Source organism: Amblyomma maculatum, chromosome 2 (assembly GCF_055883805.1).
Source record: "Amblyomma maculatum isolate TAMU_Amacu chromosome 2, ASM5588380v1, whole genome shotgun sequence".
Classification (NCBI taxonomy): Eukaryota; Metazoa; Arthropoda; class Arachnida; order Ixodida; family Ixodidae; genus Amblyomma; species Amblyomma maculatum.
Genome location: NC_139345.1, coordinates 39,347,113 through 39,419,201, shown reverse-complemented (window position 1 = coordinate 39,419,201; position 72,089 = coordinate 39,347,113). Strand labels below are relative to the sequence as shown.

At 46.2% G+C, this 72,089-nt stretch overlaps 3 protein-coding genes across 3 annotated transcripts in view; 1 reads left to right on the top strand and 2 right to left on the bottom strand.

The window, feature by feature from the left end:
- LOC146198444 (uncharacterized) overlaps nt 1-20,090 on the top strand; it is a 36,370-nt gene extending 16,280 nt beyond the window's left edge. The window contains exons 3-4 of the mRNA XM_084591898.1: nt 16,699-17,013; nt 17,418-20,090. Of these exons, the coding sequence (XP_084448024.1) occupies nt 16,699-17,013; nt 17,418-17,713 (611 nt within the window). The 3' untranslated portion in view covers nt 17,714-20,090. The remainder of the gene's footprint in view (nt 1-16,698; nt 17,014-17,417) is intronic.
- A 15,486-nt stretch (nt 20,091-35,576) lies between these two features.
- LOC146198443 (uncharacterized) lies at nt 35,577-37,138 on the bottom strand. Its single transcript, XM_084593958.1, has one exon. It carries the CDS (start codon nt 36,964-36,966, stop codon nt 35,734-35,736), a length of 1,233 nt encoding a protein of 410 aa, XP_084450084.1. The 5' UTR covers nt 36,967-37,138; the 3' UTR covers nt 35,577-35,733.
- Nucleotides 37,139-45,360: 8,222 nt separating this feature from the next.
- Nucleotides 45,361-48,986, bottom strand: LOC146198442 (uncharacterized). Its single transcript, XM_084592591.1, has 3 exons — nt 48,887-48,986; nt 47,251-47,387; nt 45,361-45,914 (listed from the first exon to the last, which is right to left on the bottom strand). Exons 2-3 carry the CDS (start codon nt 47,366-47,368, stop codon nt 45,628-45,630), a joined length of 405 nt encoding a protein of 134 aa, XP_084448717.1. The 5' UTR covers nt 47,369-47,387; nt 48,887-48,986; the 3' UTR covers nt 45,361-45,627.
- Between the last annotated feature and the right edge of the window lie 23,103 nt (nt 48,987-72,089).

Below are 72,089 nucleotides of genomic sequence, written 5' to 3'. Positions count from 1 at the left end.
CAACTTCGCTCGGATTCACTCCGACTCATCCGGGATCAATACGATTCACGACTCACTTCGACTGATTCAATCACCTCGGCTCACGAGTCATTAGGGCGCACTAATTGAACTGAGCGATTTGTTTAGCCAAAGTGGCCTTGACCAAGGCAGTTATCTTTAGATAGGCGGGTATTGTGTGTGTGTGTGTGTGTGTGTGTGTGTGTGTGTGTGTGTGTGTGTGTGTGTGTGTGTGTGTGTGTGTGTGTGTGTGTGTGTGTGTGTGTGTGTGTGTGTGTGTGTGTGTGTGTGTGTGTGTGTGTGTGTGTGTGTGTGTGTGTGTGTGTGTGTGTGTGTGTGTGTGTGTGTGTGTGTGTGTGTGTGTGTGCGTGTGTGTGTGTGTGTGTGTGTGTGTGCGTGCGTGTGTGTGTGTGTGTGTGTGTGTGTGTGTGTGTGTGTGTGTGTGTGTGTGTGTGTGTGTGTGTGTGTGTGTGTGTGTGTGTGTGTGTGTGTGTGTGTGTGTGTGTGTGTGTGTGTGTGTGTGTGTGTGTGTGTGTGTGTGTGAGAGAGAGAGAGAGAGAGCAGCTATTAATAAGATTTCGAAAGGCTTCACTAGGCCTCTGTCTAACTTAATTCACTTTTGTACCAGTGGTAACGCCATGTACAAAATGCACAAAATACCCTGAGGAGTGCGCTCAGGCTGACACCAAATAAGAAATAAAAGGCGCACACCGTCGTCTTGAACCCGAAAGCACAGATGATTTGAGCCTGAGCCCGGACTCGCCACTCATATCACGATGTGAATTCAAGTCCGGACTCAAAACTCAGATGATGATCTGAACGTCCGGACTCACTCAGGACTCAGATCATGATCTGAATATGATATTTAGTCATCCTTATTCGGAGCTCTTTCTCTCATTCTGTATCCTCGCTCCCTCCTTCGACGTTTCCTTTACATCTCCATTAAGATAAAGCCAATGCCGCCAAAGTCAGAGAACGGGCTCTTAACAGCTGCGCTGCAAATAATAGATTTTGTTCTGTAGCGCGCATATCAAATCTGCTATAGGCACTTTCAAGTTTATTCGAGGTTTGATGATCATTTAGGTTCGTGGATTGCTACATAGCATTAACAACTTGATGTGCGCCTACGCTAGTACGCCTCCGTTATGTTAAAGCTCTCAGACCTAGACTATGTGCTCTAAACTAAAACCGTACTGACTGCCTCTTTCGTCGACTACCATACATGGAATGATAATGCCATTACATCCCTTTAATTTGACTAGGCGCATTGCAACAAGCTGTAATATGGCTGTATACTTTTCTGTTGCTTGACGATATAAGCAACTTTGATCATTGTTGTTTAAAAAAAAAAAAAAAGAAAAACGGGTGATCAAAGCGATCGTAGCATAAAAGAATGCGTTGCCATATGGGCTCTGATTTTGTGAGCGATATTTTGTTGACGAACTGAATCCGCTTATGCCGATGATAATTTAAGTTTCAGTATGAAAAACCATTTCTTTGAATGTTTTCAAACGGTTTAAAATAATTTGGGTTATTGTCCACTAAGACCAAATGAAATATCTGGTAGCCATCAACCGTTGGCTTCAAACCGTCCAAGCATTCGAACTCTGCCTTGCGTGTCCAAGCCCCCCCCTCCCCCCCCCCTCTCCCCAGCCCTTGCGTTTGGACTGTCTCGAGCACGGATGGAAGATGGTGATAGCTCGAGAAGCAGGCAGCCTAACTCTTGGGGCGAAAGGCTGCTGCGATAACCGCATGATAAGCAGCGTAACACAGCGCTGGTCTGTTCGTGCCTCCATGGCTCGAATCTCCCTCGAGGTCATAAACATGGAAAAATTTCTTTCTGTTCCCGCTATCTAGCAAGCTTGAGAAACCAACGCTAGGCAGAAATTTCACCACAGCGCATACCTGTGAGTTCTGCGCTTCCTCATTCGTGACGTCACGGAAACTCCTCATTTAGCTCAGCTGTACACCGACAGGCGTACGCTGAGTGTTCGAACTTCGTACGAATGGTCGTCCTAATTAATAGGTTTATTGCCGCTGTTTGTGACAGAAATAAAAGGGAAAGATAAACAATCTGACGTTTTTGCAAATTGCGATGCCCTCTGTGGAGTGCGCGAAAATTGTCCTGCTACCCAGAAAAATGTTGAGAGCAATACACACGTGGGCGACAAAGGCATCAACGAGGCGCCAACGGCGTGTGCTAAGATGGCAGGTGCCGGTTTTCCAGCAGCCACCATCTGTCGCTTACACCTGTCGCTATAGCAAGAAATGCGCACACACACTAGAACGAAATGGTTTTGAGGAAAGGATTGGGCACTTAGACTGTATTGTTTCCAGGTGGACCGCTCAACCACGCCATTAAGGAAGGGATAGAGGTCAGAGAGAAATAATTTTTTTTTTTATGGTTAGAGGAAGTCTCCGAAATAATTTAGGCCGCCATGGGTACCTGCCGAAAAGTGGCGTGCATGCGCAAGTGGCCGTGTGCCTAAGGATGCGGGGTCGAATGGCCGCCTTTCGATGGAGGCGAAAAGCAAGGCGCCTGTGTGTTATGCTATAACAATGCACGTTAAAGAACCCCAGGTGGTTGAAATTCCAGGCATCCTCAACTACGACGCCCCTCATAGCATTTGGGACGTCAAACTCCACAAACCAAACCTTGTACTATGCGATGTCAACGCATGTTAAAGAACCTCAGCTGGTCGAAATTATCTAGACCCCTCCACAACGGCACCACTCATAGTCGGAGTCGCTCTGGGAATCGAAACCCCACAAAACAAACCAATCAACCATGTCAAACTTTTAATGCCACTCGGGTCACACCAGAAAACACCTGGCGTATTCATCAATTCTCCGTTACCAGAACTTTGCCCTCAAGTACGTGCGTTTCCACTTATGCGCCTCCGAAGCTGTCAGGAACTATCATGGATCATCATGGCACGATTGAGTACTATAGCGCTATAATCTGTAAGGCGTGGTCTTCGTTTCGTTATTAAGACGGATGTGCAGAACAAAGGGCACAGTTTTGTCATTAAGATGAATTATTGCATTGCACAGCTCAGAGCACATAAAATTAGACGGGACAAGCACTAGTTCGCCTAGCTTTATCTGCTCTGTGCTTTATGTTGTACTTTATGCAGCAATTCGTCTTAAACATGATACAATTAGCCTTAAAGCAAGACGTGGAAGAGTTGCGTCTTGGCGTTCTTTTTTTTTAACATTTTACTTTATTTGTGGGGTGACGGTCTGGCACGTCGAAACAGGGACTTGTGCGTGTTTTATCAACACAAGCTTAAGACCTGACGAGCGTAAGAAAGTAATCCATAAAATGTAGTCAAAAGACGCTCAAGTTGAGTGCGCGATTTGTCTGTAGCGTCCCTTGTCTCTATAAAAAGTTCTTTTTTCATAACTCTCGCGCGCATCAGTGACGCAATTTGTGGTCTTCCAACGTGTATATCTCTAAATTAGTGCCGTGGTGGTGAGGCGGTCCTAATTGCGCAGGTGCGGGCGTCAGGAAACGCTTTTCATATGAGCTTGCATCGAGACAGAATGGAAAGATCATGAACAAATTCTTTTCTTTTTTTACTATCCTAAGGGCGAATGAGCATGAAACGTTTACGTTGTTTGTTTAATTTTTAATGATAGTAGTAGTTCTGCCGACATCAGTAGCGAAGCGTTTTGTGTGTGTGTGTGTGTGTGTGTGTGTGTGTGTGTGTGTGTGTGTGTGTGTGTGTGTGTGTGTGTGTGTGTGTGTGTGTGTGTGTGTGTGTGTGTGTGTGTGTGTGTGTGTGTGTGTGTGTGTGTGTGTGTGTGTGTGTGTGTGTGTGTGTGTGTGTGTGTGTGTGTGTGTGTGTGTGTGTGTGTGTGTGTGTGTGTGTGTGTGCGTGCGTGCGTGCGTGCGTGCGTGCGTGCGTGCGTGCGTGTGCGTGCGTGCTTCGATCGGCCCGAAACCGCAGCGGCAGAAGGTTATAGATGAGAAACTGTAAACTGAAAAATCTTAGATGTCGAAATGGAACTTCGGGAGTAACTAAACTACAAGAAAATGGGCACTGAAGTGCTTTTGGCAGGGAGCTTCTGTAGTCTATAGGGCAGTTATCGGAAAGACGGAAACAGCAGCAAATCTGCAGAATCCTACATCTCTAGTGTCCCTTCTGCATAAAGCAAACCGATTCGAAATAAAACACCGTAACAACTAGCGGTCCTGCCTGGCCGTCGAAAAGACCACTATACCGACTTCATCTTTTGCTTTCGATTACGCCACGCTTCTGCAAATGCTTGCGTAGACGGCAAATTCAGCGAATCTTGCTCTCTCTTCGAAAACTGCGCAGGCGACCTTGACGGAATGGTTGTTTAATCGTCGGCACAGGAAGAAAAAAAAGAGTCGGTACATGAACCGACGAACGCCGGTGTAAAGCGTGTATGCCCTGTGCTTCGCACTCCGACGAAACTAGTCATTTCGGCAGCTGGCAGCGTCGCTTCTGTCTGCTGTAGAAGTCGGCGGTGTAAATACGTTTCTGACACCTTTTATGCGGAGTGCCAGCGAAAGCGCCGGCTACTCGCAGCTGTGCGCAGTGCTCGAAGTGCGCCAGCCTCATCACAGACAGGAGGCGGAAATTCGAGAAGCTTAAATTTCGTCGAGTGAGGCTGCGTGCAATATGGGCTGCGTATTTTCTTCTTCTTTCTCTTCCCGCGCACTTAGTTCTATTCTTTACGTTGCCATCCGGAAAGCGAAGTGTCTAACTCCGTTCGTGGAGGGCGAAAAAAAAATGTAGCACCTCCGTGTCTTAAATTTTAGGGGAGACGTGGTCGTTTGTTCTTGTTGAACGCGAGGGAAGCGCTAACTGACTGCTGCTCGCGATTCTAAACTCCCGGCCGTAAACTCTGCGACAGTATTTAGCGTTTCGCCCTCTTTATTTATGGCATTTTCGAGAGCGCGGTCGCGTTTTTACGCGGCCACTTGTTTTTAACCACCCTGGTGTGCCATTTCTTTTCATCGCCGTGCGTTGTGCGGGTTCCCTTTTCAGCGAAAGACACCTCTGAGTGCGCGCATTTATCTCGTGTGATATGAAAACGCACTTTGTTTGCGCAGCCTTACCCGGCTAAGTGAATAGTTAATAACGTTTCGCTATTGCAGCTCGCAGGAAACTAAAATCACTCGCGTAAGTTTTGGGCTTGCGTGGTGTGTCACTCGCTGGCTTCAAGGTACACAGCGTGGCCCGTAACTCGTGCCGAACGGTGCTGTCAAAAGCGGGCACTCCGCGCATTCGTAGAAATATTTTTTGTCTGCAGACGCCTATAGCTTTACGCGATAATTAGAGCCCATCTACGCCGTTGAATTAAGCGGGAGTATAGAGCCAACTTGGAAGTTTTTAAGCGACAAACTTCCGGGGAGTAAACTAATGATTCTTAAAAGCATGGTTTGAGGTGTGCAGATTCTTTCTGCGACGTAGTAATACCAGGAGTAACGGATGCCCGACAACAAGGAAATAATGATCTAAATAAATCAATTCTAAATTATAACTTTTTATCTGTTTTATTAGGGTCCTGATTGTAATTCGAGATTTGTAACCGGTCGTCAGTGACAGGCATGTCAGTTTATGGAATTTAGACAGCGCAGTAATGCACGTTGCCATGGCTCGACTGTCCCGCGCGGCTGTGGAGCTCATGCAGATACTCCCACATGCACACATCACCCGGGTGCACACGTGTCACTTGCGCAGCTGAGTCGCACTCGTTGAGGCAACACGGGAAACTTTGAAGAAACAAAAATCTTACCTCTTGTTTTACCTATTATGACAAAACTAATCTCTCCGGGACCAAATAAAGCATGCTCGTAGGCTCCAAAAGTCACCGACTCATCCGCTATCGTCACCAAGGCTGCCACTTTCACAGAAACTCAACTGTCGTTTAGTGCCCTTCCTTGCAACATGCAAGAACTTCCGCACGGAAGGCTCTCAGGGAATTTGCGCGGAAGCTCTGGCACTAGCGTTGTCTTTCAAGATAATCGCCTTTCTCACAGTGTGGCTTCGCTTGCTTGGTGGCTTGCTTTAGGCCGATTTGATGCAGGACAAAGAGCAATGCTCCCGAGCCGCCTCCTGGAAGCCAACCGACTACTGGCAGGGGTGGAGAAGCCGTCTGTGTCAATATTTCATGGAAGTATTTAACAAGGCGATTTGCTGTGCGCTTTTCCTTTCTTTTTTTCTTTTTTCTCGGTAAATGTACAAACCCAAACGGGCATTTCTACAATTAGTTCCACTGAGGGAACATATAAAAACAAAACAGTGAATTTTTGTTGTTCTCGAAATAGGTTCTTTTCGGTGACTTCAAGACGTGGCAAATTGCACCACATGTGCGGCCCCGTCCAAGACGGTGATCAGAGACGACGAAATATGGATAACGACACTTGAGAGTTACAAAGAGATGAACTGAAGTTTATATAGAAAACTTGGCAATATTTACAGCAAGGTTAGGCAAAATATACATGGATCTGGCTAGCTCGGCCTAGCCGAAGATGTACACATCAAGCCATAGCTCAGAACATCCGACTGGTCTCTCGGGCTTGGTTTTAAGCCCTCCGTGTCCAGCCCACATTTCCATTACGTCCAATCGCCACGAACTTCAACATGACTGGTTCGTGACCACGTGCAACTTCAGCAGTGTGAGTGAAACCCTTTCCCTACAACGAAAGAAAGAAAAACACAAAATGTCACATGCTGCCCACATTCCACTGTACACCTTGCCGCGTTCTCGTTTTAAGATCATCAAAACAAATGAGCAGCATCGTTAGCGGACCGCCGCCGTCTCGCGCTTCCGCTCTTCCTAGAATTTGCGAAGACCATGACCTCCGGCTTAGCGGCGGCGCGACGAAAAGACGCTCGGTAAATCGGTCCTCCCGCGGACGTCTTCCCCTTTGTTCAACGTTCCCCATCACTCTTCCACCGGCGCCGAATGTCACCCTTCTGTCTGGACACGGCGTGTCTGTGAACGGACGTTTCAACAGCGACGGCGGTGTCGTGTCGGCTCGTATGAAAAGCATACTGCAGGTATGCACAAAGCAGCTTAATAGACCCCTTTCATAAATGTTAAGTCGGCTTCACCTCTATGCTGCATTCCCCACTAATGGCAGAACTGCAATGTATTGAAACATTGTATTATGGCCATAATTCATATGATTTATGCATCAGAACATATTCGCATAACTGCCCTATTACCACTAAATGCATCTGTGTAGAAGCAATATGCGATTCCAGGTCTATATCGCCGTTTTTCTGGCAGCCAGTGACGCCATGTTTGGGGAAAGAAGCAGCGTGGGAAAGCCTACTTAACGATTTTTGCAAGGGGTCCATTTCCCCCTCTTGGGGACTCGATTGCCTGTTAACCGCCCGGTGACACTCGTCACTCTAATGGCTTTCCCTGCTTTATCCGGTGATTCGCGGCGCCTTCTCGTCTGCACGCAGCTAGCACCAATTCATGCTACAAGCAAACCTACCACGAGGTACTGAGTACATAGCCGCTAATCCGGGCGTGCCTAGCGATAACTTACAAAAACATTATACTAGTGTCAGTTAAGTGTAGGTTCACCAAGTGGATAATAGCCCTAGCACACAATGCTTATATACAGTCGATCCGGAATATATTTAACCCAGATATATCAAATTAGTGCTTATATCGAACTTTGAGAATATCCCCTCGAAAATCTCATGCAAAAGTATAGTAGCTTTGTAAGCGTTTATTGAACTCCCGTTCAGCGAACGTTCGATATATCGAACTACGCGCCGTACCCCTTAGCGGCGCTTTTCCTAACAGCTCGCCGATCACTTAACGCGCATGGAGCCGGGTCGGCTGCACGTCCTTTGGTACCTGTTCGCTGCGTTAGCTCTGTAAAGCCCGGTGACGAGGTAAACCTCGGCTCCGCTGGAAAGTGGCCTTGGGTCTGGCAGGCTTCTTGTTGTTGTTGTTATTATTATTATTATTATTATTATTATTATTATTATTATTATTATTATTATTATTATTATTATTATTATTATTATTATTATTATTATTATTATTATTATTATTATTATTATTATTATTATTATTATTGAAACTGCTTTCATGCGGTGAAGCCAGCCAAGCTGACCAAAAGTTTGAGGCGACGTTCACGTGGTCTGTTTCGCTGCCCAAGGTGACGCGAAGATAAACCGTACCCTCATTTTAATTAAGTTATTATTGCGCTAACGGGCATTTTATTATTATTATTATTATTATTATTATTATTATTATTATTATTATTATTATTATTATTATTATTATTATTATTATTATTATTATTATTATTATTATTATTATTATTATTATTATTATTATTATTATTATTATTATTATTATTATTATTATTATTATTATTCTTGCCCAAGTATGCCCTTCGGCATAAGGGTCTGAATATATTTATGCAGGCCTGTGGTCCCAATGAATGCCAACAGCTCTCGATGGTGTGGCCCATGTGTCCATACTCTTGTGTCAGGCGGTCTGGTAGGGTGGTAAGCGTGGCTTCTAAGGTGTACTTTGCGGGCCACGCGTAGACCTGGATAAGTTGTAACTAAGTGGTCTAGTGTGGCTTCCGTAGCGGGAGCTGGGCAGAAAGGGCGGGTATCAGTACCGGAATTACACCTCTAATGATCTGCGACGACTTCTCATAAAGCACTGTCCACTGTAGATTTGATGTGAGCCGCAACTTCAAGGGCAGCGCAAATTCTGCCGCTCCTATCTGTTCCTGCCACATTTGGCCCGCGAGCTCAGGCCCACGGCGCAGCATAAGAATTTGCGACCAGATGTGCTCTCGTTTTCGACGCCCGGCGTGTGGAGACGCTCGGCGCACGGGTGCACGTGCGTACGTCTTCGCGGGTCGCCGCATCCACGCTGAGCTGTGGGTTGCAGGTATCCCGGCCGGATACATGTTGCTGCAGGAAGCGCATCTGTAGTGTGGGTGCACCGTATTCACACTTCTGGGTTACAGACAGATTCATCTGCTGGCATGCTTTAAATATCATATTATCGATATATCGAACTATTTCGCAATCCTCTTCGAGTTCGATATATCCGGAATAGACTGTATAACGTTCCGTGAGACGAGTCCCATAATTCTGCATGTTTTCGCATGGCTCCATATGGAGTCGTATGGACTATATAGAGAGCTTATGAGAAAATATACGCGCTCAATATGATTTCATATGACTCCGTGTATGAATGTGGCAGCTATAATCAACGCGCAGTTTATACGGAGAAGATATATAGCAGGAATATCTCGATTACTCTATTTTTTCTATGCCATATGGACTCCATTAGAGGGGAGCTGCTCGTATGAAACGTGTCGTTATCACTCTGACAATTAAAGATGGCGTCACCTTGAAGCGGCGCGTATGTGCAATAATACGGCGACGCTCTGTAATTGCATCCATTTTATTTTATTCCACTTCACTGGCAGCTCCTTGCTGCGAACGACAGCAGCGAGCTACAGCGTTTAAGCATTCGTAAAGCCTGTCTTACGGTGCTTTCTCAGTAGCCCAGAAAAACACCGTTTCGTTGAAAACTCGAGATTCCCATGCTATAGATCCTGCCGACCCGTGACAATTCCATTCCCCGAAAGTGCTCTAATGCGACACGCGCCAGAAACCGACGCCTGCACGTGCAGCCTCTGCCTCCATGATCCACTCGAGCCGTTCTTCGCTTCGCTCATTATGCACGGTATTGAAGAAAACAAAATAACCAAGGAAATTAAATAGGCACATACCACATTCCCGCCTGGTTCAAGGCGATAAAGACGGGACGCCAATTTTCCAATTAGCTCGAGGGGTTTCTCTTAATTAGCATGATTGGTACCCTTGGCGGAACATCAAAAGCGGCCTCCAACGATTACAGGCCGGCTTGCATGGGCTCGGCGTGCCACTCCCCCAACACGTCGCCGTCACGAGTTGCACGCGTCTTCGTGGCAGTTCAAAAACAGCGGCATTCCTCGCTCGTTTCATCGCTCGGAACTTCGCCCAGCATCTGCTTCAACAGCAGTGCCAGTCAGCTTTGAATGTTCAGGGAACATGTTGCGCCAGAAGATCAGAACTTCGCCAGAATGAGCCAAAGAACGGGTCATATTATGCGAAACTAATGTACTGTCATCTTCTGTTGAAAGGAAAACAAAACAAAAAACTGAGGGCACTTAAGCGCCTTCTTTAATGTCACACTTAATTAATAACGCCACAGGTTCTTTTTGCGGATTCTCGTTCGCATGTACATGCACTTTGCTCCTCGCTTAATCACTAATCTCACAATTTGTGCTTAATTACATTTCGCAAATATTCATTTACAAGCAGTCGTAATAAGCTACAACACTGTGTGAAAGACCGCCTGACAGATAAATAAAGAGCCCGCTTTAACCAAACGGTACTAACGTGGAGTAATATGGAAGCGACCTTCGCCCTGCAGTGGTTATAGTCCTGCTGACGATGATGATGGTGTTGATGACGAACGTGGATGCGTGGCATAGGAGCGGTGTGTCTGATTCAGGATACAAGTATATGCCAAAGTTCGATTGCCATCCCAAATGAGCTACCCGAGCTGGCGGATCCTACGAACTCAACAGAATGTCATGTGATCTCGTGACTTCGCACAACACAATCAGTACCCGGCCATGCCACCTGCCAATCACCACCTGCCAGAGGCATGCCCATGATTTTTCACTCATAACTCTGAGGCAGAATTTTCAGGAAAACAGGCTGTTTAACGTTATCTCGCTATAATAACGGCCTGCGTATGTCACAGAAGCAGGCAGAGGAACTAGAGTCTAGAGCACAGTTCGTCCAGTAGATAGGTTTAGCTTAGGCGCAGCCAGCACCCGGATTACAAGGTGCTGGCTGCGCACGTAAAGTGGCAGGTGTGCGCTCTGTGCAGGTTGCAGCGAGCATGCGGTAGTTCGGTATTAGGCGTCTACACTAATGCGCGTATACAATGCTTGTATTTTGCTTTCCGTAAAGCTAAATAATGATAAAATGGTGCATTCTGTGCGAGTTCCATGTGGGAACTTGTGAGAAACAATGCGAGAACTTGATTCTTCGCTAGCAATTAGCAATGTTGGTAGGCCTAAAAAAATTGTGGGGGTCTAAGCATGGCTTGAACCTAATTATAGAGGCAAAAGCTGTGAGTGTTGCAGCGAATTTTTCTGCGGACACTTGGATTTAATGTGTCGCCGTCACAATGTTCGAACGAACCTTCTGTCTTAGCAACTCGCTATTGTCGTTCGCCTCTACCAACTACCGAGTTATCTTTCTTCTTCTCCTTCTTCTTCTTCTTCTTCTTCTTCTTTTACTACTACTACTTCTTTTTCTTTTTTCTTTTCTTCTTTTTTCATCTTCTTCTTCATTTTCTTCTTCCTTTTCTTCCTCTTTCCCCCTCCAACTCCTGACCCAACTCTCGGCCTATACCACGTGACCGTTGACAGTTGCTAGGCAATGATCACGTGGTACGGCGCCACGCTGATGGCTTGAAAACCTAGCACAGTGTAGCTTTCGCTACAATAATATATAAGTGTAAGTTAATGGGTTATTATAATACTGTCCATTTGTTTTTAGCGAGAATTCGGACAAGAGCAAAGCTTTCAGTGCTTTAAAAAACGATTACAAGCTTCGAAAAACAGGCCGCGCGTAGGTATTTTAAACGGTACTATACGCTTGTTGTACAATAGGCAGTTGTACGCATTCCTAAGCAAGGAGATATGCACAGAAGAAGCCCACTATCTGTGCATGGAACCACCCCCGTGGGTATGTGCCGTTATCCAAGGGCACAACAACAAGGAAAGCAAAGGAGGATACGCAGTTTCCTTGTTCTGAACACTCACTGAAGATATATAGCAGCTACATCCGCGCCACGATGATACAGTAGTAGTATAGGGTGCTCGATTGCTGTGTCTAAGGATGCGGGGGCGAATCCCGGCCACGGCGCCGCTTTGCGATGGAGGTGAAAAGCTAAGCGCCCGCATGCTATGCGATGTCAGTGCACGTTAAATAACCTCGTGTTGTCGAAATTTACGGAGCCCTCCACTTCAGCATCTCTCATAACCTGAGTCGCTTTAAGATGATAAACCCCAGAAACCAAACCAAACCAAACTATCACTCTGGTCATGCTTTAAATGTCGGCTATTTTCACGTATATACTGTGAAAAGATTATCGTTTCCTTCATGCCTTTTGTTTTTTTGTTGTTTTTTTTTCGAGGCAGGGAAGCCTACTTCCAAATCTGGTTAGCTGATCGACCGAAAGAAACAGCCTTGATCGAGGACTTCCGTGGACCGCCGACCGCAAGCGCTAAGGAAGAGGAAGGGAAGGGGGGGGGGGGGGGGGGGGGGGGGGGGGGCCCTCTCCTGGCCCACGGTCGGAAAAATGCGCTCCGTTGGTGTCAGTTTGGTTGCTGCGTTTATGACCCAACATTGTCTCTATAAACCAACCGTAAGAATATGCAGTCCGTAACGAAGAACCCGGGCTTGGCTCCGGTTAATGCAGAGGGCATCTCGCTACTTTAACTTTAGTTCGTTTCCGTCTGGATACGAAAGGCTTCTGCGTCTTTTCCCTACCCTATCCATCCTGTGCCAAATTATGGTCTTCGGTGCGCGAATGTTACAAGAAGAGGCTTTTATGAGTTGTGCCCCCTGATTTCGCTTGTTGAGGGTGCTTCGATGTTTCCCCGATGACACATTTTGATGCGGAAGAGTTGTAGCGGCGCGCTTGTCGTGGCCAATTTCCCCAGTCTGCGCGCCCGCATTCATCCATCAAGAGGTCCGTGTAATGGATCGGCAGAAGCAGGCCAGGCGCGCGAACTCGCCCCAGTACTATGGTGATCGCCATCGCCGCTGCAGACGAATAGAGGCGTGCCGCAGCATTACTACTACGCTGCTGTTGTCATTGCCAGCCGCTCTCCCTTTTTTTCCTTTCTTTGTTTCGTTCGCGTTTTTTTTTTTTTCTTTCATTTCGGATCGCCGCGGCGTTCGATAGGCTCGGAGAACGTGTTTGTGCGCCCAAGCTCGCGCTTAATAAATAGCGCTTGAAATCTTTTCGACCCTAAAGAAAAACACGCAGAAAAAAAAAAAGATGATAGAAACACGTCATTACAGAGGCTCAAAACTACTTCAGATTCGTGGTCTTCTCCTATAGCTAGCTACTGTTTGGCATTCCTTCACAATATTTTTCACATTGGTTTCCTCGGCAGAAACTTCGTCGGCAATTTCTTTTCTTGTGTGTGTGTGGGAAAGAATGGTGGGGAGGGGGGGAGGGGGGGGGGGGGGCTTATTTTGTAGATTGCTCTGCGCCCGCAAACTGGCCTCGAGATATCGTCTCCGGCTGCTGTAGCCTTTCTCGGAGGCGAGGCGAGCGTCGATGGGAACTCGAGATGGAACTGGCGACGCCAGAAAGGAAATCCTGCGTAGATTGGCATCGCTCCCTTATCTGACTGTCCGGACGGAGAAGCGGCTCTTGCCACCACGCCTTCGTGTCCTTTTTGGTCCACGCTTTTTCATCCCGCCGGCGTTGGGGTGCGCGTTCTTGATAGCGATCGCCGCGTCTTGTCCCGGGCTCGGAAGGACTTCGGCAGCAAGCCGCCCCTCCAGCCGCATTTCGAGCATTCGTCAAGGCGCGCCTACCCGGTCCCCCTCCTCGCGGTGCTGCTGCGGCCACGAATAGACTGCGAGCCGCAGTAGTGCGACAACGCGAGCCCCCGCAGCGGCGTCAGTGGCGCGACGAATATGAAAGCACGGGATAGAGAGAGGGGGAACGAAAGAGAGACTGTGCCGTTGAAGGTACCTTCGCGCACGGCACCTCCTGAAGGTAAAGGCTCAACGGGAGGCACGACGCCTTTCTTTGCGAGAACCCCCCTTCTCCACTCATCCCTCTTTCCACCTTCTCGTGCTACTCAGGTACACACATTTTGTGGCTCTCCTCTATCTGGGCATCTGCGGGGTCGGAGACCCAGAAAACCGGAGTCGTCCGCTGCTTTTGAGATCTGTCTTGGTGCGTACGATTTCGGGGGTGAAAGTACGTAGTAGTCACCTCTCAGCCAAAGTTGGACTGGGACAAGCAGAAAGAAGCCATGACTGCGTGCTGAGAAGCATTTATTTAATCATTGCTTATTTCATCGCTTGTTAGATGTTTTGCACGGACGAATGAAAAGACGAGATAAATGTCGCAGCGAAGTGTCGAGAGCTTAATCTAAGCATCGTATGCAGTATATACGTGCCTCCTGTTGTTTGCAAGGAACCGTCTTCTCGTCCTGCCATCCTGTGATTGACGAACGTGGCGGGTGGCTAGCTCTCTAGCTCGAGCTGAGCAAAGCTCCGTGCACTAAATTTCTGCGGCTCTCAAACTGTTATTTCGCAGCGCAGCTGTAAATAGGGGACATTTTTAGTGTTTGCGTCTTACACCATCACGTGTTGATGTCCAGTATCCGCGCAGTTGTTTAGTCTCATATATGGTGCCCTGCGATCTGTGCGTAGCCACGTGAACTTGTATTCAGCTACATTCCTGCGCTGATGGTTCGTGCAGGTGTCAGCCTGAGTTCCTCACTAGCATCGTGCCTTGTTCGCAAGGACATATTGCAGTGTGCGAGGGAATGAGTGCGTCACGTCATGGCTTGCGGATGAACTATCGACTGTCAACTGACGTATAATTGTTTGCTGTTGGAGAAATCACCTCTAATTATTTCTCTTTAGTCGGTTCATTACGGGCGGTACATTTTTCTTCTTTTGGTGCCTCAGATAAACTCTCCCGAGCACAAGTTAGACGTATAAAGCTTCACCTCTAATTAACCCGGCTGTCCAAGCGCAACAAGTTCCCATTTATCCTTCTTTTTTTTTTTTGGGGGGGGGGCAATCTACAGCCAGCAACAAACTCTCCATTCAAGACTATTTTTGTTGCCTTTATCCCGAGCCTTCCAAGCTTACTCCAACACAATAACTGAAAGCCTTACATCTCGCGTTTTTTTTTTTTTTTTTCTCCACGCTTTGGCCTCGGAGTCAGTGAAAACGAAGCGGACCTGTGGAAAGAAAGAGAACAAGATAACGCCTGGCAACAATATCTCTAATGCAGGGCCGTAATGCAGCCGCGAGTTCTTCTAATCAGGGCGAACGCACTCCGCCTCCGCTGCCGCCCCCGCCGCGGCGGTGAATTAAGCCCCATCCTCCGCGGCTATCGCAATTACTCGGAAACGGGGCTAAATACCCGCGCAGCTAGCCAGATCGAATCTCTCGCCCACCCTTCCCCTTCAGCGCATATAGCGCGTCACGCTGGGCGCACGCTTTCCATCGCTCATCATCAGGGGTCAGGCCAGCGCCCGTGATCCAAAGCCGGGACCGGGGTGAAGGAAGGAAGCGAGGGGGTGGGTGAGGACCCCGTGTGCGAGTTTGTTTTGGCCCGAGGCCGCCGATACCCGCCACTCGCCCTTCTCATTAAGAAAATAAAAAGAATAGAGAACAGTGACGTGCAAACTAAAAACAAGATGAGAAGGCTAGCGTAGGAGAAAAAAAAAAAAAAAGGATCGCAAGAGAGGACGTGAAAATAAACAAGAAAGCGAGCGGACGGGCATGGATCGAGGCGCCACGACTTGCCAAGAAGGAAGCGAAGGAGGCGTCGCATCGGCGGCGGCGGCGAGGAAGCCCCCAAGAAGGGAAAAAGAGGGGAGGGCCGGGAGGGCGATGTGGGAAGAGAGTAGATGAGAGCGGTGGCGCGCGTTCTCGATCGCCGGAGCGGGCGAGAGTGCACGGCTGTACGGTGACGCCGCCGAGTCGGGCCTTCACGCATCCATGCGCACACCGCTGCGGGTTCGGGCCAGCGTCGACGACGACAGTGGCGGCGGCGCGTCTGATGGGCGACGTCATTATTCCGAGCCGGGGCACACATGTCCACAAGAACCCCGAGGCCTGGGTCGGGGCCAGAGGAAAGGAGGGCCTGGGAGACCCTAACCCGGGTTCAGGACCGCGCTCTCCACGGAGCCGGCGACGATGCGTGGCTAGGGATCCCAGATTTCGGAAGGGGAACAGGATAATCGGGGAAAAAGTTTCCAATGGGCGGCAAGAAAAAGAGACGTATCGGCGACAGAAACGAGGCAGGAGCCCCCGCCTTTGCTGGGACCCCTGCGGAACGAATGCTGCTCGTTGTAGCTGCGCAATAAGCTGTACGGTTGTCTCAGTTGTAGGCCCGCATTCTGCCTCCTTTTTTTCCTTTTTAATTTCTTCGAAACGTTGCTTCCACCGCCCTCTGTGAGCGCTGAAAACTTGTCTTTCAAAGGCATGCGCCTAGCGAATAATGCGTTTAAAACTTTTACGCGCGTGGCATGCAAGTATAGCTGTTGGAAAATCGTACCCACAGTTTTGCAGCGCAATTTGTCCATCGCAGGGCGGAGAACTGGTCTCTCACAGCCCATTTGCGAGAGAAACGGGCTCGTAGGAGGTTCCAGTGGTGCCATGTGCGCAGTGGTTACTCACATCCTTATGGCTTTGCGTTATTTGCTGCGCATTTTTGAAGTCTGAACACTACCAATTACTTTCGAGTTCAAGATCTCCGAACGTTCTGAACGGACTGCTGGTTTCCATTACAGCTGCCGCTCAGCGGGTATTACAAGACAAGCAAAGTGTTCTAGAAATTTTATTTGGAGAACCGCACCTGCTTCATGTTTTTCTTTTTTTTTTTTTTCAGCTGACATACGCTGTCACTGCAACCTAGCACCGTGCGTGTCCACGGGCTACATGTGCAAGTCTGAGCTGGGGCTCTGTTTCTCGGAGAGCGGTGTCCAGATGACGTCTTCCTTGAACCCCGCCGCCACGACGGCACCTCGCCACGGCTGCATCGACCTCCTGGCCGAAATCTCGGGCGAGGTCAACTACGGTTGCCAGGCATCCGCCGAAGGCGCACCACCTCCTCCGTTGGAGTCCTCTCTTTCGGAGGGCCGCCAGTGCTGCAGCGAGGACATGTGCAACTTCCAGAGGGACTTCACGGAGCCGGGTGCGTCAGGTAAAGAAACTGGGGCGCGCAGGGCGAATGCGTGTTTCCTGGCACCAGTTGTACAGTATATGCCTGAAAGATATTAGTAGCACACGTGTGACCGCCCTTGTGTTTTAGTCTAAATTTTGGTTTCAAGCACGGTACACCAACGTTATAACAGCATCCGCCCTGGCAGGCAACGTTATAAGAACGTTGCTAGCAGGGCATCAATAGGCCAAGCTGTCATTCAAAGTAGGTTTCACAGAAGATGTAATAGAGAAAATTGGGCGTGTTTAAAACTGTAGAATCATGTAGTATATAGCCGAGGACCGGAATGTGTGAGTGTCTCCCCTTCTCACAAGAGGCACAGGGTGACTGTTCTCGCGCGTGCATTGCTGATTGCCGGCTCTCGTGTTGCCAATCCATCTGCGCAGAGTCGAGGACGCGGGGCGGCGATCAGCAGCAGCCCCCACCGGGCTCCATGACGCGCCTGGTGTGGTTCCGGGCGGCAGTGATCGCGGTGCCCATCGCCGGCGGCTCCGTGCTCGTACTTCTTGTGCTGCTGGCCGCCCGGCTTCTGCGCAAGGACAGCGAGCTTCCGTCCACGGCCGCCACTTTTCACGAGGCTCTGCACAAGGGACGACATCGGAGCATGCTCCGCGTCTGCCTTCGAGGCTGCTTCGGACGCAGCGGTGACGCCGCCACGGACAAGGGTGTGGTGCTCGTCTGAGACGTCGTGCAATCTCGAGCAGGAGGGCTTCCAGCATTGCTACCACCTTTTTCTTCTTCACTCACACGCGTCTTGTTCTCCTGGTGTTTTCTTATGTTATTTATTCTCATTTCCTGCCTCGTCTACGGAGAGACGTTTCCGCCCTGCGGCGCAGGACAGTGCTTGGCAGAAAGAAGAGACGTTTTTAGTTAAGCTCGCGCAGCGACGGCCATGCTGGGGCGTGCGACTGCCACTGCGGCCAGCTGTCAACGCGTAGCAGATCGCTGCAGCTCGTATTTCTGCGGATATGTGCCAAGATATGCGTACGTCGTCAAAATGCTCTGACGATGTTTGTCGTGCCAAATTATACACGTCTAGACCAATCTGAATGGAAATTGAGGAGATTGTTGAGTCCTGCTCATGGTTGGATTCATTGGTGCCAACTTGCAATTTTTCTCTGTTTTGGGAGCGACCATGCACTGTCTCCTGCCAACGTTAACATTGGAAGGGTTATGCTTCGAAAATTTCGCATCTTCGATACAACTTCACTCTGGTCAATTGGTCTCGCGTGATAAGGAGGCCGACACCTAGTCATTGCGAGAGCTATTTGCATCGCATGTTCTGTTCCCTTCATGTTTGTTTCGATTTTTTTTTTTTTGTGCCTCTTGAGCTGGTCCCAACGATGCATTTTTACGATGTTGCAATCTAACTGCAACATTCAGCCCTACACTGCGAGATAATTTTTCTAATACAGCTTTCACACAGGCTGTTATGTGCTTTTGGCGCCTATTTTGTAATACTCGGCTGAATACATTCAGCTTACGCGAGTTTGGACTTGGCCATGAAGAGGCGATGCATTTAGTAGCCTTTAGCCTCTTCCACTTCAGTTTAGCGGATTCCACGTCACACTATAATGAATTTTGTACCTCGTCATTGCCCTGCATTTGACTAGCCGACCGTTTATGAAGTACAGGCGGCTGGCGGAGTAGCGATTGAGGAAAGACCAATTATGCGTCAGCCTAGCTTTTGCGTGGTATTATATGTGCGCGTGTGAGAAATCTTTCTGCCGCAGCTCGCGCAAACTTGCTTTGTCCTGCTTCTTCGTCCGAATCATGAAGCCATATTTTTGCTAGCCAAAGACAGCCAGCCGTGCTTCCACAAAGTACCTAAACCACCAAGACGTAAAGCACTGCGTCGGGGTCAACTGCTTGCTAGGAAACGTACTGAATAGAAGCGTGCCACAGTAGTTTTTCAAGGACAGCGAGCAGCGTACCTTGCCGCAAGTTTTTCGGAGACCCTGTAGTCTGCACTTGAGCATTGCCTTTGTGCCACTTTGCCTACGACCATTTAGCGTCTTAGCTGTCTTCATCGAGCACTAGTTATTTCATGCATGACACATCTTCTCTTACATACAGCGTGAGGAAATCTCACAAGCATCACATCTGAAGCCTTGCCCTCTGTGTACTCGGGAACTGCGGTTCCACTTGCCCTTAAAGTATGTACGTCCGCATTCAAACATTTTAAAGCGAGTAGTTTTAGAGGAAATGTAGCTATAGTTCCCAAGGGGGCGTTCTTTTTGAAACGTGCCAACCAAAACTCTTAGCCGGCGCTAGAGCATGAAATGCTGAGTTTTAAGCAACACATAGAAATACAAAATCTGGATACCATGTTCACGGCCGCGGTAGCTACTAGCCTGCGGTAGTTATTTCGGCCATCATGCCACTTCCAGAATGATGGTGGATTCGTTGGGCGTCTGTCTCACATTTTTTGGTTCTCTTTAGAGTTTAACAAAAGGTGCCTTCGGAGAGTGAGGATTTTGGCAAAGCAGATGATTACGTAAGGATTCATTGTAAGTACTGTCTGCGACTGAAGTCTAACTGCTGCCCCAGTGATCACAGTAGTTGGCGAGTCTTATGACCTAGTTCTGAAACTTCTCCTAGTGCTCTAATTGCCCTCAGTAGTGGCGGCGACGCCTCTGCCGATCCCACACAGCGTCTGAGCAGCGGGTACTTTTGGAGTCCCACAAAATTCGGTGACAAATTGGTCATTGCAAGTGGCGGTTACAAAGTGTTAGACATAGACGGTACACGATGAAAACTAATTGGAGGTGGCTAAGAGGAGACACAGGACTTAAAACTTGGCTGCGTTGTTATTCCTGGTTTAGAAAACTAGATTCAAATGTAGTGACAGGGGTTGTTAAAACTGTACCCCTGAAGAGAGAGAGAAAAAAAAGAACGAAAACATAATATGTATGTCGAAGTGATATTTACTGTGTGCCACTTTGAACGTTTGTAGGATACCTGCTTCGTCTCTGTCAAAAAAAGAAGTGATGACCGTCAGCAAGACGCGCACACAACGGCCTCGTGATAAAGTCCACCTCTCCTTTTTTTTTTTTTTTCTCTCTCTCTCTCTCTCTTTGCCGAATTCACCTCGGTCGATGTGTCCTCTTCACTGAGCCACTCTAAGCATGGTGCTGCTTTGATAGCGCGAAAAACGCATCCTCTTATATCGAAGGCAGAACTAAGTTGTTTTTGTGAGGTGTTTGTAAAAGCCGCCTTGAGTTTTTAAGTCGGCTAGTCACCCGCAAATCGAAATTGAAGATATTTTTTCCTCCCCTGGGTGACGTTTGAGTATTTAGTTTTCATCTGTGCCGATAAGTAGAAATATGCGACTGATTTATCACTTCGTTTCACCCGGGGCCGGCGTTCCGCAGAAATCGCATTCATGTTGTTTCGTTCTCCCGCTTCTCCAAAGTGCCCTATTGTTAAGCAACGATGCTCCGACTACACCGCACTGTTTCGCCGACAACGAATGATGCCTAACTCAGCTTGGCTTTTACCGCGAGCACCTATACACGCACAATGCACAGATCGCTTAATAGCGCTACGTAGAGCGACAATCACGGCAACGCTGCGCTGCGCTCGCACATTTGCCTAGCCTTAGCGTCGCTTCTTGGGGGGCGCGGCCGCGCATACCGTATGCAAGCACACACTCGTTTTATACACACCAGCCTCTCTCCGTCGCAAAAGAGCCGAGCACGTAGCAAGTAGAAGTATAACGTTTAAAGAAGCCCCATGTGAGTATATATAATAAACGAACGGCGCGCGCGCTTCAAGCTCAACCGTCTCTAACCTGATCGCTTTCTGCCTTAAACCAAAATCTTGGCTGAGTAGTCATAGGAGAACGTAGGTTCAGAGAGCACTGCAGCCCGTGGTCGCGTTGATATCTGCTACAGGAGCCCTCTCGCACGGCACCCCTTCGCACCACCGGCATGTCGTGGAGTGCTTCGGAGTCGTGGGTAGCGCTGACATAGTGCTGACGAAGAGCCACTTTTCACGTTGAATTCATAAATTAATCGCACGATATTAGCGCCGACCTTCGAATGTTACTGTTTCTCATGAGGTGACTATCATTATTGATCCATGTTATATCTAAAGGCGCGCTGACTGCACTGTAGACGAGCTGAATACTACTGGGGTGTATTCACACTGACTTCTCGCGGAGGTCGCGCGATCAGCTTTGGGGCGACGCGCGAGTCGTGCTAGCCCCTGTCCCATAGGACCTCTATCGAACAAAGAACTTACATCGATACTGACGTTGCTGGCAATGCGAATCCGGATCGTAGACAAACACACGGGGTGACGCTGAGTGGTTCGACTGGAAATAGCAGGACCGAAGAATATGTTGTTGTTGTTGTGGCTGTAGGAAGAAGGAAAAGAAAATGCACGGGCCTGCTACTGGCTCTGTAGCTGAGCCACCTCCGCAGCCTCGTGCAGAAAGAAGAGAGAAAGTAGAGAATAAAGAAAAAGAAGAGGGAAAGAAAGACGCGCGCCGCAACAACAGCCGTCGTGCACCACTGAAACAGTGGCGGGTGCAATGACGGCCTGCAACAGATAAAACTGAGTGGTACACAAGCCCTGGGGAGTCGCTTTTCGGCCACGGTGAACGCTGGCGACTGTCACTTTGTCGACACAAATGCCGTACGACCTCAGCGGCTGGGCAGTGTGAATACGTAACCAGGAATACAGCAAACAGCGCGTAGAGCGCTACCACTAATCGCTTTACTTCGCACACAATTAGGCCCCTTTAAACAACCTCGCGTGTTCCATCAGGCGCTAGAATCAGTTAACACGAGCATCGATAGATGCGCCGCCTATGTTAGTAATCGTCATACGAACGCATGACTAACGTGTTCAAACAAGCAGAGTTAGACGGAGGAGAGAAAAGTGAGCCAAGCCCTCGAGCGCGAACGACATACCGCGGAGCTTCTCGTTTCCGAGGCTACGCGGGCAAAGAAGCCACATGCTGAGTTGACGGCAACGGCACAGCTGCTCGTTTCGCGCGCGCCGCGCAATGCCGTGAAAGTGTTCCTTGCTGTGCGTCGAGCTAAACATAGACAAGAACGGAGATTTCGCAATTGGCCGCTTGTCGCTGCTGTCGAGGAGTCATGCCCAGCAAAACACGAGAGCGCAATCTGAAGCGCTTCCGGATGGTTGGGAGGCCCCGTTTTGCATGTTGGGGCCCCCCGCACCGCTGGCACGAGGGTGACGCGGTGGTGTGCAACGTCATGCGTGTTAGCTGTTTATTCCTTCGTAGTTTCAGAGTTGCGACCAAATAGGCTGTTCTTCTGCTACACGAGTGATGCTAACCTGCGCAGGCGGAGATTGCATCTCGGCAATGCTGCCTATAGTTTTGCATTTTTTTCTTTCTCGTGCACGTTAACTGACTATTGACTCTCCACGCCACCGCGGGCCTCGTTCTTTGTCGGAATGGCAATATTAGTAGCAGGTCTGAGAGCAAGCTGCAGCATTCCGCCTTTGTTGTGGTCAGCACTACATTCGACCATGTCTTTACGAAACTAAAGGGAGCAAAAAGGGGGGGGGGGGGGGGGGGGGGGGGGGGGGGGGGGCAAGCTTTGGGCTCCCCTGCAGTACGCACCTGGCAGTTTGGTTGCATCTTTGTTTATCTATACGTTTTTATACGTAGACATTAATCTTTGCAAAGTCTGGACTCCAACATGCACTGCTGATGTTAACTCTGCAATCATTTCAAGTACGCTAAACGATAAACGCATTCCCTTTTTTTATTAGAGAACGACTAGACACTGCTACGTTCCACGGAGGACAAAAGTCCGCAAGACACGCGAGCTGTAACCAAAGCGCATAGCAGTGTTTCTGGCACGAGGTTCCAATTCACAGGTGCGCGGAGATGAACGTTTGCTTGTATTCTTCCACTACTGCTAGTGAAATGAAACGATCGTTGGCAAACGTCGTGGCGATGAGCCAAGATTGATGTTCTCGCGCTGCTAGTGAAATTGCTTTCTCGAGATTGCTGTTCTCGCGTCCTGAAGACTTTGGTCCTCAAAAACCTTTGTTTCCCCGAGCAGACTTCTCCGCCGAAAGTGTTCGAAGCAAGGCGACAGTGCACGCTGGAAAGCTCGATATCTGCCGGATATCTTACTGAAAAGCGGTGTTGAAGATAAAAAAAAAAAAGAAAAACAAGCAAAGAAAGCTCTAGCTAATCCCAATACATTTATGCATGTTTAAAATGAACGGAAAGTAGCAAGCACTCGCAGCTTCCTATCAGCAGCCTCTTCACATTGGCCCTTTTTCTCCACCGTTTCTAACTCGTGCGGGGACTCCAGGGTGTTTACTTCGGTCGCATGCTTACCGACTATGCTAAAGTGATGTCGTGGTATAGTGGCCCTACCACAAGAACTTTGAGCGAGGGAAGCAAAAGCGCAAAGAACGATAACGGGACCGTCTTTTGGGCGTGATTCTTTTCGAGCTATTGCATGAGATGACTTCACGCCATGGTGGGATTCTAACAGCTTCCAACTCCGCAACAAAGCGACTCGTGTAGGAAAGAGCAGCCCACTTTTACGTCGCGCTTACGTCACTCCCACTTAATCGACAGGTGCAAACCGAGGCTATAGTTCCCAAGTGCACCTACTGTCCGGGGAAGGCCGATGCACTGCACACTGAAAACAAAATCGCACCCTTAAAGGTGTATTTAGGTTTATATACTTCGCCCCTTTTCCCTCCGAAAAGTGCATTGAGGTACTTATGCACCATTTTAATTGGTGCTACAAGCAGCAATTCACCCGTTGAAAGGGTGTATCACTGCCTCAATGCACCCTTTCTACAAGGTGTGAGCTATACACACGGAAATGCGACTTTAAGGGTGCGATTTTGTGTAGAGTGCGTGTTCTCGAAGGGATTTCGAATAATGCGCCCAGCCTGAAGGAGGTGAGGGGTGCTGTGTGAGTGGAGGGCGCGAGGAAACCAAAGCTGTCCACGTACCTGCCACAGCCACTGTATTATGCATCCTGTATACGTGCCAAGCCCGACGCTGACCGTGTCTGCGTGCCCGGGCCAATAGCATGGCCGGCCGTGGACGCGCATGCGCCGGACGCCACCGCGTGTCTTGCCATAGAGTCGACATTTTTGTACATATTTTTCTTATTGTGCTGTACAGTTTTCTAAGCCCAAGGCGCCGCGACCGCTCTTTCGCTTCCGGCCATTGAAAACACTACACAGGAAAGAAAATGACACAAAACAAATAAATACAAGCGCATGTGAGTGCCAAATGCTGTCGGCTGCTGTACGCACCGACTCCGCCCACTGCTTGCGTGGTGCGAGGCGCCATTTTGTTTCTTACGCCTGCGAAGGCTTGTTTTTTTTAACACAAACATTTGTACATACGAGTTATTATATATATATATTATTATTATATTTAAGAAAAGAAAAGCCGCGCTGGCAACTGTATGATGCAAGAGAATAAAGAGCATTGATCGCTGAACAAAACCACCTGGGCTCCCGAGTTCTTTTCATATGCGGCCGCATGAATTTCACGGCTTGTTCGTGCAGATCAGATTGCGTGCCGCTCGACTGCCATTTCTCTGAGCGCTGTTTACAGAGCGGAAGCATCGCGATCAACCACGAGGTTGTAAAAGGCTCGACAAAAGTCAGGAAATTTATGCGGATGGCCACAGGAGGCCTGCTCCGTCCAAGACAGGTGGGGGTGTTTCCCGAAGAGTGGCAGCTGTGCATTGACGGGCAGGTCGCTGCCTCGGGTAAGGGTTTTCTCGTGGCACGTTTTCGCGCTGTAGCGGTGTGAGTGAACACAGTTATTCACTCCGTAAATTAAAAAAAATAAAAATTGGCGTAAGCGAGGCGTACCAAATCGCCAATGAAACGGATTATATCAAAAAATGACAAAGGAAGAACAGCTATTCCCGTTAGAGCACTGCACATATTTGAATCTTAGGCCCAGAGTCCGGCCCGGGCCCGCTAAATCATCGCTCTAGTGAGTCTGGGGTCGGGTCCGACCCGAGCTCGTTTTCACAGTAACGAGATAAATTGATAACTACGCAAAGCGACTCCTTCTACACAAATAAAGGGCTGGTCGACCAAGAAGCTCAAATCCCAAGGACGATTAAAGAAATTTGATTTTTTTTTGTTCACACAAAAGGAAGCCGTAATGAGGTGAGTTCGCACTGTCGGAGTTTTGAATATCGCACACGCGCGCAGATAACATAGAGGAACCGGAGAACTATAAGATCCAAATGAAAAGGGTTGGGTTGCATACACGCGTAATAAACTACTTTGCATTGCCTAAATATTAAAGTGCCCTCGAAGCCATTGGAATAACGTCTTTTTTTAACAAACATTGTTTCACGGGTAAAATTCATGACCGAATTGGTCGTCTTCCAATAGAGACGAAAAACAAAAGGGCTTCCGTTAGTGCCAAGGCGACCCTGGCTAAGAGAGGCGCCGTACAGAGTGGATATCTCCGGATCATTTCCGCTACTAGGGTTATTTAGCTTGTACTGACACCAGTGAGATCGCAAGTCAATCCGTTCACTAGAAGGCCCTTTACCAGATGCATCAGGTGCGAATTGTAGCATAGCGATAGATTCTGGCATAGCTCTCAAAATATTGTCTGCAACCCTTCTCAACAGAGACACAGTCACCAACAATGTCAACCGAGCATTGATTGTAGACGCTGGTATTCCTCTCAGTCGAAGCGTTTTCTTTTTTTTTTCTTTTTTTTTTTTTTTGTCCCTTTTCTTATCCTTCTATATAGCGTACCGATTCTCCTTAAGACATTTCTGTCATGCAGTGAAGTAGCAAAGCCCGCGTACTCGTGAGTCATGCGGAGAAGCTATAACCAAAACTTGTATGCGCGAAAAAATATCCACCGCGCCCGCTTTCGCTTGGCCTGCATTGACTTCATGCAAATAGGTCTCTCTCTGACCTCTACCAGTGACAGGTGGGCGCAACATGGCGAAACTGACATATTCGGCTACTGACTGCTCTGTGCGCACGTTGAAAGCTGCCCCTACGCACCGTATAAACGCCAACAATGCTATTTAAGGCCTGTGCGGGAACAGGTAAACCGGTTGGCATGCGGCAGTTGCGGCTAAAGTAAACTACAGCTGTAACGAAGCAATGGCTATAACGAATAAATTGCGCCGCAATCCCTTCAACTCCGGTATTCGACAGTAACTGAAGCTTCTAGGCATTGGAAGTCCGCGGCAGACGAAACGCATAGCTAACTAGAGACAAAAGGTGGCGACTATTTATCCCGTACTAAAGGTAACATGGGCAACGATTACAACGACAATTAAAGTATTGCCACGTGTAGAGTATCTTCATTGGGCCTCAACGAGTCAACAGTAAGGGCCGAGACAGAGCTGCATGCTGTAATGACTAAGAAATGACCGGGATATAACACCTCACGACTCTCATCGGAAAGCACTAGAGAACGCCCGTGTACTGACATTTACATCCGTTGACAGAAATCAGATTTCCGTGTAAATACAAAACAACAGGGCTGTAGCCCGTTTGACGCGGAGACATCATTGGCCTGTAACTATGTCTCATAGCCTGCGTCCGGCTTGCACCCGGCTTCTAACGTCGCGAATCATGGTAACATGAGAAGAGTTGACAGTATAGTTGGTTATCATCTAGATGCCATGAGAAAATGTGCTAACAGGACACGCGAAAGGAGTATGTTCCATGTGTCCTCTTGCGGGTCGTTGTTGTTGTGGCTGTAGGAAGAAGGAAAAGAAAATGCACGGGCCTGCTGCTGGCTCGGTATCTGAGCCACCTCCGCTGCCTCGTGCAGACAGAATAGAGAAAGTAGAAAAAAAAAGAAAAGAAGAGGGAGAGAAAGACGCTCGCCGCAACAGCCGTTGTCCACCACCTAAGCGGTGGCGGGTGCAATGACGGCCTACAACAGATAAAAATTCGGTGGCTGGCTAGCCCCCGCCGCAAGCGGCGTTGACCTACCGTCCCATCCCCGTAGGACCAGGAACAGCGTGTTCTTTTTTTAGCGCATTTCCCAAACGTATATACCAGCAAATGTACCAGCAAATTGCAAAGCGCTCTAACGAATGATTACGTTATTGAGAATTTGATCCGTATGGCGGAAGTCAGTTGCGGATTCTTCAGCACAGCCTGCATGGTTTTAGAGTACAGTATCGGAGAAATGCATAGATGAAAGCTGTACATAGCTATGGTGATAAGGCGTTACATTCAACCTTCAAAATACATCTATTGGCGCTGTCATTGCCGAAATCCGGCTGTGCTGTGCAAAGGCTTGCAAAAAAAAAAATTGTCAACTGAAACAAGCTATCAACAGCAGGAATGCAAAGCGTTTATTTTATCCAGCTTACCTGAATATAAATAATATTTTCACAGAAAAAAAAAGGCGCAGTATCTGTCACACTTGCTCTGTGGACACCTGCCCGCGCCGTAAGGGAAGGGAGGAAGGTGAGAGTGAAGGTGGAAAGAGAGAAAGAGGAGCCGTAGTCGAGTGCTTCGGAGTAGTTTCGACCGGCATCGCACAGCACACGGACGCTTCTCTGTTTCGCCTCCATGGAAACGCAGCCGCCGCCGGTCGGGATTGAACCCGGGTACTCCGGCACACTGGTCGGGCATGGGTGAGATGGATGGAATATTGGCCTCGAGATCGAGCAGAGTCGCCACCTTGCGGCTCAGTGGCGAAGCCTAGTCAGTGTGGATGCGTTTTCGCGTCGCGTGCCAGACCGCAGTGATTTACGGGCGCATGCGGCGTGTACAGGAGTATTTTTGTTTGTTTCGCGGTTCCTGTAAGCTTTTGCTTACCTATATGCCTCTTGCAAAATAAATATGAACAGTCTATAACCCCATGCTTCAATAAAAAAAAAATACTTGTCCGTATCGAGCATGCCATGCTTGGATAAGGACATCATCCATCGCGGTCTTCGGCGCTTGAGATCCTTTGACATGCAATGTCTCAAACGAAGTGGTACTGTCGTTACCGCCGTGTCAAAGCAAAACAGGTCGCTGCCGTCAATAAAAGTTAATGCAAACGCTCAGAAATCGCATATTCCCGTTTCTGTTTGGAATACCGCAGCTACTGAAACATATGCCACCGCAGACTGCTTCATATAGCAGAATGCAGTTTGAACAGACCACTTTATGCCTACTATATGTCTTCTGTATTCACGATAGAATTGTGTGAGCACTTTTTTTTTTTTTTTTTTTTTTTTGCTTTTAAACCTCTGTCGCGGTGTCTCAATGGTAAGGGCGCTCGACTGCTGATTTCGAGAACGGGGGATTCAATCACAACCGTTTCGAAAGGCGCTCCTCTGCTGTGGAATTTGACTGCACAATAAGCAATCCCACGTGGTAAATGTGGTGTTAATAATGACAAAAAAAAAAACGACACCAAAACTAGCCTCAGCAATCATCCGTCATAGCCGATGCCGCTTTCATGCGTTAAACCCGGGCTAATATGCATTTCTTTTTTTGTTGTTGTTGTTGTTGTTGTTGAAGGCTTCTGTGCATCCGTAAAAGTTTTAGTGAGCACATTTTGCTTTAGAGAAATGCTCGAATGTTTGAGAAACATATTCCCTGCACCTAATTGTTACCCTAAATATTACATAATACTCCTAGATTAATGTACTTTACTGGTAGCCTATTATAATCATTCTAATCCCTTTTCGTCCAAGTGCTGTCTTCCGAGCAAACTCGTCGTTTCTGACAAGGGGAGTAAAACAGCTTCATGCGGGCTTAAATATCAGTGTTTAGTTCGGGAATAAATACATCTTTATAGTCGCATGATAAGACAACCTCCATTTCTTTAGGAATAGTTTTATATCCGGCATCTGTTTTGGAAGCAACCATAATATTTTACTTCGCATAAGATTTAGTCACTGCTAAATAATTAGTGATAAAGAAATTTTCAGCCTGTAAAATTGCTTCCCAGAACGTGACAGTGCCCATGCGCAGTTTATAACGATGTCTTCGCAGCGAGTAATTCGTTGCTTGCACTTTAACGTTACTGAAAATTAATCGCTGATTATTGTAAATTTTGTCAAGTGTGTAAATGTTCTCTCACACGGTGAAATTTATTGGCATTGCAAAACAAAATAGTTACAGTACTAATTTACCGTTATATATTAACATCACACACATCAGAAATCCCTTATACTTTCCTCGGTTTCAGGAAATCATTTACAGTTAGTGGCGCATGCATTAATACACTATCACATTCTATGACAGTGGCCGCAAAAAGCATCTCGGCAAATTCAATCCACTCAGCGCTGTACACGTGAACAATCAGCTTTCCTGTGCGGCGAGGTTTCCTGTAGAGTGTCGGCGTGATCTCATTTTTGGGGAATACTTGTGCGTGGTTGTCTGGGCCAGAGTTGATGTGCACTCAGTCTAAAGCAACTCGCCATGCAGTGCGCTGCCAATGCTACATTTAACCTGCTTAATCCTCGAGTCAAGTACGATATAATGAACCAGGCTTTCTCGATTCAATCTAAAGTATTGCAGGCATCTGCGTGGGCTTGACACTAAATTCGCCGGTCTCACTCGCATGAGACACGCGCAAACTATTTAAAAGCCGATAAGAAAAACAAAGCTGTCATTAGGCACGCCCAAGCATTATGAGCGTGAGCGCGGTTGAGCGCAAGAAACGTGCAAAGTAAATCTGGAAGTCTGGTGGTTGCGTGCTTTGTTTTCCTAAAATTCGCACTTCTTCTACTGCATTGGCGAAATCCTTGGATCTTTTTCTGCAACATTGCAGAAATACTGCAGAAGACGCGTTTTCATTGTCAACAAACCCGCGGTAAACCCGGAAGCAGACCTACGCAGCGTGCGTTTCTGCGAGCGCCGCCGGCTGCCGATCCACACTACCGGAGTGACGGTGGCGCCACCTCTAGGTCGATCTCGCGGCGAATAGGAGCGTCCCCTTTGAAACGGGGTGGTAGCAGTAGCTACCATGCTCAAATTTTTTCCCTATATCTTAATTATTTATTTAGATTGGTTAACTAAACCATCATTCAATTGGTTAAATTTTTGTTTCTACATTACTAACATTATGTCACTTCTCTGCTTTTAAGCCACCAACCTTCCAGTCGTTTTTTGCTAGTTTCCACCGCCGGTTTATTCACCCGGTCACTGGTATCTCTAAACCCCAGAGCTTCAGGAACAGTGATTGCGCCTGCATCAACTTCCGGATGGATACCATTACATTCGAGTATAATATGGTCAATTTTTTCACTGGAGTTACCACATACAGCACATGCGTCATCTTCATTGTTAAATTTCTTTTTGTAGCTGCGTGTTCTAAGGCACCCTGATCTAGCTTCAAAAAGTAGGGCACTCACTGCCTCTTGAGTTATCAAAGAAATCTTCCTTCCTGATCTGCATTTTCCACTTTCGGTATAATTCCACACTCTATTTCTTTTCCATCGAATTTATCCAATTTTTACCTTCTGTGTTTTTCACCTGTTGCTTAATGCTCTTTATTTCTCCGTCCTTGTGACTAGTTTACTTACTAGTTATTTTCCTAGTTCTTTTCCTCCATTGGGAGTCAACGCTTTTTAAGTACAGGTATTTAAATACCCTAGCTGCCCATCTGTTACTGTCCAATTTCCTTAGGCGTTCCTCATATAATATTTTACACTGAGCTTCCCGTACTTCGAAAGATGCCCAGCCCATATCTCCCCATACCGCCTCATTTGTGGTTTTGCCGTGGGCACCTAGTGCTAATCGTCCAATGGCTCTCTGATTTATTTCTAATGTCGACTGTACCTCTGATTTTAGGCACAAAACCGCATTTTCGAAAGTAAGTCCGGGCACCATAATTCCTTTCCAAATACCCCTCAAAACCTCATACCTATTGTATCCCCACAATGCCTTATGCTTCATTATCCCGGCATTTCTTCGCCCTTTGGCCTTAAGTGATTGCTCAGGCTTTCCAATGTATGCCAATCCTTCGTTTACTCATACCCCCAGATATTTATATTCTGCTACTCTAGGTATTTCATGGCCTTGTATATTAAGACCCTGATCAGTTGAGCCGTTGAAAATCATCAGACCCGACTTAACTGCGGTAAAACCGAAGCCTAGAGCGTCCCCTTCGTTTCCGCAATACTTAACTAGAGTTTGCAATTCTTCCAGACTCTCAGCTAGCAGCACAATATCGTCTGCATACATCAAACCGGGGAGGCGCTGCTCTACCGCCTTTCCACCTAATCTATATGACAGGTTAAAACCTAGGTTACTGTCTTGTATCTTCCGTTCCAGGTTTATCATATCATATAAAGCATGAACAGCACCGGTGGTAGAGGACAGCCTTGTCTTAATCCTTTGCATACTTTGACATCTTCCGTACTTCTTATCCCTTCCCACGTAATTTCTACTTTGTTATCCCGGTATACTTCCTGTAGGAACTCTGTTATCTCATAACCGATACCTTCTTCTTTTAATATGTTCCACAGGAGTTCCCTGTTTACGTTGTCGTACGTCCCGTTTATGTCCAGGAAGGCCAAATACAAATGTCTATTTTCTACACTAGATATTTCGATGCATTGGGTAAGCACGAACAGGCTATCATCTAAGCGCCTACCATTTCTAAAGCCGTTCTGAAGTTCTCCGAGTATCTTGTTACTTTCTACCCATGCTTGCACCTTTAATTTCACCGCCTGCATGGCTAACCTGTACATAACAGATGTTATGGTAATCGGCCTGTAGGATTTTATGTGCATCCTGTCTCCTTTCCCTTTATAAATCAAATTCGTTTTACTCTGCCGCCAGCTTTCCGGAGTTTGCTTATTCGTTATGACTGTTTCCAGAGCTGTTTCCTTACTTTTTGACCGAGTTCATTAATCAGCTTGATCGGAATTCCATCTATTCCCGTAGATGTGTTTTTAGGAATATTTTTTTCTGCCTTTTTCCAGTTTAGATTGGTCAGTTCTAAGCTGCTTTGTATTCTGCTACCTTGTGTTGCTTCCTGATTTGCGGATATTACCCTATCGTCGCTCTTAAATGACTCGGCTATAACTGATGTAATGTAGTTCACTGCTTTGTCTCCCTTTAAACAATTTCCCTCGTTATCTTGAATCCGATCCTGCTTCTGCGAGCCTGCATCTTAACCACTGCACCGCCGCTGTGAGGCCATTATCTGAAGTCATATATATATATATATTGGAGATCGTAACAGTGCTGGAGGTGCTGAAGATCGTAACGGTGCTTTTGAACGCTGAGACGCACCAAGCCGGTCTCGAGCAATTTGACGGGCGGCATCAGCGCGGGCGATGACATCAGAAGCGTAACTACAGGATGAATCGTCAAGGGGCAGTAAGGTGTCGAAGGGAATAGAGGGTATCGGCCGAAGAATAGATAAAAGGGAGAGTATCCGGCGGTATCATGCCGTGAGGAGTTATAGGCAAAGGTTATGAAGGATAAAGAGAGATCCCTGCCACGGTGATGGTCAGAAACATAAATTGACATCATGTCGGTTAGTGTACGATTAAGGCGCTCAGTAAGGCCGTCCGTTTGTGGATGGTAGGCCGTTGTGAAGTTGTGGCGGGTAACGCATGAGCGGAGAGGTCATGGACAACTTTAGAAAGGAAGCAGCGACCGCAATCGGTGAGCAGTTGACGAGGAGCGCCATGAAGCAAGATGACGTCATGCAAAGAAAAGTCTGCAACGTCGGAGGCAGAGCTAGTGGGTATAGCACATGTGATGGCATACCGGGTGCCGTAATCGGTCGCTACGGCAATCCATTTATTCCCTGAAGTCGATGTGGGAAAAGGCCCAAGCAGGTCGAGACCAACTCGAGAAAAGGGCTCAGTCAGAACAGCGAGTGACTGCAGGGGCCCAGTAGAGTGAAGGGACGGTGTCTTCCTGCGCTGGCACAGCTCACAGGTGGCGACGTAGTGACGAACAGAGTGGCTGAAGTTTAGCACGGGAAGATAGGTTCTGTTATCCGTGACGGTCACGACAGTGTGAGGGAGGATGACGTTACGGTGGAGAACAACATTGGTGATTGGACAAGTGACGTATGTGCCATCAGGAATAGCAGGAAACATGGCCAAAGCAACATACATGGCAGCTTCGTAGGCGAACAAACTCGATGGAGCGGAGGCGTGGCTTGATATCTGTGTGGTCGGAGCAGAAAGGCAGGTCTAAGCGAAGGAGGCCACTTGAACAATCAGTCAGGGCAGAGTGGGCCGTTAAAAAGTCGATGCCGAAGATCACATAGTGAGGGCAGCGGACAATTACAGTGAAAAGCACAGGGGTGTGCTTAACCTAATTAAATGTATGTGTTCGCTCAACACAGATACTGCGCATTCATTTGCCCCAAAAATACCTTAAAGAAATAATAAAAAGACATAACGAAATGAAAAGGCGATGTTACCGAGGTTATTGCACCAACTCTATAGGCGAAAAGCTTGAGCATCCCCCTAATTCAAACCATGCTCAACAGAACTTTCGCTCGTATCACTAAGCTCGAGCGATGCTTAAACCGTTATTTCTTATTCCCACATGAAACTGAAAACGAGCGCAAGAGGCCTGCAGGAACCTTGGTACAAAATCGACATCCTGCCCTGCAAATTAGGGATAAGCCGCGTCTCTGTGACATTGAGCCCAAACAAAAAGCACAAGACCATTCTGTGCCCTACGAGCAAAGTGATAAGGCCGCAGGCCAGTGGTTATAAGCAGAAATAAAGATATGACAACGGTTTGTGGCAATATGTTTGACATGTGGTCTTTCCCGTAAAAATTGTCTGATATATTTATGCTAATGAGTACACGTGTGTGTTAACATTAGAGGGGGCCACATGTCGCTATAGTCAGGAGCTTAACTGCCTTCCTAATTTTTATTACAGATTATCGTTTCTATTTACAGGTATATCCCAGCTAACTCGAACTAATGTTATAAAAAATATGGTTTGCCCTAGCACAGTGAACCAAATTCAGGGATGTTCAGAGTCGCCTATGCTAACCTCCAGTATTTTTTGGTTCACTACAGTTTATTAATTAGTAAAGACTAATTATCTATTTTTGATTTATCGGCTTGAGAAAAAAAATGCCAATGCAAAAGTTTAGATCTCGAAAAACAAATAGTTACGTTGTTTCCATCACGCTGCCACCCTATTTATAGGCCTTCAAAAAATGCTGTCACGTGACCAGCTGTTATTTTCAATCATTTGCCAAGTGCCTACAACCAGCTTCGTCGTAGAGAACACTGCTCAGGAAAGCGGGCTTTTATCTCGAATGTGTATCGAGGCTTTAAAGGCCCACGGTCCACCCTCCGGTCGAAAATATTTTCTTCCCCGGTGACTGTGGGACTTCGCCCCTAGAACGCAAGGCCGCAAAATGTTTTTGAAAAGAGTAACTTATAACGCAGTTACAGCCACCGCAATCACCCGATTCTGTCATGCCTCTCTCCTTCCGTTCCCTCGCAAAGGTTTTTCACTCTCCTACCCGAGTCGTCTAGCCTCCGCAATACAAATTCCCCTTCCTCCTCCGCGTTTGGCGGGAGGTGGGGCGTGGCTCTCCGCGAGCGCGAAAAAAAAAAAAAAACGGTTGAGGGAGCGCGCGCCGCTGGATTCAGTCTGGCCGTGGCGAGGGAAAAGCGCGCTGCGAGCGGTAGACACCCATCCTTCTCCCGTCAGTCAGCGAGACGGACCAATGGACATCGTTTCCGATACGTACGTCATTATCGTGGCCCGTCGGGCCAGCGCAGGAAGCGGGGAGGCTGGCTTCCCAAAGTAGAGCATGAGAGAGCTTTGAATTGTATTTTCGATGCTTTGCGGCGCGCGTGTCACTGTAGCATTTTGCACAGACTATCTCCGGTACCTGATCGAAACACTGGGCTCCTTTGTTTAAAAGGGCCTTCCCTGGACAGTGGCCCTTTAAAGTGACGCCGCAGTCACGATGTTTTTTTTTTTTTTATTGTGCCAGGCATCGTTTTCGGCTGGTAAATATATCACTTTAAGTAAACGCTAGTTTGATGGAAACAACATAGCTAGCCGTTTCTCGAGAAGATCTACAACTTCTACATTGACACTTTGTCTTCCAAGCTAGTAATAAAAAGGCCTAATTAGTTGTTGCTAATTAACTGTAGTGAACGAAAAAAATACTGGAAGTTAGCAAAGGTGAATCTGAACATCTCTGGATCTGTTTCACTGTAAACCGTATTTTTTAAAATTTGGTCCAAGTTAGCTGGGACACGCTATATATATCTACTATAGGGAACCTGCACTGGCTAGGCGGCGCTGCGCATTTGTTCCACAGTGCGCCTAAAAAATGTTACTGTTAGCCATTTGGTTCACGATAAACGACAGAGCATATTCATCACTGTTACAGATACGCATGTGACAGATAACGTTCTTGCCTAGACGCTCTCCATGTAGCCCAGTTATCTGACACGCCATGCAAAGCTTCGACAAAGCGTGCAATCTTATCCCTGTAAGCTCATGCAGGCGGCGTGAAAACGCCCTACGAAAGCGCTTTAAAATTATTTGCTGTTCTCGCTAGGATATGTGTCACGTCGCGATGATCGACACAGCAAACTTCACTGCAGGCTGCCTATAGGAAACCAATACAAAAGGCGATGAACTGAACACTTTTAAAACGCAAAAAGCATTTTTTATTTGACATGAAAGCGGCTTGTAAAAATAAGTTAAAAGGTCCCTGAGGGGTTAAAAGGTTAAAATTTAATCCTGGGCAGCGACACTGCAAATTTAACTACCAAAACACGAAGCTCGCAAATGGCCCGAGCGAATACAGCGGCTGCTGAAAGTCAGCTGACGGATCATCCGGCGACCTGGTCGCCGACGGTTCCGAGGGCGCTCGTCGGCTATTCTCGCCATGGTCTTGACGCTGTGGCGACGACGTCTGGCTGTCTTCGCCGACGTCTCCAACGACCACGTCCATCAGTTCTCGCGTATCCGCAGCCCGAGGCCCCATCGCTGGTTCAGCTCCTCTAGCGAAAGGCGCTATGACCCTGCGCGTCGGGTTCCTGGATTGCCACGACTCGAAGGACCGGCAGTGGAAGCGAACCGTAAGGAACGACCAGGCTATGTAAGCTGTGAGAAGCAGACCCGCCAGGGTGACCAGGCTGGTCGCCTCCCAGTAATGTCCCTGCAGCGCTTGCCTCACCGCACTGTTCACGCACAGGAAGCAGCTGAGCACGGCAACCGGTGTAAGCAATGCGAAGCAGAACAGGTCGCCCAGCACCACCCTCTGCACCCGCGCCTCGGCGTGCAGGGCCCAGTGGAAGAACCGGCGCACTATGCTGGACTGAGCCGCGGTTGGGAAGCGCTGTCGGCACAGCTCGCAGTGGTCCACGTTCTGCGCGTTCAGCCAGCGCTCTAGACATGACACGTGCAGCAGGCCCATGGTGCCCGAGCACTTACACAGCGACACGAGTGACTCTGGTTGGTCGCCCTCGTGGCATATGCGGCAGATGGGTCCGCTGCTCGCTGTCACGTTCAGGGAGCCGGCCGGAGTCTGCGGGGGGCTGTCAGTCCACGCCAGGTCGTGCTCGAAGTCGCTCGCCGACAAAGGTGTCGCGTTGTTTAACGGCGGCAGCAGAACGTCCTGCGGTGGCACAGTGACAGTCTTCTCGCACTCCTCCTCGCGTTCTGGGCTCGATTCAAGAAAAACGAGGTAGCCCTTTGGCGTGTACGATGGAGAGGGCTCGATGTCCAGGCACGGGCTGTGGCAGGCTCTGCGACGCTCGGGAGACGGCGAAGACGACGACGACGACGAAAAATGGCAGATCTGTTCTTCCTCGAGTATTGGAGCCGTGTCATCGTCTTCGCGTAGGCTTCGTCTTCGAAGCGTGCGGCTTCGCGGTTTTCGGACGTTGACCTCACGTAAACGGGGTTGATGGCCTCCTGAACCAGAGGGCTGCGCAATTACAAGGGCTTTCGTCGACGCATCGTCTGTCAGTGTCTTGTAACCATCGTTAGACATTACACTGTCCTTCCTCTCTCCCTACTCTGCCTCTTCCCGCAACAAAAAAGCACTCGCTTGCCTGCGTTGCTTATATAGATGACAGGAAAACCGACTTCACTTGTGTGGCCTTCAGCCGGGCAACAGTATTCGCTTAAACTAAATTGCAACTCAGGCGGGGGGGGGAAGGCGGTTTACAATGTTCGGAATGTGCGACTAATAATGCCGGTGACAAAGCACTTGTGTATTGCGGTCTGCTGACTATCTGGGCAAACCGATCAGCGGCATTAGACGTCGTGGCTGATACTGTCCAAGATGAGGCTTACCAGGTTCCCGCTGTTAAGGAAGACCCAGCTAATCTCGATTTTGCTGCTCGCTGAGGCTTCTGCGCCACATATAAAGTTCAGGTACAGTTTTTGCATGTTTGCGGCTTAGTCCAGTTAGTCCACACATGCAACGCAGCAGTATAACCATGAGGTTATACTGCTCCTACTGAACTCGAAACTGAAACCTCAAATAAAAGTCGACGGCTACAGGAAATCCCACATAACCTAGGCCGCTTAAACGGAAGCTGCCACCACACGTTAAATGATTCAGAAACGAGCATTAATGTCTCGATCATTTATTTACATGGGCGTGAATTTATAGGTGGCCCGGGAATTGTTTCCCTCCTAAACAATTTGCGAACTACATGCTTACATCCCAACCACATGTTCTGAACTAGACCGTTACTCTTAGTAATTGATTTCATCTTTTTTCAATAAAACGAATATTTTGCTGTTTTAATGAATGAATGAATGAATGAATGAATGAATGAATGAATGAATGAATGAATGAATGAATGAATGAATGAATGAATGAATGAATGAATGAACTTGAAGCCTTTTGCGAACGGAAAAGATAGCTCTCGTTCGCTGTTTGGGGAATTGCGGGGGATGGGCATGTACGTAGCTTCTTCCCCATCTATAAATATCTCCTATTTGAATAACTACAACATAGATGGTCAAAACTAAACATCAGTAGATTCGCATCTCTATGATGACAAAGCTGAAGAAATATAATCTGGCACTCTTTTTTTTTTCTGCCTAAGAATGGGTCAAGCATAATTAAAAATGACAGTTTCAGATATTCGAAGTTCAAGGAGAAAAATAGGTATATTTCAGACCTCTGTAGTATCAACTTGCACTGCAACTTTTGCTCCTTCGCCGCTATACGTATAGGTGTTATAGCACACAGCACATGACACTAGTACGCGTTTGACACTTATCTGCTTATTACCTCAACTCTGTAGCATTCTCTGTGCTTTGTTCGGCATCCATTGTTGCAAACCACATTCGGCGACGGTCCACATTAGGCAGCCATATCACAATATAGCGCCCATGTGTTATTCTAAATGCCTTGGGTTGCCGCCGGGAATATTAAAGGAGGTAAATTCGAGTCATGCTACAATAGGTGGGCTGTTCTGGCGCTCTCTAAAGGGCAGAAACATTATGCAAGGTCATGAGAAGAAGAGCACATTTCATATCGGTAGAACAGAATTTTTTTTTTTTTTTCCGCCTTTCAGGCTATCATACTTCCTCGAAGCGGAGCAGTGTGTTTTGCACCTAGCTGCAGTCGCGAAAGCGTGTTTTTGGCTCTTGATCACCGTTCTTCGCAGGCAGTGTCGCATCCGGACCAGAGTAGGCATCATATGTCACACTGTCATGAATAGTTTCATGTTGGCCACACCATGCGCAAGGAATACCATGTGCAGACACTTCTGTACAAACGAAACGCTGTCATACTGGATAGAATTGGACAAAGAGGACAATTTTTGTACGATCGAGTCTCTAGTTCAATGACGGTTTTTTTTTTTTTTTTTTTTTTTTTTTTTTTTTTTTTTTTTTTTTTTTTTTTTACGTTTCGTAAAAACTGTGAGCGGTTCCTTGAGCTAAGTGGATTCCGTACGCACGAGAAATTCACTTGTATGTTCTGACAGTCAAAGACACACATCATTTCAAAGTTTATTTTATTCATTACTGATAATGATGTAACATTCCAAAAGTACTACAGAAATATCAGCTATATTAAAGAACTTGTGTACGCTCCAGTAACAGCACTAAACACCTCTTTGGGACCCGTATTTCGTTTAACAGCGAGGAGCGCATGCGTACAACAGTAGAAAAAGCGTCACCTGAAAACTTCGGTAAATTACCTTTCTTTTTTTAATTCTTCCTCGCATTCAAGCGTGCATTAGGATATGCAAGTGGGACCCTGCTATTCTGCAAACATTGAAGCATTACGACTAGAGAAATAGAGTAATTAAGCATTTTAAGGCTGCGTATAACGATAAAAATGAGCGTTAATGAACAAAATATAATTATTTCATTAATGCGTAAGCATTGTATGGCTATACAGGCGTGTTTCGCATGGGCGTGATCTTATTGGAGCTATAAAATAGGAACTAGTCGGTATATCGGAAAAAGAATGGAGTCATCGGATAGAGCGTTAAGGAAAAGTGTATGAAAATGTGGACGATGTGGGTTAATTAGATAATTAGAGCCAATTATGTGCTAATTGGGAGCCAAGATGACCACCAGCCAACTTCTGGTTTCGGTTCTCAGCTTCCGGTCATGTGTCTCAGTGGAACGCCCCTTGTCGTTCCTTTGAACGCATAAAAATACGTCGGCGTTCTATAATTGGTTTACAAGAACGGAAAGGCGCAGTATCTGTCACTCGCGAAATCCCGCTGACAAATCGCGCTGACAATTCAACGCTCAGGCTTACGCATTTATCCAGAAGAGGAAGAGAAAGACGGACGCCGCAACACCTGTCGTCGACCATCTAAGCGATGGCGTGGCCAGGCTCTTAAACATTGATGGACTTCCCTGATGGGTCTGGGACAGGTCTGGGACAGGCCCGTGCATCTTCTTTTCCTTCTTCCCACAGCAACAACAACAACAACAACAACAACAACAACGCATTTCTCCAGTGCAGATCCTGCAGTGATATCAGAAAATTCCTGCGATTCCGGAGGACACCTTTTGCACCAACCGCCTAAACTTTCTTTGTTGAGTAATTTTTCTATCTGCCTTAACTACAGTATTTTACCACTGTAGGTAGAGCTGCAATGAACAGTTTCAGCTTGTGTATCAATGTGTATGGCCTAGCCTTACATTATGGTGTTCACTCTGCAACTGAAATTGCATGGTTGACTGTACGCGGAATAAACGAGTACAGCAGGGAACGAATTATTTCATAACTGGCTTACCACCGGCACAGACCGGAACAATTTAAATGAAACGCTGTTTATCAGCACACCGATTCGCACCTCTGTTCCGGCTTAGTTCTCTCCCCGTATTATTACTACCATCCCCGGCTGTTTTGAAGCTAAAGATTCACGAGGCCATCTCGGGTCAAGATCAACGTGGGCTTCCATTTCACTTTCATTTGGACACGCAGCATGAGCTCATGCTGATGTAGCGAGCCAGAGCCGCAGCTGAGGCCAACACTCTCTTCGACCAAGGACTGCCAGCCATAGGGACCATAGCTCCCTCACCAGCCCTTTCCTACCACTAGCCCCCAATTTTCGGTTAACAAAATTTATCGATCAATCAAATCAATTTGACCTCCAAGGAACAGTAGGAAAAATGTCGCTATGCTATTCAGGTTAAAGTTAAGTTAAATTGGTTCCCAGGAAGGGAAAGGCGCAGTAACTGTCACACCTGCTCTGTGGACACCCGAACCGTGCCGTAAGGGAAGGGAGGAAGGTGGGAATGAAAGTGGAAAGACAGAAAGAGGAGCCGTAGTGGAGGGCTACGGAGTAATTTCGACCACCTGGGGATCTTTAACGTGCACTGACATCGCACAGCACACGGACGCCACTTCGTTTCGCCTCCATCGAAACACAGCCGCCGCGGTCGGGTTCGAACCCGGGAACTCCGGCACAGTAGTCGGGCGTCTTACCACTGCACCACCCCGGCGGGGCGTATTCAGGTGTCCACGGGGAAGAATGCAGCCACCGCCGATAGGCGTTGAAATGCAAGAGCGTAAGCTAGTTTGGTTTGTACAGTTTAATGTCCCAAAGCGACTCAGGCTAAGAGAGATGTCATAGGGGAGGAGGACACCGGAAATTTCGACCATCTGGGGTTCTTTAACGTGCACTGACATCGCACAGCACACGGGCGCCTCGCTTTTCGCCTTCATGGAAAAGGGGCGCGCTGCCGAGGCCGGGATGATTCGACCCCGCATCCACATGTGCACAGTGGTCAAGCGCCCTAACCACTGCACCACCCCTATTATGTGAATGATTAAAGCATGTTTTTTTTAATATGACACCGTGTATGTTTTATCATAATCTACGTTGAAAACTTAAGTGCCAACGTGAAGAGCACGTAATGACGATTCCACCCGCGTCCTCCTAATACTATACTGGTTCGCCCACCATACCCGCCACTATGGTTCAGTGGTTAAAACGCTCGGCTACTGAACTGTTGCATCCGGGTTCGATCTCGATCACGACGGCCGAGTTTCGATGGAGGCGAAACGCAAAGGCGTCCATGAGCTGTGCGATGTCTGTGCACGTTAAGGATCCCCAGGTGGTCGAAATTACTCCGCAGCCTTTCACTACGTCGACACCCCCTTCTCTCTTTTTGCTTTCGCTCCCATCTTCTTCCCTTCCCTTCCTCACGGCGCGGTTTAGGTGACCACCTGATAAGTGGGGCAGAACATATGCGCCTTTTCTTTCCGCCAAACCAATTTACCAATTCATCGCGTGCCGGAGTAACCTGGTTTGATCCCGACCGCTGGCGGCTGTATTTCGGTGGGCGCGAAACAAAGAGGCGTTGTTGTTGTTGTGGCTGGTAGGAAGAAGGAAAAGAAAATGCACGGTCCTGCTACTGGCTCTGTAGCTGAGCCACCTCCGCTGCTGCCTCGTGCGGACAGAAGAGAGAAGAAAGAAAAGAAAGAGTTATAGAAAGACGCGCGCCGCAACAACAGCCGTCGTCCATCACCTAAGCGGTGGTGGGTGCAATGACGGCCTACAACAGATAAAAATTCGGTTGCTGGCTAGCCCCCGCCGCAAGCGGCGTTGAAAGAACCGTCCCAGCCCCGTAGGATCAGGAACTCATCCCGAAAAGGCGTCCGTGTACTGTGCGATGTCAGCGCACGTTAAAGATTCCCAGGTGGTCGAAATTACTCCATAGCCCTCCACATGAGCCCGACGCAAGCGGGTCGGGCAGGGGGGAGCCGGTTGTCGAGCTGAGCCAGCCCGACCCGTCCGGGTTTACATGATCTCGTTTTTGTCGGGCAAAGATCGCTGCTACACCGTGCGTCGAGCAAGTGAACCAGGCGCAGGCGGGAGAGGAGGCAGAGGAGGAATGCTCAGACGAACAGCTTACGGTCCCATCCCCGACCAGCAAGGAGGCAAGAGAGGAGGCGCCTGCCCGACGCGGCAGCGTGTACATGCCCCTCGCCCATCGGGTAGGGTCGAGCCAACCCACCCCCTGCAGTCGGGCTGGCGGGACCCGACCCGACAGTCGTTTAGCTCGACCCCCTAGCGTATACATGAGCCCAATAGCCGGTTTTCAGCCCGACAGGGCTCCCTGACCCGACTTTGTCGGTCTCATGTAAACCCCCTGTATGGCTCCGCTTTCTCTCTTTTCACTTTCACTCCCACCTTCCTTTCTCCCTTCCCTTACGGCGCGGTACCGGTGTCCACAGAAACAAGTGTGAAAGATACAGCACCTCTCCATTCTTGTGAACTTATGACCAGAGGTCGTCTCTACGACTCCCTCACACATTTTAAAGCTCGACTCCACTAGCAGTTTTTTGTGCATTACCCAACGATTCGTTTAACCCGTCAGAACCTCGGGTAACCCGCAATTAGAACATAATATTGAACCAAATATTTGCCCCCAGGGGAGCCGTCGTGTAAGACTACGGAGTAGTTTCGACCACCTGGGGATCTTTAGCGTGCGCTGACATCGCACAGCACACGGACGCCTCTTCGTTTCGCCTCCATCGAAACGCAGCCGCCGGCGGTCGGGATCGAATCCGGGTACTCCCGCACAGTAGTCGGGCATCTTATCACTGCACCACCGCGACGGGATGACAGAGAGTGCAGCTAGTACGTTTCAAAGTGTTGAAGCAACGTAGACGTCTGCTATGGCAATCCGAGACGTATTTAAACGGCGCAAGGCCGAGAGAAGAAGCGACAAAATATGTTGTTAGCGCCGTGTCTCCCCTTCTGCTCCTCTTGGCGTCGTGCCTTTGCGCTGTTGTTTCACCGAGCAAAACATCTGACCAACTCGCCCACCAGTTCGTGCTGTAGATATTTGAGACGGCCTTGCCTTTTTTTTTTTTTTTTTTTTTTCATTGGAGGCCACACACTCAATACAAAGCAAATGAATAAAAGTGCAGAAGTAATTTGTTGGCATACAAGCTCGAAGCTTCACAGCGGATTGGGCGCGACAATTTTGTGCATCGACGAAGACAACAATGCGTCCATTTCGCGGCTATCACATGGCCCGTGACCCAAATGTACATTACGACGTCCCTCGCAAGCGATCAATACTCGCTCCGAAATAGAAAAAGAAAGTGCGTTGACTGTCAAGGTTCGTGTTATGGTTCGTGCTATGGTATACAAACAGACAGTGTGTTAACTGCGGAGCATCCTAGTTCACAAAGTGAGCGCGCACTTAATACAATAGTTCTTGCTTTATGTGATTCAAGACGTGTGCCGTGTCAAACCCTCCAACAGAGCAAAGTTTCATTGCTGTAACAAGATTTGCGCATATGACGCCCGAGTGGCATCCTGTTCTCTCTCTCCCCCTCTCTCTCTCTCTCTCTCTTTTTAGCAAAAAAAAAGCTATCACTTTCGTTTGTACAGGCTCACTCGGTATCAATAAACCTACTTCTGCCCGTGCTAAAGCTCTCTCAACAAGCGGCAGAACGATGCATTAAGGAAGTAGTTTTACAGATAGGATATTATACGCGCGCTCTGAGTACCAGCGAAAAGCCCAAAAGCTTGTCACTTCATTTACGTTATACGTTTCATGTAAGACATCGCACGGTGGCATATTAGTGCATACAACTGCAATCACGTTCTTCTTGATACTGAAACCCCGGCCAGAGTTACCGAAATGGTTATTTTGCCAAGTGGACGCAATAACTACGCTGGTTACAAAGCATGCTCCAATGCAGCCCAAAAGTTTTCTCAGTGAGCTGTGCGAGCAATTGTTTGAAAGTTGGCCAGTATGTGCATGAACAAAATACGAGCATCTCTGCTAGACCTCCGAAGTGTACACATCGGTGTGCGATCCCTGCCGCTTTATGGTGGAACACAGGTTTTACACATGACTGGAAAGGCTAAACGGCCGAATTCAACATCCCCTAAACCCCTTCCCTGGACAATGCTAGGCGCCAAGATTCATTTTTATCTCAGTAGTTAAGAATTATAACTCCCGTATTATATATAAAGTTGTTTTGTGTGAACTGTAATGGATTTTATTTGAAATATGCTTGAATGAAAATGTGTCGTCTAAATGTTATGACGTAAAGAAAGGCTTTTTTTTTTATCTTTTTCATATGGTCCATACACTAAAGACATATCCAGAATTCGAGCAGTATTCGAACAGTGGGGGCAGTCGCCTCGTCAAGCTGCTGGTAGCAGTAGCTTTTTGCGGCTGCTCCATCCTTGTACTTTGTGCAAAGGAAAATAAAATTTGATTTGATTTGATATTACTACATGCATTTCTTAGTGTCAGCGCACTGCCAGTCACACTGATCACTGGCCTCAATACTGATATAAGGCATCTATATTTGTATATATCATGTCCTAAGATGTTTGTATATATCATGTCCTAAGATAGGCACTTGGAATATTTTTACGACTATTTCACGCACTGTGGCCATGGCCGGCGACCCCTGGAGTCAGAACGTGGCGTGCGATAATAAATAGGTCAGGTGGTAACGACTGTTTTCTTACATATTTGCGCTCAAGTAAACAAGTGTCGTCCTTCACTAAAGCATGACAGAGAAGTTTGCAGCTTAAGTATAACAAGGAAGTCATATGACGCTTTGCTCCGCTGCTAACAACGACAGCTGCCTATTGCAGTGCTCAAAGCCTGTAAAAATACACAGTCCGCAACTCGAATATAACGAAAGGTTTTTCCGTTAAAACTTTCAGATGTCCTCCCCATCACCTCCGCAAACGCACTGTTCACGATGTGTGGGACTTACATCGGCCAAACGAGGCTACCACACACACCAATTTGTCCATTTCAACGAGTTCAAAATGAGTCGTGAGATGCTGTGGGCGATCGTCCGAGAAGCACCGCCCCAGAAGTGCTGGACTGCGCACGAGCGCCGGAACACGAAACAGTTCCATTATGCGTTACACATTGAAAAGAGACCAAAAATTCGTAAGTTTTTGCTTGTGCCAGACACGAACTGTGAATTCAAACTAATAACAATGCCGCTTCACACGTTCCTCAGTAAGACCTATAAGCAAACTAGATGGACGAAACACGAAATCATCGAATGAAGCTCTCGTGTTGTCTCTTTCTGCTTTCATTACCCATGTCACCTTGCTCTCTGCCACGTTGTTGCACTCCACAAGCACGCACTAGAGCACTTGATGGAACGGCGTGAACTCATCAGCGAGTGGTTTAGCAGGCACTGCCAGGCCTTGACGCGCGAGGGTCACGAGGAAGTGGCCAGCTTGGTGTCCCTCTGGGCGATGTAGCCCGGCGGCAGCGTGAGCTCCAGAGCGCCACGGTGGCACGGAGTGGTGCGCACATTCACGGGCTGCGTCGGCTGGTAGGCGGGGCTCAGAGGTCGCAAGGGAGTGATGATGCGCGACGGCGGATCAGCAGCCCTCAGCGGGTCAGCTGTCCTCAGCGCCTCCGCCAGAGGAGAGGCCGCACATGAGGCCTCGGCCACGACCCTGAAGGCGACGTCTGGATGAATGATGCCCTGAGCATCTTGCGCTGGAACAGTGCGTAGGCGCAAGCTTGTGAGCAGTTCGCAATTTATGGTTAATAAATGACAAAAGAAACTTAATCTGTGATTAAAAAGAATAAAAGAAATTTAATGTTTGGACTGCTACGAAGAAGGGTGCCAAAACAGAGACATTATGAGACATGGAAACATTCTAGAGAGCTATCAGCGTCTAAGGCGTATAAGCACTGGGTGCTTCAATAAAATACCCAAGGTTTTAAATGGCAAATCAGATCGTTTTTGTTGCTTTGTTTTGTTTTTGTTTATAGAATTTTTAGTTTACAACCGCATCACATTCCACAGAGTCCCGTTTTTCGGGTACAAAATTCGTTTTTCAAAATATCAAATAGAAGTGTTTTAATAGACAAAAGTCGGGCAACCGAAATTGCAAGCAGGTTTTGACCAATCAGTGACGTCCCGGATATACGGCCAGAAAACCATTCGTATGCGCGTTGATTAGCTAAACTGGCGATTGTAAGTTAGAGATATAGTCGCCGTTAGCCTTAAATGACCTAAAGCAAACTCAAACTTTTGTCGTGCATCAAACGCAGAACGAATGTAGACGGTCGTGCATCCAGTGACATCACACACCCAAGGGCGCCCGCAGAAATTTCCTCGATTGAGGCCACGAAATGGAAAATATAAATAAAATTCATTTGCGCTGTAACGAGACATCGGATCGATGTAAAATGTAGTACAAATAAGCAATAAACTGAGGAGAACGTACTGAGAAAGTTCAGATCGTGCCCATAGCCGTGGGAAACCAATGGGACGCTTTGGATGGTCACGTGGCATACTGGGTGAATTATTTATTCGCTCTCCAAAGTTAGGGAAATAGAAAATTTAATATCTATTAAGCTCTAATTAGCTAAAGTATACTAATTGGCTAACGGCTACGGTGAATAAATGATCAGTTCAAAGGTATCACCATCTCGAAAAGTAACTGGTTGAAATGCTTGCACCAAGGTACCATTTACAGAGCTTTGTTTACTGGGATGAAAAGAAACCCGCGAAAATCAAAACCTACCAAATAAACTGCTTGCCAGTATCTCTCGCCCACTGCACGCACAAAGCTCCGTCGAAGACACCAGACTCGTTTTATGGGGACACTGCAGGAGCTTGAAAGGAAAAGCGAGCGGACATCTTTTGCGCCCGAACAACGTGACCGGTAGAGCTAATCAAAAGGAAGTGTACAAAGACACGGGTGTGAGCCTTCAAGAAATTTATCGAACTTGTAATTTCGGCAAAAGTGCAACGCTGTAGTTTTCGACTTTCAGTAACAGCTTCTCGTTCGTTTGGCCGGGTGAGAGACGAAGGCTCACTTACTGGTCCTCAGCGCAGCGGCCGGCAGGGCTGCGGTGGCAATGCATAGTGCAGGAGACTTGCGGCGTGGTCTCCGGCAGCAAATAATGCAGAGTACGATGAGGACCACTGCGGACATCATTACCACCACGAGGGCTATCCTGCAAGCAGCGCGAAGGAAGAACGTTTTTTTTTTTTTTTTTCGTCTTTACCAACGCATCGTTACGCTTCTCTGGTAGTGTCAAGCAGTCCCGTATAACAGACCACTGTCATCAACAGTTGCCGCTTAACAGAGAACCACGCGTAAGCTCTGCAAGGAATTCGTATTAAATAGTGATGCAATCGAAAACTCAATAATACAGTGCACTATAAAAATTCTCGGTTTATTACCACTTGGCCCAAGTTTATCCCGCTCAACGCTTCTGTCGGTTTCTCTTCTAAGTCTTACATTAATTTTGTCTTTGCTGAAGATACCAAGGGCATACGCAGAAATTCTTGAGAAACGCACTTCTGAACGAGAGGTTGATTATGAACGCATTTTTTTTTTTTTGCATGTCGTAAACTTCCACACTAAAATCAATATACGCGCAGATCTCCCTTTGGAAGGCTATAGTGATTTCTCCTACTAACGTTTCTAATATATACTAAAAAAGAAACATTTCTCATCGGTTACCCATGGCAGTGTTCACTACTCGATGATATCAAAGGATGAACTTTAATTGGAAGAATTTGCTGTTCACCTGAATATTGAACCATTCCACTCAATATTTCCGAAAGAGTATCTAACAATATTCCGCAGTTGCCTTACGAACGAAACTGGTGTCCAAAAAAGCTGGATTTAACCCAGCTATTGTAACCAAGCTTTTAGAAGCAACTGCGTCTCTTACTTCAGTAAAACCAACTGAAGGCGTTTGATACTATACTGTGGTTTTGTCTTCAGTATTTTATCTCTAAATAAAGTTACTTTATTAACAAATACTAATTAGCTAACTTTTTATCACTAGCTTTAGGAACAAAACTGTTTTGCAACACTACAACTTCCGCATCGACTCTGTTGCCGAAGCAAATAATTTAAACTCTTAGCTAAATTAGTCTCCACAAATTAATTATTGAGGAAAAAGAAAAAAAAGGGTTTAAGCTAGGTTATGCGACTCTCAAGAGTCCTCGATTGGTTTCACTGCTCTAGGACATTTTTTGTACCTTAAATGGTGGGTTGTCTTTAGCTGGAACATCCGGTGCATATTTTAAGAGCGAACAGGCTTTATTTTACGTGAGGATGGTGTATAACAGGGAAAAGGGGATATACATATAAGCGAGAGAGACCATAAAATCGCCTTCATACCTGCAGTCATGATACTGAAACACTGTTACCCCATTCTGCTGTAGTGCTACCTTACAAGCACAAGCAATACTTAGTACTGCCACAGCTGTTTGCAAGGCGACCATTTCTGCAGACCTTTACGCTAATTCCCGACAATCAGGTGTGCTATCTGCGAGAAAGTGCAAAGTTTTGCACAATATACAGATGTTCAAGTGTATATCCGCAAGCTTATATGCGAGAACATTTGTGTTCCCGCGCTGCCGATCTGGAAAAAAAACAACATTTATATCGTTTATTATTTACTTTTTTTTTAACATTAAGTGTGAAAGGTGGCCTTACCAGAAGTACCATGCTGGATGGAGGTACGCCAGGGTAACGCACTAGGTCTTTTCCTTTAAGGGGCTGACTCCGTGTCCTGAACGTCTGAGTCGTATCCATGCGCAAACACAAGCTTCTCGACTTTGGTGCGAGAAGCTGCAGGCTGGAAAATGAGAGCACAAATATGGTGTTTTAACCCAATTATAAGTGTCTTAGCCACCATGTATTTCTCCGTACATAATTCTCAACCAACAAAATTTAGTTTATACTGACGTCATTAAATTGAACTAACAAAGCACGCCAGAAGGCGCGTTGCCACAAAAAAGACATAAGCCGTGTGCTGTGCGATGTCAGCGCACGTTAACGATCCCCAGGTGGTCGAAATTATTCCGTAGCCCTCCACTACGGATCTTCTTTCTCTCTGTCCACTTTCACTCCCACCTTCTTGTCCACAGAAAGCCCCGCCGGGGTGGTGCAGTGGTAAGACGCCCGACTACTGTGCCGGAGTACCCGGATTCGAACCCGGCCTCGGCGGCTGCGTTTCGATGGAGGCGAAACGAAGAAGCGTCGTGTGCTGTGCGATGTCAGCGCACGTTAAAGATCCCCAGGTGGTCGAAATAACTCCGTAGCCCTCCACTACGGCTCCTCTTTCTCTCTTTCCACTTTCACTCCCATCTTCCTCCCTTCCCTTACGGCGCGGTTGCGGTGTCCACGGAAATCAAGTGAGACAGTTACCTCGCCTTTCCCTTCCTATAAATAAATCAGTGTTTTTTTGTTTTTTTGTTTTTTGTCCACAGAAACAAGCGTGACAGACAGTGCGCCTTTCCCTTTCTGTGAACTAATTATTATTATTATTTTTTTTTTTTTTTTACAAACACACAAACATTACAAACGTTTACAAACATCCACATTGTGATTCCGTTTGCCTCCCATCTGGTGCGCTATCTAATTCCATTCTCTTTGACGAGGAGTTGATAACTGAGAGTCTTAAGCGTCTGAGACCATCTTTGTCTCCTGGACCTGATGGCATTCCAGCCGCCATAATAAAAGCCTTCAGTTATATGTTTGTACCAGTACTGACTGCCATATTTAATAATTGTTTAAAAAATGCTGTCTTTCCTCGCGTGTGGAAAATGGCACGCGTGTTTCCTGTCTTCAAGTCTGGAAACAAATCTGATGTTTCCAATTATCGTCCGATTTCTCTTCTATGTGCAACCTCTAAACTTTTCGAATTAGCTTTGCACAACGTACTTTCCTTCCATCTCAAACATATCATAGTACCGAATCAACATGGCTTCATGTCGGGTCGCTCTACTTCTACCAACTTAGTCATGTTTATGACGTATGCCTCTGCAGCAGTCCTTCAGAGGGGTCAGGTTGACACTGTGTACTGTGATATGAGCAAAGCTTTCGACGTTGTTACTCACTCACTACTTCTTGAAAAACTTCTACTCTCTGGCGTTGAAGTCTCACTCGTAGCCCTCCTACGCAACTATCTCCTTGATCGCTTCTGCTTTGTCAGTGTCAATGGACAGACTTCTTTCGTTTACCCTGAAACGAGTGGATTTCCTCAAGGTTCAGTACTAGGCCCGCTTCTCTTCTCCGTTTTTATTAATGATGTTTCCTCGGCGATAAAGAACTCCTCGTTTCTTCTTTATGCTGATGATATAAAAATATTCAAGGTAATACATTCTTTTCAAGATTGCTTGTTGTTGCAATCGGACATATCTGCTTCTTCTGATTGGTGTGCGAAGAATCGACTTACCCTCAATTCTTCCAAAACTAGGGTTGTGTCCTTTACTCGTAAAACACATAGCTTTCTCTACCATTATTCTGTGAATTCTGTGCTGTTGGACAGGGTTGATGAAATTAATGACCTTGGTGTACTTTTTGACCGCCCCCTCAGCTTCTCCTCTCACACTAAACGCATTGCTCAGCGGGCTATGCGCACACTCGGATTCGTTTGCAGGCTTTCGAGAGAGTTCTATACTCCACTTCCGTTCCTAAAACTGTACCTGTCCATATGCTTGCCGCTCTTGGAGTATGCGTCGGTTGTTTGGAATGGCACTTGCAAATCGAACTTGGACAAGGTTGACAGAGTACAAAAAAAAAAAAAAAAAAAAAAAGGGATATTTCATTATCGCTTTCCTTGCGCAACTTCCCCCTCTCGCTCCACCAGGAGCGCCCAACTGAATCTTCCTTCTCTTCACTGCCGTCGTATTAGACATGATATCATATTTCTGTACAAACTCCTTCATGGCCACATTATGTGCCCTCAGCTCTTAGCGTACATCCTACTGCGCGTTCCGCGAAAGAGCATGAGGGAATTCAGACCATTTCAGGTTTCTCCTCTTCATTCCCACTCCCCTCTGGACAGGATGCAGTGGTTATTTAACTCTTTTTGTCCTCACCTTGACATCTTCCAAAACTCGCTCTGTTCATTTAACATTGGATGATCGTAGCGTTGTATTCTAAATAGTACTTTATCACATATAACTCCCACTTTCTAGCCTTAATATTGTATTTACTTCACTTTTTGCTTTTTCTCCTGTTCAATGCTGTCTGTATCTTGAAATACTTTTCTTCCGTTTCTTACTTATATATTTCAACTTTAAACTTTATATTCGAATCTTACTGTCCCGTGTTCAATTCTATTTCTTTATTGTATTATTCTGTATTTCTAGCCCGTGTTTTAAGTACCATGCACTTGTTGCGCCTGGAATGGTTGTTTATTTTATGTATATTTCTATATTACTATAATCCATGTCAGTTATTTGTTTTTTGTTTGTTTTTTTCTCTTCTATCTACCGTTCTCTTTTCTTTTTTTTTTTCTTTCCTGATGTGCTCAAAAATTCTCTCACTGTGTATATAAGTGATGCTACTCATTGATTGCTTACTTTCCGTGATACTTTTCGTCTCAGTTTCATTTCATGTATTATTTATTTCTTCTTTTGTGTTCTCTCTGTGTGTGTAAACATGTTTGTGCATTTTCATTTTTGTTTCTTTTTTTTTATTTGTGCTGCAGCACGAAGACCACATGGTTGTTCCTGCGCGCATTAAATAAAGATTGATTATTATTATTATTATTATTATTATTATTATTATTATTATTATTATTATTATTATTATTATTATTATTATTATTATTATTATTATTATTATTATTATTATTATTATTATTATTATTATTATTATTATTATTATTATTATTATTATTATTAATTTAAGATGAATAAAGCCTCGTCAAACACGGAGTGTCCTTGTTCTGTTTCTTCGCAAGCACTGTTAACAACATGTCTTCATACTTGAGTGAATTCAAAATACACACTATTGAAAGTCTTTCTGGACACCAATTTAATTAATTCCCAAGGCTGTGTCGTCAGTACTAGCGATGAGCTATTCAATTGTTTCTAAATTACATTTTCAAATCTACTGTGAACGTTTTTTTTTTATTTATTTTAAAGCGAAAGCTTTACTAGCCTCGTCGTGCCAAGGTCATCGGCGCCGCGGTTTGACCTCAGGTGCAGCGCGAGGAACCGTACGCACGTGCGGCGCGCGGAGCCAGCGGAGCTCGCTTCTCCTACTTCCCACACCTGCTGCTGCTGCTGCTGCTGTTTCGTCTTCACGCACAAGTAAACTTTATTCGTACCGACATATATATCTGCACAAACACACAACATTGGCTGATACAATGCCACACAGCCTTCCAGTCCCACGCCTACCGTTTCCCTCCACCGACACCGCTGCCCATCTGGCTCGCCTTTTGGTACCAAAATCCTTCAAAATGCGCTCGACAACTTCGCGTCGTCTCGAATTCGCTGTGAGATCCTTGAGGTTCGCAGCAGACATGGAGGAGCCGCGTGCTGAAACCAGTGATTCGGCTGCGTTTCCTTGACTTTCGCAGACGGCCATGTAGGAGTTAACCCCAACAAACCGTGTCTAACCATGCTTAATCGAGCTTTCGTTCTGTAAACTAGGTTATCTATCAAAGTCTAACCTGGCTTAGTAACACCGCGTAAACAAGCATTACAAAGCTTTCGCATGCATAACCAGGCTTAGCAGAGCTAAGACGCGCAGCAATTTTTTCTTCTCTCATATTTGGGTGTACAAATCACGTGTTGCAATATATCTAAAATAACGAAATAGGTTGGTTTGGTTTGTGGGGTTTAACGTCCCAAAGCGACTCAAGCTATGAGAGACGCCGTAGTGGAGGGCTCCGGAGATTTCGACCACGTGGGGTTCTTTAATGTGCACTGACATCGCACAGCCCACGGGCGCCTCGCGTTTCTCCTCCATCGAAAAGCGGCCGCTGAGGCCGGGATTCGATACCGCATCCTTGGGAACAGTAGACGAGCGCCGTAACCACTGCGCCACCCCGGCGGGGTTAAAATAACAAAATACGGAGAATGAAAGATTAGGTATAGTATAGTATAATATGGTATGGTATGGTTGTTATATGTTATGTTATGTCATGGTATGGTATGGTATGGTATGGTATGGTATGGTATGGTATGGTATGGTATGGTATGGTATGGTATGGTATGGTTTGGGGGGTTTAACGTCCCAAAGCGACTCAAGCTATGAGAGACGCCGTAGTGGAGGGCTCCGGAGATTTCGACCACGTGAGGTTCTTTAATGTGCACTGACATCGCACAGCCCACGGGCGCCTCGCGTTTCTCCTCCATCGAAAAGCGGCCGCTGAGGCCGGGATTCGATCCCGCATCCTTGGGAACAGTAGACGAGCGCCGTAACCACTGCGCCACCCCGGCGGGGTTAAAATAACAAAATACGGAGAATGAAAGATTAGGTATAGTATAGTATAATATGGTATGGTATGGTTGTTATATGTTATGTTATGTTATGTTATGGTATGGTATGGTATGGTATGGTATGGTATGGTATGGTATGGTATGGTATGGTATGGGGGGTTTAACGTCCCAAAGCGACTCAAGCTATGAGAGACGCCGTAGTGGAGGGCTCCGGAGATTTCGACCACGTGGGGTTCTTTAATGTGCACTGACATCGCACAGCCCACGGGCGCCTCGCGTTTCTCCTCCATCGAAAAGCGGCCGCTGAGGCCGGGATTCGATCTCGCATCCTTGGGAACAGTAGACGAGCGCCGTAACCACTGCGCCACCCCGGCGGGGTTAAAATAACAAAATACGGAGAATGAAAGATTAGGTATAGTATAGTATAATATGGTATGGTATGGTTGTTATATGTTATGTTATGTCATGTTATGTTATGTTATGGTATGGTATGGTATGGTATGGTATGGTATGGTATGGTATGGTATGGTATGGTATGGTATGGTATGGTATGGTATGGTATGGTATGGTATGGTATGGTATGGTTTGGGGGGTTTAACGTCCCAAAGCGACTCAGGCTATGAGAGACGCCGTAGTGGAGGACTCCGGAAATTTAGACCACCTGGGGTTCTTTAACGTGCACTGACATCGCACAGCACACGGGCGCCTTGCTTTTCGCCTCCATCGAAAAGCGGCCGCCGAGGCCGGGATTCGATCGTATGGCATGGTATGGTATGGTATGGTATGGTATGGTATGGTATGGTATGGTATGGTATGGTATGGTATGGTATGGTATGGTATGGGGGGGGAGTATGGTATGGTATGGGTATGGGTATGGTATGGTATGGTATGGTATGGTATGGTATGGTATGGTATGGTATGGTGGGTGCGCTCGAAAAGTACAAGCCTCACAATCCACCACAAACGGGCCAAATGAGGTGCAGAGTAGGGCTTAACCCCGGGTAGACGCTTGGCCAGCGTCACGACGCTTTAACCCGTCGTTTTCCGGCTCCATAATAAAGTTATACATACATACATACATACATACATACATACATACATACATACATACATACATACATACATACATACATACATACATACATACATACATACATACATACATACATACATACATACATACATACATACATACATACATACATACATACATACATACATACATACATACATACATACATACATACATACATACGTACGTACGTACGTACGTACGTACATACATACATGCATACATACATACATACATACATACATACATACATACATACATACATACATACATACATACATACATACATACATACATACATACATACATACATACATACATACATACATACATACATACATACATACATACATACATACATACATACATACATACATACATACATGATATGGTATGGTATGGTATGGTATGGTATGGTATGGTATGGTATGGTATGGTATGGTATGGTATGGTATGGTATGGGGGAGGGGGGTATGGGTATGGGTATGGTGTGGGTGTGGTGTGGTGTAGTATGGTATGTGAGGTTTAACAACGCAAAGCGACTTCGGCTATGAGGAACGTCGTAGTGGAGGGCTTTGCAATACTTTTGCACAATGCACGAGTGCCTTTCATTTCTCACCATTGAAATGCAGCTGCAGCGGCCGGTAGCTAACCTGCGTCCTCGGGCTCAGTGTTCGAGTGCCCTTAGACTACTGAACCACCACGCCTGGGCGCGAAAGATAAGCAGAGGCGCGCTGTTTGCAAGACGCACGGTGACATCAAAAAGGGAGTAATTATGACTCCAATTAAAATGAAATAGCGAAGAGCTTTCGTACAATAAAGTGAAATAACAAGGTGCGCTTTCCGCAATACCACTTGAATGCCGTTTATTTTGCCTAAACTTCAGTGGACCTGCGTGGAATTATTAATTTTTTTTCGGAATGTAGATAGTGAATTTTGATGTATTTCTTCGACATGAGGTATGCTGTGTGCAGTATGTCTTGTTGTTAACCATGTACGTTTTCAGTTTGGGTAATTCGTCATCACACATGTCAATGTATATTGTCTGATAAATTTTTTTCTAAACAACTGCCTGCAAACATAACGGACATATAATGTATTTCCTTAGAGCGGGCGCATGCATACGCATATAGAATTATAAGTGCGCCCTACAGATACCATTATCGAAAACGGGTCATTATGTCAGGTCGCCATGTGCGCCATCTGAGACCACTTAAACGTTTATCTAGCGAAATCATTCGAGCTGGACAAAAAGCGGGCTGGCGTACTTAACTCTTCCAGTACGTGTTAAGTTCGTCGTATTCCCAGTACCAGTCCTAACTCACACCCCTAATAACGTGTAGCTTCACATATTCTGTTATTCCGCAATCGGCAGATCTGCTTCCCATCACGTTTTCCACCTCATTTACGCACAAGGCTTGTAAATGTCACTAATCTCAGAAATGGCCTTTATATAGCCAGTCTCAGGCTACGCTTCCACTGAAGCAGACGCTATACAGCCGGCAGCAACAAATCATATGCAGACTGTAAAGTAACTCAGCGCCCGACCGTAAGAATATTCTTTAATCAAGGGCCGGTCACGCAGGCTGTAGCTACCACTCAGATTCCCGCTGAATCAATGCGTCCCATATAGCATACACAATACAGCATATTGCATAAATCATACACTTCGTATTGGTCACACGCTCCTATTCAGTCTACATACCATAAACTCACCATGACTGTGCCATGGCATATGCAGCTGCTGATCCCTCCAGCCACAGACTTCTTTCCGGGGTCCCTTCAATTATCGAATTGTCCCTTTTTGAACAATTTGCCCAAGGAAAGGAAAATATTTGACAATCGTTCCTTTATACAGATGTTCTGGCCCAGTCGCCAGGGATTACCAGGTACACTGACATTTACATTTGGTAGGTACATGGAAACGTGCAGGTACATTTCCATGTACCTGCCTGGACATGGAAACGTACAGGTACGTTTCCATGCCCAATTAAGAAACGCGTGTACATTTTTCCCCAATCCGGTAACGAAACGAACATGATTGCCCCATTATTCGGTCCTCGTCATCTTCAAGGCACGGACTGCTGCACCTTGTCCAACCTCATGACTTGGAATGATGAGCATGGGAACCGCATTATCTTTCCCTATACAACTGTAATCGTAAAATCTCGGGCTCATTTTTATGCTTGCATTCATCATATGGCGCTATACCTAATTTGGCAGCTAAACAGAAAGTGCGACAGCAGAATAGCCCTGTGCCCCGCCGAGGTGGTGCAGTGGTAAGACGCCCGACTATTGCCGGAGGACCCGGGTTCGATCCCGACCGCTGGCGGCTGCATTTCGATGGAGGCGAAACGAAGTGATGTCCGTGTGCTGTGCGATGTCAATGCACATTAAAGATCCCCAGGTTGTCGAAATCACTCCGGAGCCCTCCACTACGGCACCCCTTTCTCCCTCTCCTTTCCTGTGAACCAAGGCATACTGAAACGTATTCAGGCAAAGTAGGCTGATGCCCTCCAGGTTCTGCCTAGAAAGCAAAATATTGTGGTAATTCCGTACATTCAGGGCTTCTCTCATCGGCTGAAAAAGATTGGACAAAGGGCAAATGCTAACGTTCTTTTCTTTCCGCCCCTGACAAGCTTGAGAAATTGTGCAGAGCCGTGAGAAAGCCTGGTGCCGCTTACAAGGTACATTTCAAAAAGAAATGCAAGGACTAGTTCTTTGAATGTGTACAATCAGTCTACAGACTACCGACTTCCTGCGGAAAGTCGTATACTGGTCAGTGTAGCAGGTGCGCAAATGATCGCATTCGTGAGCATCGAAGAAACGTAAGAAGTGCGGGAAGTTCCTTGACGCGCACTTCAGGAAATGTGAATAGAACGCTAATTGTGACGCCATGTCCTGTTCTGACTCTTCAGTTCAGATTCCTGTTCCGACTCAAGTCCAGTTCTAAGGGCGAAATAAACCTGTTCACCGCTCAATCAGGAATGTACCATCATCACGAGAACCAGTTGCTGACACGCGAAATTACTGAGGCAGAGATCATTGATACTTTACGGGAAAACTGTGTATTGAAGTCGTCGGCTGTGGCTCTATCACAGAAATAATTATTGTACTTGCGTCGTCACTGATAATGTGCTGGCCACGGCTGCATGATGTTTTCCATAGTGTGGAGGAAGTCAGTCCAAGGCCATTGATCAAAGCGGGCCAGCGAGCAAGATAAGATAACGAAGGGGAGAGAAAGTCTGAGTGGCCCCCAGGAATCGGCCGGCAGAGCAATATTATGAAACGAAGAGAACACGCTCCCACAACGAGGTAGCCTGCAGAAGCCGCAGCCGTAAGATAACGGAGAGATAAGAGAACGCTTCAGCACTGCGCATCCAAACGGATAGCAGGGGAACATAATAAAAAAAAAGAGTTAAGCATATAATAAAGGTAAAACACGGCAATTTATTCGAACTAATTTTATGCAAACTCGAAATGAAAAATTACAATTACTTGGTTGACTAAGCTACGGCTCGGGTAATTCATTCGCTGAGAGAGGCTGTTTGGGTGTGTGATCAAGGCTATGCCCACATTGTTACACAAATATGAAGCCATTAACCATTCCTCAAAGACTGCTGACGCTGATTATCTTTCTTGAGAGATCGAGAGAAGATCTTTATTTAGAGCAGGCGTGAAATATTGGCCCCAGGTGGCCAGCCTCCTCAGTCCAGGAAGTCATAGACGCGAGCCTTCTCCTTATATAGTCTGAAAGACGAGACTACGGTGGTCATCCAGGCAAGGGCTTTACAGCTGGGTCTTTCCCTGCTGGTCTCTAGATTTTGGTTTTCGCGTGTATACTTACTCACCCACACCATGCACTGCACTGCCCGAAGCCACGCATGTCCTGCGACGAATCAACGCGCCGTGTATCTACCATCTTCTAAAGCGCCACTTTGGAAGATGCAATGCCTGTTGTTGTTGTTGTTGTTGTTGTTGTTGTTGTTGTTGTTGTTGTTGTTGTTGTTGTTGTTGTTGTTGTTGTTGTTGTTGTTGTTGTAGGAAGAAGGAAAAGAAAATGCACGGGCCTCCTACTGGCTCTGTAGCTGAGCCACCTCCGCTGCCTCGTGCAGACAGAAGAGAAAATAGAGAAGAAAGAAAAGGAAGAGGGAGAGAAAGACGCACGCCGCAACAACGGCCGTCGTCCACCACCACAGAAGCGGTGGCGGGTGCAATGACGGCATGCAATGCCTGAACAGCATTGAACACTGTTCGAGTATAACCCGTTCCACAACAAGTGCTCAGCACTGCGGAATGCCCGACCATATTAGTGTACAGGATCGGCGTCTGGCGTGGCGCCGCATGAGGGAGACGCGACAGTGACGCATTGGCCATGTACTGCAGGCAGCCTTAGCCCGTTGGGAGCGAGCATTGGGCGCCAGCACACGTGCCTCGGTGTACGTGACCCGCGGCGGCATGTTGATGTGCGCGCGGCTACCCCATCGGCCTGCGCGCACGTGAGGAGCGAACAGAAAGGCTTTGTGATGTTATCTATGTCCGCACGTCTTCGTGTGGAACGACTGACTGACCTCGTGAGTGCGTCACTCAAGGCAGCACTGCAGTCGATGTGCTTCGAACACGCAGGCCGCATGGCTTTTGATGGAGGCACCCGCTCGCTCATAGAATTTTGACCCCCCCCCCCCCCCCTCCTTTGTTTACTGGAGGATTGCCACTCAGTAATAGTGCCGAACCCCCAGCAACGACCGGTAGACACCCGCGACCAAGCTGTTTTATGGTATAGAGCTGGCTCGCTTTGGTTCTTTTACATTATTTTGGAGCGCGCTATCGCTGACTCATCCAACACGTGGCAACTCCGAGGCTATCGTTTCGTTACACCGCGCTTGTTTACACAAGCGGACGGGGGAAAAAGAAGAAAATGTCAGCTCCTTCCTAGAAAGGGCAAACATGTTAAGCAAGGCCATTTTCTGGGTCACTATGGTTTGGAGTGGAATGTTTACTACTTTTTAATGCATAACTAACGGAAATGCCGGAACGAAGCATTCTGCTGAGTGAGTGAGTGAGTGAGTGAGTGAGTGAGTGAGTGAGTGAGTGAGTGAGTGAGTGAGTGAGTGAGTGAGTGAGTGAGTGAGTGAGTGAGTGAGTGAGTGAGTGAGTGAGTGAGTGAGTGAGTGAGTGAGTGAGTGAGTGAGTGAGTGAGTGAGTGAACTTTATTAACTGCTCGGGGATCTTTTTCTTCGCCTCTTCAACCGAGGCTGACGAGCGGTTGGCGCCCCCAGTCCAGGGCACCACTGGCTTTCGCAAGTTTGCGAGCTCTTGTGACCAGGTAGAGCTGAGCCTCCGGGTCAGAGCTGGCCAGCAAAGCCTCCCACTGTCTTTCATTTGGGTTTTCAATTTTTTTTAGTTGATGTGGGCTGCATTCCCATGTTATGTGGTACGGGGTAGGGGTCTTCCCGCACAACGGGCACTCGTCTCTGAATGTCGTGGGATGCATCATGTGCAAGGCCAGAGAAAAGTTTGCGAGCTGGGCACCTCAAGCAAAGTTTTTCATGCTCGACAAAGAAGCGTCACAAAACGCTATCTGGTTTCGTAAGTGCACTATAAGCCTGTTTTACCAAGTATATAGTAGTATTTTCGGATTTCATGAGTATTTGGGTGCAGGCTCTAAGAAATTGTAACCTATTTAAAGGCCTTCACATACTTCGCAGTGTTCACATTTTAATTATGCCCTCGGCAAATAACACGGTTTAGGCTGCCCAAAAGCCGTTCCATTTTAGTTTATTTTTTCCAGTATGGCCCCCCTTATATATATATATATATATATATATATATATATATATATAGCAGTTCGGAAGAAATCACTATGAACCAAAAGTTATATTATTATAACACACGCTTAAAAACATAACGTTTTACTGACGTTTCGACTGGGGACCAGTCTTCATCAAAGTGGCATTTTACAGATCAGGATCAGTCTTATAGGGCTTTGAGGGAGGCAGCTACAGTGCGCCTGAGTTAGACACCAAAGGAAAAATTAAAAATAAAGATTATAAAAAAACAAACAGAGAAAAGATTAAAAAAGCACATGGCACGGGGTGACTCACGGTTCGGAAAGATGTTCAGTTGTCACAGTAACCCGTACGTGTACGGGTTACTGTGCATGTACATGTACGGTTACTGTACGGTTACATATATGGGTTACTGTGACAGCTGAACATCTTTCCGAACCGTGAGTCATCGCGTGCCATGTGCTTTTTTAATATTTGTCTGTTGTTGTTGTTTTTTTATAATTTTCTTATATTAATGAAGACTGGTCCTCAGTCGAAACGTCAGTAAAACCTTATGTTTTTAAGTGTGTGTCAGTCTACTTTATAATATATATATACTATATATGTATATATTATATATATATATATATATATATATATATATATATATATATATATATATATATATATATATATATATTTATATTGGTCGAAATTTCCGGAGTCCTCCACTACGGCGTCTCTCATAGCCTGAGTCGCTTTGGGTCGTTAAATCTTACAAATCAAACTAAACCATACCAAAATTCAAGCTAGGTATCACATAAATAATGAAATGGTTAGGAAGTAATGTGCATATGAATATTTAGCTGTTATAATGTCAAATTATTATTCGTAGAGTGCTTACGTGGATCATGCGTGGTTACCAAAGCTGGTAAGACACTGAATTTTATTCAAAGGTAAATAAGGTGTTCGCCCTTGCCAAAGCTTAAGAAAATTGATTTCTTGTCTTGTTTTTGTCAAATCATATGCTTGTATTTTGTTGGAGTGGGACCCCGCACGAAAATAATTTTGATAACTGGAGAAAATCCACAACAAAATACTCGTACACAACAAGACAAAAAGGTTTAGCTTGCGCAGGCACGAGCGAAAAGATAGTTACACAGTAATTAAAAAATTGTTTACAGCGATAGCTTCCCGCTTACGAAAGTTCAGACTAAAGTTGTGCTCATTATTTCACATATAAATCAGGAGTTATTATATAATATGTATATCTCAATTCTACCTTGAAGAAGGACGGTCCACCGTCCGAAACTGTTGGAATAAAATAGATAATCGGGAAAGTTGTGTGACATCCTGTTTATATATATATATATATATATATATATATATATATATATATATATATATATATATATATATATATATATATATATATATATATATATATATATACATATATATATATATATATATATATATATATATATATATTTTTTTAACTCCAGAACGACAGATCCGGCTTTCTGAAAATCAATTGTGCTCACGAACTGCAGATGTGTTATGGCAAATTCGTAATTTTCCTGCCGCAATGCCTTCAGGAAATGTAAGGCAATACATAAACGACGAATAAAGAATATCAGTACGAACCGGCGATGCTGAAGCTTTTTAAGTTTTGTATTCTGGACTACGAAAGCACTCTTCTTTCCTCGATAATTCTGAAGTGAACACGCTCATCTCGTTCAGCTTTTTTTTTATTATTATTTTTTTTTTCTTTCAGTCGTAGACCTCTACGCTCCTCAGTAACCCTGCGATTTTGTAGACAAAATATTTCGCAGAATAATGAACCCTGGCTCAGCTACCTTCCGCGACAACCCTAGCATGAACCTATAGCATTGAATTGATTCTTCCTTATTCTGTCGATGTTTCTCACCTGTGCTGCTGACACTGCAGGACTTCTGTATTTATAAAATCCGGACGCTGTTTCTGAACAGTACATTCTTTCTGCTTAGGATTTCTGGCCAGTATATATCGTTGTAATTCTGCACTGCGCTCATTCCGCACCTCTTACTTCTAATTATGCCAGCGTACGTATGCATTCCTTGCATGTAGAGGGAGGTTTCATTACCGATACCTGCCGGAAATGTTCCCGTTTTTCGTCTCGCGCGGCTTATCAGTATACATTTGGCTATAAACATCCCAGTATCAATATCTGTGAATGACTTCCAGAAAGGCGACGGCGTGGCTGGGAGTCGTGCATTATTCTCACCGGTACTTGCAAGTTAGCTCTTTGGTGTGGGTAGGAATTGGCAGTCTATTCTGACCAACATGAAAGGCTTGTCTATAGCTTTCTCTCAATCAAAACCCACGTGTGTTGAATGAAAGGTAGTCCATGTGACATACCAGATAAGGCGGACAGTCGACTCGAAAATCTGGGAAATGATAGGTGCCTTATCAGTAACGTGTTATATGTAAGTGATTTCAATAGCCCAATCACGGCCATGTGGTACAGAATAGAAGAAAACTGCGGCGAGAAATCCTGATGCAAGGCTGTTCCGTCTCAAAAAGCAGTCCGAAACCTTTGGTCCCTGCAATGTCCATTCGCTTTCTCTTAACTGTCGAGAATGTTATTGCGGTCATTTAAATTCTAACATCCGAAACTCTTGGTTTCATCACTTGCTTAATCTAACCAGCTCGGACATCTTAACCAGATATGAGATGCGCGTTTAGTTCACTTACCATTACATTGGAGGCTCAAAGTGCCTCCGCCAGCAACCGAATGACAGAGCGTCGGTGTGTGTGCACAGTCAGCGACGGCGTTTCTTCGCGTGTAAGTTGTCTAGCCGTCGCAGATTAAAGGCAGCACGGGCCAAGGGGGAGGAGGAAACACGACTCGACTTCGCCAGCACTGAGTAAACCGAAAATAGGGACAGATCCGCCGCTGCACCGGACCGAGCGGCAAGAGGTTCGATTGCAGCAGAACCATCTGTCAGAAGGCGCTCGCGGCGAAGGCCTCGTGTGTGTACAACTTGCTGCCTTGACAACGTGAGGGAGCGGAGGTCGCCACGGGAACAGAGCAGAACGTACAGGCAGAGAAGGAAAAAAAAAAAAGAAAAAAGACGTCGACAGCATGAAGCCCCGCGCGCGGTTATCACACCTGTACCGACTGGTAAAGTGCGCGGGAACCGACATTATTTGCACAAACTTGCGCTACATTTGCGTTGGCACCATTGCTACGCAAAACATTCGTCAGGAAAGCAGCAAAAATACACTTCAATGCATATACATGGAGCCTGCAATAGAACGTCGCCACGCTGTCAGGCTATATAAGACCAAAGTACATAGCGCACCTCTAAGAAAAAAATAGCCAAATAATTTGCACATCGCAGTTCAAGAAATTAGCGCGTGTAAAGCGACAAATATTCATATAAATAAAACGTGCAGATTGTAATATTCACAAGAAGGCGGAATTAAGTTCCATGTGATCTTGAACAAATTATTTGATGTCATAGGCGCGTTGCAATGAAGAAGTTTTTGATAAATTCGCTCGGCCAAATGGGATTCAGTTTTACTTGGATATTGCAAAAAATTGACGAATTGCTTACAATGAGCTGTATTTGATCCACCACCGAGAGCACTGACTTATTCATACCCCATGCCACGGTGTAAGAATAATTATTCTTACACCGTGCCCCATGCTACGCCGGTGAATCGCCGCCGCCAAGTACAACTGTATGCGGCAGCTTTCAGTTAAAATGGTTTGTATGGTCTTATAACCTTGCGATACCGCCTTGTATAGTCTCGCTTATGCCCCAAAATCTTTAATACGTACTGCACGTTTTTATAAGTGTGTCAACCGCGCAGAAATCTTTCACTAGAGAAACATATACATACATGCTTACAGGTCGAAGTTCTTACATCACATATTTCATTCTAAATCAGGTATTGACCGTGACCGTTATTTATTGCCACCAGATAATATATCAGGAAAGGTAACATACAAAGTAAAAGGAATAAAATGCAGAACAGACCTACTAAAATTGTCATTTTTTCCAAAAACAATAAATGAATGGAATAATCTGCACCAAGAAGTCGTTTCAACAAAATGTAATGAAACGTTTGCCGCACTGCTTTAATGCGTGTACTTGTGTTTGCTTGTGTGAAATTATGCTGTATTATACTCTCTGTGTTATGTTCTTATCTTTTTTTCCTCCTACCAGCATGTACCACTACTCATATTGTAATTATCCGCCCCCCCCCCCCCCCCCCCCCCACCTGTAATGCCAAAAGGCGCTGTGGGTAATGTGATAAATAAATAAATAGATGTAATCTGCATTTCAGTTCTTTATTTTAGACATTTACAATGGCTGAGGAGAAAGGAAAAAAAAGCCGCGAACGCGGCTTGACAAAGCTCCCATCTTTCGCAGTTGTTCGAGCACGGCGATGGCGGATAACAGCAAAAACACAAACAAGAGCAGACATGGAATAAAAATGCGTACATATTTTCCGATGGAACACAGTATAGTTTCTGCACAGTTACACACAAAATCAAAAATATAGCAGCTTTATCTCGTATGGTTACTTAGCATTTCTCACTGTCACATTATCTTCATTGCTATATGTAGAAACATATTTCTGATACTGGTATATGAAACTGAGTGAATGGATTGATTTGTGAAAGTTTATCGGTTTAGTAATGACGGTAATACATATTTTAATGTTCGGAGTCCGTAGTTTATGCGTGGGTAAAGTACACACCAGTATTCATAGTGTCTTCTATTGTGGAACACAGTATTTTCGTGTAGATTAGCAAGGTCAGTTAGAAATGTAATATTACTGTGTGGGATTTATATAGCTGAATCACACGATATTGGTGGATGACCCTTACATTCATAATGCGGTATTTTGAAAATAAGGAACTTGTATGTGCTGAATATGAAGTCTACTATTGCTCTCATTCCATTTTTTTTTTTTTTTTTTGCAATACAGAAACCTTCTGAATATTAGTTTGCGTCGTTGTACCCCATACCAGGTGACAGCATGACATCATTTCGTCCTAGTAGGCAACATGCACTTTAACCTTCTAAGTACGCCGACAACCCCAGCCAGTTTAACCTCCAGCTGCTTGAAAATACTTCAATTCATAATCCTGTATAATGATATGCTCCAAAATTTCTGCATACAAGTGCTTGTTAATATTATAGAATATAACTTGCTTGGCATCGTTTTTATGCATCATTTTGTAACTAACCACTCCCGTCTCTAACGTCTTCTTCGTGCGCCATAAGAGAACCATGAAATAAATAAATTAATGAGCCGTCAAATGTAGACGCGAAAAATGCGTACTTGCGGACAAGCGTTAACCCTCTCACGACCATCCCCGATTCCTCCTCCTTTCATGACGGTTCTAAGAGACAAGAATTTGGCAAACGACAGGACAACAGAAATGCAAGACGAACACGAGCCCTTTTTCTTCTGTCGTTTTTCACTAAACAATGTACTTGTGATGTCAGAGCACCAGCTAGCCAAACATATAATAATTATTATTTTATAGCCTTTGGTACTCCACTTCACTTCGGCTGCCTATAGGTAGCTGCTATTATAAATTGTGAGTGCCCTCCCAAAATAATTTCAAACCATTTTCGTCTTCCGGTACATTACTGGCATGACCTCAATCTACGATGACTTCCTGGTCTAGATATGCGTACTTACTCGATATATCAGGATGCCTACTGTTATCCACTGTTTTCCTCTCATATCCTGGGGAACACTACTGTAGTTTTCTCTATGTGCCCTTCAATATCACCATACCGTTTTCTATCTTTAGGCTCTTGCGTTTCACTGCACCATTTCGAATGTTTAGCACGGCGATTCCCTCGGCCAACCGGAGATTGCTAAGGTATCAATTGTTCCTTATACTCTAGTCAGCTTTCAGTGCATTACGACAGCGAGATTGCCTTTGCCTGCCTGACGCTACTCCCATCCGACTTTCTCTAACTATAGTCTTGCGGCAGCTGCTTAATAATACCAGCTTAACATCCTGCAGCCGCCACGGCGACGCCGATAATGACCACAATCATGATAATGGTGGGATTCAGTTATATTTGGAAAGAAAAAGTCAACGATATCATTCGGCGGCGTCATTGAGCTGGGATGTATCATTAGGAAGACGAGAAAGCCATGCCTTGACATAACGGTGTCACTATATATAGCCAAGTTGTGGAGAATCACTACTGAAGGAGAAGCTCGCTTAGCGTGCTGGTGGAACAAAATTAATTATGAGTAGAAGTTTCCAAATGAAGTTGACGTCGAACATAGCTCAGAAAAGAGGCACATCCCTAGAGTAGCGCATTCAAGCCTTTCTATACATCGCTCTCCTCTGCTTCCATCGCATGAGCTACGGGCTCATCAAAAACAGTACTGCTCAATCGCAATTGTCGCCGCATCACAGACAGAACCCATCAGCATGAAGTTGAAAGTCATGGTCACACGCTGATTACTGCTGTACTGCGAGAATAAGGCAGCTAGCTCCTGTTATCGATCAGAAATCTTGTCCTAAGCCCAGTGTGCCACAAGCAACGTTTGCCTCAATTATCCACATTCGTAAGATGATCGTACAAGCCTTTAGAAAAACTATTCGAATTACGCTGTAAGATTCCGAACTGTTAAAAAATGTGTTCAAGTAAAGGACACTTGTGCTCGATGTGCTAAAATACACGATAAAAAAAAAAAGGAAATTCTCTAGCGGCCATCAAAAAGATTCTGAGAATTTAGGCGCTCAAAGGTCGCTCAGTTCCCCACCTTACTTTGAGCGCGGTGGGGAACTGAGCGACCTTTGAGCGCCTACAACGACTGCAACTGATTTCTTGACCATGCTGAATGTTTATGCCAACTGCATGCTGTTTTCGGTACCACCCGCACTAGCCAGAGATTAAACAATTACTTGCAATTTCTTGGGACTCCGCTGCATAATAGCCAACGGTCTGCAGGGGTTGTTTTCTATTTTTACGAGCGAGGTTTTGTTGGCCGCAGGACGAACGTCGGAAACCAGCTGAGTCGTTGTAGTTGTTGTTGTACCCTCAGATACAACAGCCGAGTTGTTGTTGTTGTTGTTCTCCTCTAATTTGATGGCGCATCAAATGGCACAGCCGAGTCCGTTTGCAAGCCCCAACACAAGCCGCTTCTTCGTCATCCTCATCTTGCCCTTCGTCTATTTTTGGGCGTAACAGTATTAATCGGAACAGCCTACAGGATGACACTGCCTTCAGTAGCAGGAATATAGTACATTCTTTGTCCTTGCAATGCGTTCCCTTCTCCTCCTTGCGGCGCAGCAGCATCGGGAATTTGATGCTCCAGCGATAGTGTTAAAAATTCAAAAGGTTATGAAAAGATACAATACATGGGTTAGTGTACCTAGCCGATTAGACCTGTTTCTAAAGCGATATTCCTCAACTGAAGAACTGAGGCCCACGCTGTTTCTAAATCCAGCCGGATGGCATGCTTCGGTGGACACCTTGCTTTTCCGCCATTTCTTGGTCCATGCCTGTAACAATGCCACGCACCAATTTACAGAGGATTTGATCGCAAGCAATGGTTACATGTTTTCGCAAAGTCAGCAAATAATTCAATAAAAGGTGAAATTCTTTTCCCAAGTGAGTGATCCTTTCTAAGGACAATTTTTGCTTTCGAGACGTTTTATTTATTTTTAGGGCGATTTTTTTTTTTCGCTCACGTTTGTACCTACACCCTCATATAACGCCGCATAGTTACTCTTCGGTTTCGAGCAAAAAAAAACAAAAACAATCAAATGTTAAAACACCGAGGTATTCAAGGAACAGTATCCCTTGCTGGGCTAGTTGGTCTGATATTGTGTTAACCAAAGGAAAAAACAGCGCCTGTCCCGTTCGTCTTTTTGTGTGTTCTGTCTAATATTTAGCGCCGTTTTTTCCTTTGGTTAACACAGTATTCAGGGAGGGTAAATCCAAACGCTTTCGCACAGCTCTCGCGTCAGTTCCCTGATAATACCGTGATAATGTTTAGTGTACTAACCTTAGACTCTCCATTCATCTATTCGCAGATCTTCGACTGAAATCGGGCCCCTTTGGGCAGCCCTTTTGAGATAGAAATCGCATTCACCGGGGCACTGCCATTCACCAATTTCGCCAATGTCCGTCCGTCCATCCTCGTCAGAGGCAATGTTATAATATAATATCATTACCTGGAGCCACAATCGGTAATATAATTTAATTACATGCTATCAATTTTCAGGAAGTAATTAGTAACGTAATTTCATTTCTCTTTCAAAAGCAATTTTGCCATGCATGAAATGCATCGCTGGCAGAACGAATGCGTGCTCTACCTCACGCCGCTGAAGACAAAGGCATCAGGTCATTGCGACGTTAGCTGCGCTCAAATTTCGCATTACCAAGTATCGCAATTGTGAAAAAAAAAAAAAAAAAAATCCCACTTTCTAATCAGGCATCTTCATGATTATCTTCATGATGGTCAACACACAAAAAAAAAATATCCCTTAAGAGTTTCTTGATGTCGGTGGCTGTTGGCTCCCTTCTTATATGCTTCTCGGGAAGTAAGTGAAATTCACCAAATTGTACGGTCCGTTCTAGTGGGTATGAGCAAAAAAGTATGATTCGAACGAAATTATGCCATTTGTAACCTTTATCGAACCCCCCCCCCCCCCCCCCCCTTCGATTCACAATTCCAGAATGACTAAATAAACACCTGGAAACTCTCAGTCACCGTTTGCGATTGGTAGCAGTTTACACGAAACATTTTCGGCACAAAATTGGGCATGCAGGAAACCTATCAACTGCATGTGCTCTCTAGGATGAGCGTGTGACGTGTGTTATTGGACGGCCCAGAGCAGGATCATTTTAGGAAGCGACTGGATAAAGAAATGACCCCCTCGATAAAAGGCTTTTCAGTCTCCAACTCATATTAGGTCTATGGCTGACTCGTGCACGCTGCAACAAAGGTCAGTCAGAGCGCTGAAATAATTTTCTCGTAGCTTGCGGCATTCTCGAGACATAACCGATATGTTGCTTGAGTTGATTCTTTGCTTGTTACGCCTCTTGCTTCCCAGTGTTCGCGTGAGTGAGTGAGTGAGTGAGTGAGTGAGTGAGTGAGTGAGTGAGTGAGTGAGTGAGTGAGTGAGTGAGTGAGTGAGTGAGTGAGTGAGTGAGTGAGTGAGTGAGTGAGTGAGTGAGTGAGTGAGTGAGTGAGTGAGTGAGTGAGTGAGTGAGTGAGTGAGTGAGTGAGTGAGTGAGTGAGTGAGTGAGTGAGTGAGTGAGTGAGTGAGTGAGTGAGTGAGTGAGTGAGTGAGTGAGTGAGTGAGTGAGTGAGTGAGTGAGTGAGTGAGTGAGTGAGTGAGTGAGTGAGTGAGTGAGTGAGTGAGTGAGTGAGTGAGTGAGTGAGTGAGTGAGTGAGTGAGTGAGTGAGTGAGTGAGTGAGTGAGTGAGTGAGTGAGTGAGTGAGTGAGTGAGTGAGTGAGTGAGTGAGTGAGTGAGTGAGTGAGTGAGTGAGTGAGTGAGTGAGTGAGTGAGTGAGTGAGTGAGTGAGTGAGTGAGTGAGTGAGTGAGTGAGTGAGTGAGTGAGTGAGTGAGTGAGTGAGTGAGTGAGTGAGTGAGTGAGTGAGTGAGTGAGTGAGTGAGTGAGTGAGTGAGTGAGTGAGTGAGTGAGTGAGTGAGTGAGTGAGTGAGTGAGTGAGTGAGTGAGTGAGTGAGTGAGTGAGTGAGTGAGTGAGTGAGTGAGTGAGTGAGTGAGTGAGTGAGTGAGTGAGTGAGTGAGTGAGTGAGTGAGTGAGTGAGTGAGTGAGTGAGTGAGTGAGTGAGTGAGTGAGTGAGTGAGTGAGTGAGTGAGTGAGTGAGTGAGTGAGTGAGTGAGTGAGTGAGTGAGTGAGTGAGTGAGTGAGTGAGTGAGTGAGTGAGTGAGTGAGTGAGTGAGTGAGTGAGTGAGTGAGTGAGTGAGTGAGTGAGTGAGTGAGAGTGAGTGAGTGAGTGAGTGAGTGAGTGAGTGAGTGAGTGAGTGAATGTTTTCTCAAGTTTTAATTGTTTTGTTGGCATCCACTGTGGTTTCTTCTCTTGCGCGGAAAGAAGCAACCGGCGCCGCTATCAGGGTCTAACGATTCCGTTCATGTCCACGTCAAAAAAGAAAAAAAAAAGATGCTCGGAAGGCTCTCAGTCGCTTTCAGGCATTTCTTCTGTCTTCCAACACAGGAAGCGATATCTCGTGTTCTTTCTCCCTTAAACTAGAGCTAATGAAAATGTGGCAATTAAACTGTTATTTGACTACTGCACAAGCCAGAGAGAATATATTTTATCTTTAATAACAGTTTAGGACCTTCTGTATAAGACGAGCACTGTACTGCACGCAAAATGAAGCCTATCCTCTCCTGTGTTTTGAGGTATATAGGGTACTCTGGACTGTGCTTTCACGGTCTCTTGTGTTGACGTTATCAGACTCTCAACGCATCGCCGAACATTCGGGACACATTGTTGTGAGAACAAAGGGCCAAAGAAAGTGTACTAGGCAGACTTGATAAATACAAGAACCACTCGCTTCTATTTTTACCCTTTTATTGGCATATTTTCTTCTTCCTCACGTATCGTGCTGTGGCACAATAACAACAACATATGCTCTGTCCTTTTTGCAAAAAAAAAAAAAAATAAAAGGGCACCCTGCCGCACGTTTTGGCAGAATGTACAAAACTCAAGACCCCTGTTTCTCCCCTTCCCGCCAATACCCCCAATCACCAACCCCTTGAGCGATGGGAGACCTAGTTATCCAGCCCCACCCTATCGTTTCAGCTCGCACTAACGGACAGGGGCCAAGAGCCGCTGGGAACACCCCTTCTGGTGCATGCATTCATCACCGATTTATTTCGGGGCTAATAAATGTTGATTCCTCCTCCTCAGGAGCAGATTATCAAACGGTGTCATATGTAACCTTGTAAGGCCACTGACAGGAAGGAAGAGGAAGTGTCGTCAAGGTGCGTTTTCCTGTAGATGTTTTCTTTTTTTTTTTTTTTTTTCTGGCCCTAGCTTGCTTTCTTAATATCTATTATTGTAGGCATTGTGGCCGGGAAAAGACTGGCGCTGCGTGATACAGGAATGTAAAGAGACCTTACAGGAGTGTAAGTTTCCTCGATGCAGTGCAAGAGTGCTAAATACCCTAATGTCATTGCGCCATCCCACTTTAGCTTTAGGCACCTGAAACATTATGCTACTCTGGAAACCTTGCGCCTTGCAGCAGAAACAATACAAGGGGTGGATATGGGTGCCATCTCTCAATAGAAACCACCCAAAGAAGCGGCGAAACATCTGATGTTGCCTGCTAATGTCGCGAAAGAGTATAATTTTGGATGGAAAAACAGCTCAAAAGACAAGCACCAGAGCAAAAAAACACAAGACGAGCGCTGACTCTGGTGCTTGTCTTTTGCGCCGTTTTTCCATCCAATATGTTCCACCAACTCGCCCGTTTGGCTATATTGTGGAAAAAGTATAAGGAACAGCAAAAACGATGCTTTTGGGTAAATATAATGATGTAAAACAAGTTATAAACTTAGCGCTCCAAATTTTTTTGCTATCAGACTAAAAACAGCA

Coding starts and splice junctions, on each gene's coding strand:
- LOC146198443 (XM_084593958.1), bottom strand. CDS start 36,966: ATGTCTAACGATGGTTACAAGACACTGACAGACGATGCGTCGACGAAA.
- LOC146198442 (XM_084592591.1), bottom strand. CDS start 47,368: ATGATGTCCGCAGTGGTCCTCATCGTACTCTGCATTATTTGCTGCCGG. Junction 45,915..47,250: donor GGCCGCTGCGCTGAGGACCA/GTAAGTGAGCCT, acceptor GCACTGTTCCAG/CGCAAGATGCTCAGGGCATC.